This window comes from Archocentrus centrarchus, chromosome 4, assembly GCF_007364275.1.
Source record: "Archocentrus centrarchus isolate MPI-CPG fArcCen1 chromosome 4, fArcCen1, whole genome shotgun sequence".
NCBI lineage: Eukaryota > Metazoa > Chordata > Actinopteri > Cichliformes > Cichlidae > Archocentrus > Archocentrus centrarchus.
The window spans coordinates 18,149,928-18,222,016 of record NC_044349.1 but is presented as its reverse complement, the minus strand read 5'-3'; the positions used below and the strand labels follow the sequence as shown (position 1 = coordinate 18,222,016).

Genomic DNA, 72,089 nt, shown 5'->3' with positions numbered 1-72,089 from the left:
ATGTGTAATTTTTCTAAGCATCTTAAAAATTTGCCACAGTATACTCCTGTATGGCCTTCATGGGGGCCATACCATCACTTGCCAGATTCAGTGTTGTTCATATATATATATATATATATATATATATATATATATATATATATATATATATATATATATATATATATATATATATATATCTATATATACCCCCAATATATTTTGCTTTTCTCATATATACCTAAACTATAATTTCATTATTATAGAAAAGTACGTCAAAATGTATATACTGAAGCAAAATATAACAAAAAACACAACATTAATAAATAACGTGTGTTATAAAGACCACAGCTGTAACTAAATAGATGAAAAACTGTTTTTTGCTTTTGTATTAAATGTATTAAATTTTCATTTTACACTGTATCGCATTGTGTTACAAACGTAAGTGATGAATATTATTTGTTAAATCCACGTGAAGAGCAGAAACGCTACACAAACAGCCTGTATGACTGAAGTGACTGAACTGTCTTGACATCTGATTGCCACTGTAAGCCACAAGGCCTTTAAATTTTTAACCAAACCTTTTGTACTCTAGAGCAGTAAAAAATTAATCACTACTCAACATGAGAAAATTACTCTGCCTTCTTTTTATTTTTTCTTTTCACTTTGGCTGTGGCCATTAATAGCACAGTCACTGTTGCCCGGACAGCGTGTAATTCCTTTTGACTTTCCTTTCCATTTGCCTGGAGGATAAAGTAGTTTAAAACATTTCTGCACACAGAAGCATGGCTAACAGGTAATCTATCTAATTATGGCAAGGGAGGGGTTCCCCTGTAAAATATTGACGAGCTTCCATAACCTTTGTTTCACCCTTTCTGTATACAAGCCTCTAAAGCAGACGTATTCTTAATGGTAGGTTGGACCTAAAGGTTGGAAGTGCAGACAATTCAAGCTAGCTAAGTGGCAGTGCAGGAGATGTTTGTTACCCACGGTGTCATTTCAGAGACCATACAATATCACAATAATTGCATGAGATAGTTGAACTGCAGGGGTAAGAAAAGTAAAAGGAATGACTTGCAATATAATAATCCAATACAATACCCCTGCAGTATGAAGTATTGCTTTGTTATGGTGGAGAGATTTTGATTAAACTCTGTAACACTTTTTTTGAAACATTTCTGTCTTAGCAAAAATATTAGTTACACAAAGGTAGAGTCTATTGTTTTTTGTTTGTTTGTTTGTTTTTTAGCTATTATCTTTAATTTGCTATCATCTGTAAGAGAGAACGCTACATTATTTACAGTTTATAATTTCTGAAAAAAACCCAAACACCTAATTAATATTGTTCTGTCTGTGCGTGCAGTTTCAATTCATTCTGAAAGACAAGCTTAATTAACATTTTCTAACTAATGACACTGGAGATCTAAATGTATATGATCGCCTTCTTATTATCTACAATTCAGATATTTTACTATATTACAGGATGTGGGTGAATATTCAGTTCTGATTTGCTGAAGGATATCCATTATTCAGTGGCAACTGGTGCAGTGGGTAGCACTGTTGCCTCATAGCAAGAAGGTCCAGGGTTTGAATCTGGCTGAGGCCTTTCTCCCTTCTTGTTAAGTGCATATTCTCCCTGTGCCTGGGTGAGCTTCCTCTGTGTACTCTGGCTTCCTCCCACAGTCCAAAAACATGCGTGTTAGGTTAATTGGTGATCCTAAATTGGATGTAGGTGTGAATGTGAGTGGCTGACTGTCTGTATGGATTAGCCCTGCAACAGACAACCTGTCCAGGGTGTACCCAGCCTCCGCAACAGCTTGGCTGGGCTCCAGTTCTCAAACAGCCCTGAACTGACAAGCAGTTAAGAGGATGTATGTATGCATGTTCATTATACATCCAGCACTGTTTCACTGGAACACTGTGTCTGGTGCTGGGATAATGTCAACAAACATGTCATTGATGTAAATCCAATCTGCAGGCTTATTTGTACATTATTGTAGTGGAGGCATTTTTTTTAAATGAGTTATGGCATGTTACATATTTTAGATTTTGATATCAAAATGCATAAAAATACAAATTCTTCTCAGTTCTTTTTTTTTTTTTTTTTTTTTGTCCTTAACAAGTTGCCATGGTATGCCCTTTGAGGTATCCACAATCAGGAATTAATGAACTCTGCACAGTTATGACCTCCAAGAGGTCCATTAATTCCTCATAATGGACACTTCGTGAGGGATCATCCTTTACATAATGCATATAAACTTCAGAAAATGGTAAAGTAGCTCCTGATAATTTGATACTTTTAAAACATACAATATCATGAAAAGTTTTAAGCACTAAAAGTGATGTTAAAACTAATGTTTAATGAACTAGGTTTAAAGAAATCATCTAATCACTGCTTGGTGTGACAACCCATAAAACAAGCCCAATTCTTGTGGATACACTATGACCACAACCAATTGCAAGCTGCTCTGCCAAAGAAATTGAATTTAAAGTCAAAACTGAAATTGTGCTAACATGATCATTCATAAATCGTTATCGATTGTTCAATAAACAAAAAAGTTCCATTAACTCGTGATCTTTGGGAATTGGAGAAAAAAAAAAACGGTTTACTATCCTTTGTAGTCTGCAGCTTCATACATATATCATCATAAAAATATATAATATAATCTAAAAAATATGAAAGTTTACATAATGTATGAGCATGTTTCCCGTTTCAAAATGATGAATTTAATGAGTTTATGACTCAAATGGGTTTATTTATAAGCACTTATTTATGAACACTACTGTTAAAAAAAAAATCCCAAGGAAGTGACACAATCATGGATCTGTCTTTTTATACATGCTGAGCTTCAGATGAGTCAGATTTTCTTCTTCCAGATCAACATTAAAACAATACAACCGTGGTGAAGACAGCTCATGCACTTCAAACACCTTCTGTGCCTTTTTTGATGTGAAGCACTGCTCACAGGAGTCATTCTGAGGAACATTGCTCCTCAACCACTTTTTCCCTGTTATCTATAAAATGAAAATAAATGAGAGGAATCTGAGCTCACCGATAAACTATGATTTCTTTTCTTTTTCTTTTTTTTGGGGGGGGTAGGGCGTTACTTAATTTTCAATAACTTAAGATTAAAACTTCTAATAATGACACTGTGTGTAACATGTGTTCACTTTATTTTTTGATTCTTTCCTTTTTTCACAGTATATTCAAGAACAGTTTTTGTGGTATTTTCCGATACTGTGTCAGAGCACTGTGCAGAACGTGCCACCATTGTATGGATTTCAGCTGTGTCTGCTGCAGAATGAATTTGGCACTGATTACTTGCCTAATGGGACTGACTTTGATTAAGAACATGAATTATTTACATTATTATTCTTCACAGAATCCATGGCATTATTTAGCTGAAAATGGTGTGACTTGTATAACAATCTAAATTGTTTCTGAAGTGATATTTTAAGCCTGATTTATATTGCATAAAATACAACTTGATCATGAGAAACACTTGATATTTACGAGCATACATAGCCACAATTAACACCATATTTAAGTGTCAATATTTCCTCAAAAAAAAAAAAATGGGAAGAATTATGTGCCTTTCTCTTTCAGAAGGTAAAAACAGTAATGTACTTAAACCAAAACATGGTTCCATATTATGGAAGCTTGTTTCCTCCAGTGAAATTTATTTATTTTTTTGCTACCCATAACTTGAAATTTCAAGTTGTTTTCTTGATATTTCGCATTGTGGCAGTGGTGCAGTGGGTAGGCGCTCGCCTTGCAGCCGGAAGGTTGCAGGCTGCATGACCACAGATGCTCGTCTCTAGATGAGTGATCTGGAACGATCACTTCATTGTGTGCCCTGTGTGCACAGTGACAATGAGTTGAATCTAACATCTAATAAGTTGAAATGTCGAGTTACCTCTGCGAGTCATGAAGCTCAGTGAAAGAGGTCATTTTCGAGTTACCTGGAAGCAGATGACGCCTGTCCATGTGCACGCAAAAGAGGGCAGCAACAGTATCAGTTAGCTAGCAGTGTATAGCAAATTTGAATTCCAGCTAGTGAATAAGAGCTGTATAAAAGGTAAGGAATGAATGTTTTCACGTTGAACTGTTGGACAGCTGCTTCCGGTTAACAACGAAATTACATGCCTACACGCAGCTTCCTGATTGGCAGGGCTAACTTGAAATTTCAACTTAGTAACTTTTGAGTTATTATTAAGTAACTCAAAAACTTCAAGAAAATAACCCAGAAATTTTGAGTTATGGATGGCAATTTTTTTTTTTTTTTTTTACTGGCAGAAACAATCTTCCATAGAATATAGTAGTTGTCTCTTCTCCAACATAGCTTGTGACACTATAAAAATCAGTAAAAGTAAAATGTTATTTTCTGCATTATCAATAGCAGGTGTTGGTAAGTCAATGTTTGTTATTGTGACTTGTTGCTACTATCCTGCAATAGTAATGACTTGTTTATATATGGTACTATATTAAGCCATCTTGTTACACAGATGTAATGTCTTCCAAAATAATTAAAATGAGTTTTTGTGTTCTTTATTTTCTCAGTACTTTTTCCTCGTTTCGTTAGCGTACATTATATACTGTGTTTAACCTTAGCAGTAACACGGGAGCAGTGTTATTAACTAGACTTCAAATATCATATAGTTAATGTATTGCCACCCTTTTGGGGGGAGTAAGGGCAGGTTTAGTGAGTGTTGCTGGGGTTCAAAGAGATCAGGTGTAAGTATTTGACCACGTATGGGGGGCGGGATCTTTCTTCCTAAGATAAATGGAAAAACCTGGTATCAGCAGGTCATGTGCAATAAGCATTTATGATTAATGTCTTTAAAGAAGAATCACCTAAGGGACTCTTTAAGCTGATTAGGATACCAAGCTGTGATATGATGAATGCTCACTTTTGAGTAAAAATACACACTCTGAGTCCTTTGGCATATGGGAGACCTCCTTGCTTGCCTAATTGCCTCAGCCTGCACAGATGATTCATTTGATCTTTCTGATCTGTTTTTGTAAGTGGAACAAATGTAGAGCCACACATTTTAAATAAAGTTTTAAGCTTTATTGTTAATGATGTTTGACTGTGGCTATGAAAATCAGTTGATCTTTATGATTGCCTTTATTGCTTCTTATTCTGGTGCTTATTGCATGGCCTTAATTTTAATTTGTGGTATAAAATCAATGAATCTGTCTGATTGCACAGTGTGCAATTTTTTTTGGCAGCATTTTGATTTTATGTAACTAAAGATTAAAAGATGTTTTTTGGTTTGTTTGTTTGGTTTGGTTTTTTGATGTGTGTGTGTGTGTGTGTGTGTGTGTGTGTGTGTGTGTGTGTGTGTGTGTGTGTGTGTGTGTGTGTGTGTGTGTGTGTGTGTGTGTGTGTGGTTTACTATGCATAAGTCCCACAGGCCTAGAGATCAGTCAGTGGTACCCTGGCAACCACTATGAAAATGTCTGTTTATTAAAGTTTTTGAAACATTGTGCCTTATAAAACATGTTGGTGGTTGCTGAGGGAAGGTGCAACCTTCACTTTGGTGGCAAATGGTCTACATTTCCTGTTTGTATCACACTTTTTCAAATTTCACTATCCCATGATCAGTAGCTGCCAAGTGTTTGCAGACAAGTCAATGTCTTCTATGCAAGCTGTGGGCAACCTCAGCAATCTGCTAGCAACCAAATCAATCACAGCAATGTTTTTGGTGCAGCATCTTCTTTGTAACCTATTTCACCTAGCAACAGCCAGCAATCCCTCATCAACCAGTCGGTTTTTCTGAGGACTTTGACTGAGACCTAACATAAACAAATACATCATCTACAGACCTCAGCCGTGCTTAATACCTCTTTGATGGCACCTTTTTAATAAGCAGAACTAACTCCTCCATGCAGTGTTTGGTGATAGTTAATGATCATAAACTGCTCAAAAAATAAATAAATAAAGGAATCAGAGTCATCGAGTCAATTAATCTATTGATCAGGTCAGTTAAGTAGCAGAGGGAGTTGATAATCAGTTTCAGCTGCTGTGTTGTTTATTGAAATTAACAACAGGTGCACTGGAGGGGCATCAATCACAACTCCCAAAATAGGAATGGTTTTACAGGTGAAGATCACTGACATTTTTTCGCTCCTGATCTTTCTGACTATTTTTTTCACTATTTTTGCATTTGGCGATACCTGGACTCCACAGAGGTTGAACAGGTACTGTAGTCTAACTCGTCCAGGATGACACATCAATACGTGCCATTGCCAAAAGGTTTGATGTGTCTCCCAGCAGTTTCAAGAGCATGGAGGAGATTCCAGGAGACAGGAAGAGCTGGACAGGGCCGTAGAAGGTCCTTAACCCATCAGCAGGACCGGTATCTGCTCCTTTGTGCAAGGATGAGCACTGCCAGAGTCCTACAAAGTGACCTCCAGCAGGCCACTGCTGTGAATGTCTCTGACTAAACAATCAGAAACACACTTCATTAGGGTGGCCTGAGGGCCCAGTGTCCTCTAGTTGGCCCTGTGCTCACTGCCTGGCACCATGGAGCCTGACTGGCATTTGCCATAAAATACCAGAATTGGAGGTCCACCACTGGCACCCTGTGCTTTTCACACATGAGAGCAGGTTCACCCCGAGGCCATTTGACAGATGTGAAATGGTCTCCAGAAGCCATGGAGAAAGTCCTGCTTCCTGTAACATCATTCAGCATAACTGGTTTGGTGGTGGGTCAGTGATGATCTGACCTAAATCTATTTGATGCTGCCAGATTGCCCCTCAGACTTTCTCAACATACTTGCCAGACATGCATAAAAGCACGTGGGGGCCATATGAACTACTGAGTACCATTTAGACTTGCAACAACTGTCAAGATGTCAGATGATGAGGAGGTTAACAACAAAGACAAGAAAATGATAGCGCCTCACACAAGTTATTCTGACCAAGGGAGGAGAGTATGAATACATGACTGAGAAGGGCAAAAAACAAACAAACCAAATATAGGGTTTGTGTTCTGCTCTAGTATTTTATATTCCCCATGTATAAGAGAAAGGGCTTTGAAGATAATGATTTTCTTCTCCTTTAACTTATTGTTTCTGCAGCTTTCCCAACAACATTAAAGGAAAAGGTTTTGCAACTTCACAAATATAGGGGTTTTAAATGGGAAGCTGTCTCACAAGGGGTTGTCTTGATTTGTGACAATCCATCTTGAGAGAAATGAATGTTGCCTGGTATGGATTTACATCACAGAGAAATTTTTTTCATGAATGACCAAAGATGTGAAATGTCCATACTAAACATATCAGCAAAAATGTTCAGTCACAGCAGTTCTTCTTCTTTTCCGAACATCTGTTTATACTAATATACCTGTTCATAGTCACTAAAACACAATTGTGTTTTAAAAGTTCTCATATGTTTAAACATTTAAAGTACTTGGTCATCACCGACAGAAAGGCTGAAATAGCCAACAGTGACATAAAACACGAGAAAGGATATATTTAACCAAAAATTAATCTTTTCTCCAACTTCACTGAGAGAAAAGCCAAGCCACTCACATGATTTACAATGTGAACCCAGTCCACCAGCATAAAGGTCCTACCATCCAGCCTTTCAAGATTTATAAAACACTTTCTCAAATAGAACCAAAATCTGTAGTATTTAATTTAGATTTAGATGAGACAGTGCTTCTCAGAACTATAACCTTAAATGTGAACAACATGGATATTTCACATAAACAAACTATTGTTCTTGTCTCTAATGTGAACACAAATTCAAGAACTTGTTACCTGTGATCCATATTATTGTATTATTGCTTTCTCACCCCCTCTCCATTTCAAATAAGTAAAGGAAAAAAATAGCATGATGTATTGTTTGCTCATCTATTCCCATTGCTCAAAATACCTCCTGTTGGTTGTGAGGACTGGGGTTTCTTTGACCACCACCATGACTGCAATTCCTCCCACACAGGGGAGAATGGCATGACATTTACCAGAGCTGCAAGGCGGTAATACATTTTTTTTAAATGGCAGGGCTGGAATATGCAGGGCTGAAAGGACCCACGCTGGGCCCCACTTGGACTTCTTCACACTAGCTTGCTAAGCTCATTCAGATGGGTCAGTAATTACAGGCAAGGAGGCAAAGCTGAACTAATTCAAACAAGGTGCAAAGCACTGGCAGACCAAATGCTGGTAAGTTTACTGTTGGAGCACCTATTCGGTTCAACTGTAATCATTATATATTTGATCTTTGTAATAGTTTCATTGATTCCAGTGAACACAATGACCTCACTGTCCACAATAATCACTCTCATAGTGACTTTATCACCTCGAAAAGAATTCTGTTTCACAAATATTCAGATCTAACATGGTAGTTTTTAAGATGGAAGCGGAGAAAACTAGCTCTGGAAAATACTGTTAGTTTTGGAGTTTTACATTTAACTATGAACATGCCAAACTATACACAACCCCGCAACAGTGGAAAATACTGAGTTGCAATCAGGCCTGCCATTATTTGGGGTCTCACGCACACGATGAAGTATATTTATTTCCATCGACAGACATTTGTCCATGAAAATATCATTGGAGGAACACCACTGGGAGCAGTAACCTCCAGCTCAGAGGCCATATTTTCTGATTTTAATTGGATGTCTTCACAGCAGCATTGAAAGAAGTCTCTGCTGCAATACAAAGGAAAAAAACTGAGAATACCACTGTCCTTTCATTATTCCTGTAAACACAACAATTGCTCTAGAGTAACATGAGAACTTTTTTTTAAAACTCTGACTACTACACAAACTGCAATTTGAAGGTAAGTAATGAAGGAACCGGTTTTACTGCTTTGTTTGCACTCCGAGAAGTCTGCTTGTCTGTCAGTTCACTTTGTTGCTTAAGCAATTTCAAATATCTGAGACAGCAACCAAAAACATCATCTCAGTAGGGTGGCACTGAAGCAGTCATAATCAAAATCACATCACAGCATCGTTGATATGAAAGTTGACCCCCCTGTGAACATGGAAATCAATCTCTTTGACTGGCACTGAGATTTTTTTTTTTCCATTACATGAGAACAAAAACAGTGCATTATTTTTTCTTTCATTCTCTCTTTTTTTTCCCCACTAAATTTACTTTCAGAAGGGTTTAAATGTGTTTGTCTCAGTGAAAGGCAGCAGTGTTTAATCTGTTCTTTTTTATTCTGATGCATCACATCAGCAACAGAAGCCAGTGAGGTGGAGAACAGGTATGTGTGTGAAAATATCTGTTGGAATGCAAGGTGGCAATGGTAAGCAACCAACTGAGAAAAAAAAAAACTTAAAGAAGAAAAAGAGAGAGATTTGTTATATTCTTCTTTCAGTGGGTCCTTCTGAGGGTCACCATAGCAGATCATCTGCCTCCATCTCACCCTATCCCTACAGTCACATCAAACCAATACATTTTCCTCCTGTTTGGCAGCTCCATATTCAACATCCTCCACTGCACATGTCCAAACCATCTCAGCCTTGCTTCTCTAGCTTTGTCTCTGAACTGCTCAACCTGAGCTGTCCCACTGATGTACTCATTTCTAATCCTGTCCATCCCGGTCAAACCCAATGAAAATCTAAACATCTTCGTCTCTGCCACCTCCAGCTCCACCTGCTGTCTTTTTTGTCATTGTCACATCTCCAAACCATACATCATAGCAGGTCTCACTACCATCTTGTAAACCTTCCCTTTCACTCTTGCAGATTTGTTACATCAGTATTACAAAAAAAAATCTTAATCTCTTGACACAAGATGCAGAATGTACATATTGTGAAGAACTGTCACTGTCAGATTTGGAATTAATATTTTATTTAATTATTATAAGCAGCATTTAAATGATGTTGTTATTCAGGATAACAACATTCTTTTTACATATTTTAAATATTATAACGTTACATCTACTATTACACCTTTTAAAGTTTTGTTTTCTTTCTGTGAAAACCCATTACTGGTTAAAGACACAAAGCCACAAAATTCCCCCTTTTTAAACATGCACCTTTTGAAGTAACACCTTCTGCACTCCACAATAAATTAGACCCAAGTCTAATCCTGACACTGATCCCCTGCTGACAAATACAATCCTATCAAGTTCATTCGGTGAAGGTGTTGTCCATGCTAAGTTATGCACTTAATGGATATGGTATAGGGTTTCAGGTTCCTGTTGTTGTGGAAGTTGGAGGCCTTTAAAAGCCACCGTGAGCTAGTTATTTAGCACTGAGCTACTTCCTGGCTGTAATGAATCTTACCATGGGGTTTCTCTGAAAAGTAATTATAATTGTGACAGTTTTAGTAAAAAGTAAGGATAAAAAAAAAAATCTTGGAATGGATTTGCACCAGTGTGTATTTAAAACCCAGTCTGAATAAAAGTGAAATAAAACCAAATAAAGTGAAGTGAATGTGCTCAATTGCAAATACTCATCAACAAAGGGATATCACTGGCTCTTATTGTCAAAATTAAATATAATTACTGAGCTTAGTTATCAAACAGGCAACTGTTTTGCGACTACAACAATTTATTAAATAGTAATAAATAATCTGTTGTAAATGTAGTATTACTTGTGATCCAAATCCGAAAGGGAAATACACAATATAATGATACAAGTATTATAAGGAAATCCACAGTTCATCTCTAACTTTGTCCAACTTAGCTGAAAAGAAAAAAAAAACATCTTGTATTTTAATTAAAACTATGTATCATAAAACACTCCATATGGCTATAACCACTATTAAGAGGAAGTGTATACGAGTCCATTTGGATGTTGCATGATATAGTGACACACAGACTCAATTATAATGAGCTGTAAAATTTTTATTCTGCCAGAAAAATCTTTCGGCATGAAGACTGGAACTGCAGTCTAAGATAATCCATAAAAAAACACATGAAATGTTAATAGATTTTAATGATTGATGTAAAGATAATTGGACTGTCAGAAATGAAGAAGTGTAGAGGAACAGAGGTGTTTTGGAGCATAATAGTTGAGCTGGTGGCAGAGGTTCAATCAAGTTTGCCATTGCAACCTTGATGCAAAAAATGACTCTTCTTGATATTGTAAAACGATGACAACCTGAAAAATCAAACTGCAGTTGAATTATTTTCTCTCTTATTCTTGACCCCGAAGCAACTGCATAAAAATGAATAATACCATCCATGATATAGACGCAGAAAATTATATAGTTCAATACCATATATTGTAAATGCTGTAAGAAATAATGTTATTTAGGAATCTGCGGTCAGGTTCAGAAAAAAATAATCAGAATTTAAAGTGAAATTATTTTTGCTTGTAATAACAAATCAACTTAAAAACATTTATGGCAGAGTAGTGCTAAAAAAAGAAACACAAAATATCTGTTCAAAAGCCATCCAACCTTTTTAACCCCACAGAGGCAGGGCTTTCATCACAATTTACTGCAAATACTATTTCTATACAGAATGTATAGAAAATATGTGAAATAATTAAATCATGGGTCACTCTTCATTAGAATTCAGATGCTGTATAAGGACCACCTGATCATACAATGACCACCGATACTGGTAAAACAGACCACCATACTTCCAAAAAAAAAAATCCCTAATTCGGAGTTATGATGTAACAGGTCAGTACTAACCCAACCCATATGCGTTCAGGTGAGTTAAGATGTGATGACTGCAAGCCACAGCATGTGAGTCACATCATTTGGACACTCATGGTGCCCTAAGGATGGCAGAATTATAAGAGATCGCTCTCATCAGGATGGAAATGTTTCATCGTGGGACAAAAGAATATTTTTTATTGATTTGCACAGACCCTGTGCTTCAAGAGGACAAGTGGATCTATATCATGCTAGCAAAATGCTCCCCAAAGCACCAGACTGCCAGTTCCACTGTAAGGGTAACAGGTTCATTTTTTGGTTTTGTTTTATTTTTTTTTAAACTTCATCACACGTGTGTCTTAACAAGAATGCATAAATTAACGCCCACTCAGTAGCCAGAGGTGAAACAAATATAAGCTCTTCTGCATTTAAATTAGTTTCACTCTCTAGCCATTTGAATATGATAAAAAGTTTATGTATAGCTAAATTGATACAATCCAGTGAGTTGATAAAAAAAAAAAAAATAGCCCTATGTGGTAAATACTTGTCTGCAAATCGGATAACTAAACTGTTGAATTCCATAAGGTTTTATTTAATGCACATTTTCTTCTGTGTGAAAATTAAAACAAAATATTATTTTCTATAGAACGGCAAGTAAATATTAAAATTCAATATAATATATATACTTTATACTAAAGTAAATAATATTTATACTTTGTCTTAGCTGAATACTTAGCTAGTATCAATTGAAAACAGTTGTGCCCATATTGCCCATTACATCCACCTAATTAATATTTTAAATTTGAATGCCAATCCATCGTTGTACATCTCACATTAGTAAATAAATAAATCTTAAATTGATTTATTCTTATTATTTTTTTATGATTAGATGTAATTCAATCAAACCACATTAAATAGTTCAACCTAATTCTCAAACGAGTAACAAGCAGATTTTAACAACAATACTGACAAAAAATAAATCCAAATTCTCAATTAGAACCTTATCGTTTAGTCCAGCTTGCAGCACAGCTAAGAAAACATGCACCTTCAGTAATATAACTACTCATTCCAACCTTTAAAAGTACCCATTACACCTGCTTTCTCAATCTGTTTTTATTATGAGTTATGAAGGGTAGATATTTTCTTTTTAAAAAGTGATTTATAAATTCCTTTTTTTTTCTGTATGTTTTCCTCACTGGCCTTGGTGGACAAGGTTAAGTGGAAATACATAATGTCACGTACACAATGGATCAGCTTCTTGTGAAACTGCAGTTAGGATCTAATGTGCAGCATTGTTTGGTTACGTCCCATTTTTGGTTATAGCTGATGAAACTGCACAGGTCCCACCATCATGAAACTACCTACGTAAGCATTCCTGAACAAAATGAGGAGTGTTTTCACTATAAAAGCATGTAAACGTCTTTCTCGGGGATAGCTGGTGTGGTGGCAAAAAAACACCTAACTTTGACCAGGAGACTGCAGTTCACATCTTTCACTTGTTTCTCTCATTATTGCGCCAGCTTGCACAAACGACCTGTGATGTTACTGTTTGGAGGACAGTCTCTATTCATGAGCTGGTCTATAGCTCTTAATGCTGAATATAATAGTCCATTAACACATAAACACAAACAATCTGACCTGAAGAAGTTCCCCTAAAAATTAGGAAGATGACCCTTAAAGAGAACGGAGGGAATACACAAACATCACCAGCAGTATACCTAAAAAATACATTTACTGTCAATCATAGGAAAAAATACCACCTTGAACATTTTGATATTCTTGCCACGTTACTCTTCTTGTACTGTACAATAACACTGCAGAGCACAGTGGCAGGCTGCACAGAGGTGTCCTACTTTAATAAATGAGCTCAAGCTCTTGCTCCAGAGCATCAGAACTGCAAATTTCTTTCTGTAGCTGAACAATGTTGTGACAAAGTAAATCTGAGGCAGGTTCAAGGTAGGAGAAATTTTGCACTCACGAGGTATAAATAAGCAAACATTCTGAGAACACACTGGTAACGTTACTAGGTGACACTGATGCTAATGATATGACTATATCTACCTTTAAGTAGACTTGATGACTTTTTATGTGAACTTTGGACGTGTAAAGGGCAGCGAACAGATGGTTTGATGCAAATGGAGGGCAGTTTATGAGTCAATTGTGACAGTGCTGTCAGACACAAAAAGTGCTGGAGGCTCATCCTGCGAGAGGTGATGCACGGCCTCCAAGCCTCTTGGAAACAACGTGAAGACCTAAAGTGAAACTCAAAGTATTAAAAACCTTAACTTTCGGGCGCTGCTGTTGCAAAAGCTTTGATAGTATGATCAGTGCTGGTTGTTGAGCAGTATTTTCACAACACCAACACTATTAGAGTCATTAGAGGCCCTGCTGCGGTACAATCTTTAGTTTATCCTGAGGGTGACCATTTGGGAATTGCAGGAACACAGCTAAGCTGTAAAATTACATTCCATATATTTGCTCAGATCTTGTCTTGATACAAAGTTGAATTGCTTTGTGGAAGCGTTTTCCACCGACAATAACAATTAGTTTTTACAGTTGAGCTGCTCAGAGATTTGTTGTTATGTTTCCGTGACTGTTTTAAAGACTTCACTTGATGTTATGGCTCCATTCTAGAGACATTTTGTTGAGGGACTTTATGGCCCGCTGAGCAAACAATCATTTAAATTCAATTAAGACTATGAAATGGCACAACCGAAAACAGTCCTTTAAAAGGTTTGTTTTTGTGAAGTCTTGACCTATGTTCAATGACTATACAGTATATTGCACATGGCAGTGGATAAACTCTTCAGCGTATGTGCAGTGAATAAAACTGAATCATTAGCACAAAGCTCAACATAATGAGAAATAAACAATAATGGGATGAACCTACTGTGTCTCTGCCCATCAGAGAATTTCATAATTAGCAATTAGCGGCCATTGTATTATAGTAGGTGCAACTCAAAGCTGGCTTAAGTGTCTACACTCATTTTGCTATCCTGAGGCACTGGAAATAAAATATCCCACTGGATTCAAACTTGATTAATGTCTTTCACAAGAAGGACTGCAATGGCAGATTAGCTATGATTATGAGTGGCTCATTTATTTTCAACATGTCATTATCTTTCACAACACTGACGAAGCAAATGGCCAGAGTGTGTTTACGAGTACAGTTTTCCTGATCATTAATAGTTTGCCCTTAAAAAAAAGTCGATGAAATGAATCAAATCAGAGTAAATCTAATAAAACCTAAACCCAAGTGCCTTCTAATCAGAAATGTTTTGAATGAAAAAGTAAAAAAAAAATAAAAATTTTACAAGCTCAAAAATGTTAATGTTGATATATTTCACAGAAGCTATTGAGACTGCAAATTCATCATATTTTTACTCTTATATTGCCATCAGCGGCCCCCTGTAATTCTTTTGGCTTTAAAAAGTTAACCAAGCAAGCCATCCAAGCCTCACCCTGAACATGCTGCTATTTGTGTACAATTTCTTCCACTCTCATTGTGCTCCTGAGCCAACAACATTATTAAACATCTTGTATCTTGTTCTCCTTAATTCTTATGTTTTCACATTGTCTTCAAAAACTTAATTATGAAAACAAAAATGTTTAACAGCCTTTTTTTCCCCCTGCATTACTAGGTGTCTTGTCAGTCCACCATTCTGGTAAATGTTGATGAGCCTGTTGAGCAAATGTGAATAATTGATAGCTGTTTTCCAGTGGCCTGATTATCACAAAAAACCAAGACAAATAGAGCGAAATAGAATCATGAAATATTCACTGAAGTGTTGGCCTGAAAAATGATTAATTCCGCAGTCGTTTTTACAAGGATGCAGGTGTCCTCATCCAGACAGGGAAACTTGACCATGAACTCCTAGGTAAGGGAGAACAAATACTAAATGCACTGAACAAATGTGTGATGTTCTAGATTTGTCCTCTTAAAACTTCACTACAGCTGAAGAATGTCAACCAGATACCATCAAGTCATTCAGGCCTCCTAAAGTACAGCAAGTAATAGCAGCCAAGAAGCCTTCAGGTTAAGGTTCAAAGACAGTTATCTCCAGCAAACATGAACCCTCGGTCTCTCTCTGACATTTCTTCTAGTCCCTGCTGCAACATATTTTTACGGTGGCTGTACTTTGGTGTAACCATAAACACTCGAGCAGCTCTTCTTGTGAACGCCTTACACTCACAGTCGTTGCATCACAAACAATGAGCGTTCAGTTCCAATACATGCCAGCCACATACTAATAATATCAGCAGAGTTTGCCTCCAAACTGTACCTGACAGATTGGAGTGTCTTCTTTCAAATGAACTAAACTCCATTATTATTTTTTTAAATGTGTTTAATGTTACAATTCTAAAAAAAAATAATAAATAAAAAAAATCAAGAAAATCATTCCATCCGGTGGATTTGGGCAGCTCTATTACCCCACCCCCAACTGCGCCCCTCCTCCCAGTTATGATAGATATGGTTTGAAAATAAAAGATGAGTTAAATCTTGCGCTTTATATCACGATGACATGGTGCCATCTACTGTTAATAAAGAGATGATATTGCTCGAGGTTCATATGCCTTTGAAAAATAACAGGAAAGTGGAACTGTGATTCCAAATTATATATTTACCCAGTTTTCTTTCCCAGAGCCCTTTTTATTTGAGTTGTGTGTGTGTGTGTGTGTTTTTGTGTGTGTGTGTGTGTGTGTTTTTGTGTGTGTGTGTGTGTGTGTGTGTGTGTGTGTGTGTGTGTGTGTGTGTGTGTGTGTGTGGTATGTTGGTATGTGTGCGTGTGTGCTGTTGTGTGTCTTGTTGATGTCGGGATTTTTTTTCGTTTTAAACTGTGGTCCAACAGAAATTTCAGCGTGTGTAAATCACTGTAATAACAACAACAGATTCAGACATTTCAGTTAGTGTATGACGTGTTTATACAAATGAAAATATGATTTCATATTATTACAATCTGTGCAATTATAGACTTGATTGATCATTTTCTATTTTATAATTCTTTTAGACTGGTGGACAATACATCCAGCAATGCTCAGTTTCACCACAGTCAACTCACAAAACACCACTGCGTGACTATATGAGGACAATTTGTACAGACGATCTTTCTGTAGAATTTCAACATTGTACCTCCTTCAACTAGTGTGCGCTGCCGCCACAGACAAGTTGGATTGTGGGAGTAAGGTATTCATTAGCATATCAGTGACACAGATTAACATATATTAACATACATTATGGCTGAATTAATCATGGCATGTAGTAGAACTTGGAGAGGCATCTGAAAACAGTCTGCTCTGAAGTCGATTCAAGGAAGAAAGCTCACTGTTCTTGCATAGTAATCTCATGCAGCTCAAATAAGCCCATAGAACATGTGACACTCTATGATATCTTGGCCCTTTCATGAAGCTTGTTCATTGATTTTTCATATTCAGCATCTTCTAGTCTCTTGTTTTGGCTGCTCTACTCATTAATGAAGGATTTTGGTTGTAATATAGTTGTACATTTTTAAAATGCATTTATATAGATTGCATATGGCTGCCATCTCTGGCTTTTAAGACGCAGTTCCTTTGTGGTTTTCATAGTGACAAAGTGACAGCATGCCTTGGTTAGTACAAAGCTTTTCTACAATGAGATTTGACATGTGTTATTAGAATTGTAAATGGTTTATAATCTCTGATATTAGAAATATACAGAAATGGGTGGACTGTTGTATTTTTGCGCTCTCGCTGGGTCAAGTCAAGTCAAGTTAACAAGACAACACCAAAAATGTATTTTAGGCTAGACTAGGTCATCAGAAACAACTGCAATCACAAAATTGCAGCACTAAAATTTTAAATGAAATACCACATAAAAATTAAAAGATAAGAAGTCTCAAATGTCCTTTCCCTTGAGGGCAGAAAAGTTATAAACACTTTAATCAAGGCATGCTTTGTAAGAATAACACATCAATCTTCCCCAAGTCTTCCTGCAGTCACAAATCCAAATTCCTCTCAGCTAAGGAGGAGCAAATCTACAAAATGAATTAATAAATAAAGTGAGTCTTAAAAGTGGGGTGGGGGAGATTAGACTAACAGATCAAATGTCACTGTTTCATTTATCAGCATTTTGGTCATGGCTACTTTTGTGGTGTGCTATCTCGGTGAAACACACAGCTGGGGTCCTATCTAGGTATGAACACAGATTCTGCCTTGGGCCCAGGTAGCACATTTAGTTTCAGCGGTAAGCAGATAATGCCATTCCTTCCAATACTTATCATTAACTTTTGGCTGCCAGGCATATTGTTGTAGCCCTGATTGAAGCAAGGCCATATCATTGGTAGTATGACTCTGGTCCTGACCGCCTGTTCCACTCAGTTAGGAGTAATGCGAATAGTTTCCTTTTAAACACTACTTAAACAGCTCTCAGAGTGCTCTTAAAATCGCAATGTAATGAAAGCGTCATGCACGAATCCAGAATGCAAGTGCCTGAGTGGCTAGTATCACTTGAAAAGGGCCATTTAAAAGGCAAGCTGAAGCACATGATGGACAGCTCTTTCACTGTGTTGCCAGGTGAAAAGAGGCTGACAACTTAAATTATATGGTTATTACACCAGCCCAGTCTGCCTTTATGGACTTGCTGACACCACCACAATAAACATGACCCATCACCCACCAAGCTTTTTGCCAGGCAAAAGAGTAGATATAATGAAAAGCAACTCTTTTATATATATATATATTTTACTGTGAATATCTACTGCAGGTAACACATGAACTTAGGCCTTTTCTTTCACTGACATCCCCCCAGCAGCATTTCAGCCAAACAAGGCACGGCAGCACAGTGAGAGTGGCACAGTGGTTTAGCTTAAGTAACGTCAAGTTAAATTTTGTAAAATATCAGCCAAACGAGACACGTCTATTTTCATTCCTTCTTTTGCAGTCAAGACATACTGATGCACATGCTCATCGCCAGCATGATTTACACTGATATGTTGGGGAAACTGAATAATTCAGGTGAATAAACTTGCTTACAGACAACACAGTGCTTCAGTAACAATGACACACTCATGTTAAAGGACTGTGTGCCTCTAAACAGAATTACAGCTGTAACAAACTCCATTTGATAGATGTTTATACATTATGCAGGTAGTTTATTCTGATTTCTTGTGTGCTTGAATGCTTATCAATGAAATTCAACATAAGAAAGGGGAAAACTTCTAAGGAAACCACTGAAGATATTGGCATGAGAGGACGATGTCCCTCTAATCCTTCTAGTACTTGCTGAATAATTCATGAACTGCCCAAGTGTAACTGCAGTTTTAGAAATCATTACTTTATAGTAATTGATGACCTAAAGGGCCTTGCCTCACACTATTAGCCAGGTGAATTAAAACACCCCTGCTACCTAACGTGCTCCGGCATTTAGGAACACATTTTTTTCCTCATTACCTTTGTGTCCCACAAAGAAGAAACTGTGTGTGTGTGTGTGTGTGTGTGTGTGTGTAAAGGCAGATATGTGTGTAACCGCTTCCAATTTGACTCCTACATTAACACAATACAGTGTGCTAAGTTGACAATTACTTTGTAGTATATTCTGTTTTTTTTTTGTTGTTTTTTTTTTTTTTTTTTTTGCTTTTTTTTTAATGTGAATGTTACTGCTCATTTAAAAAGTGGGAGTTGCGACTAACTGCATAAGTGGACCCAAGACATTTTTTCCCTGCCAATGCAAACACAGACATTTTGGAACAGAACTCGCTTCATTATTCAGATCTAGATATAGATAGAGAGAACGGATAATTAAATGCATAAAGAAGTGCGTGCAAATGCACTGTTGTTTTAAATGTGGAAACCCCGAAATATACTGCTGGGGGGGTGGGGGGTGTCCTGTTTCTTTCTTCCTTTTTAAGGACTTGTCATTCAGTTGGCGTTGCATGTTCCTCCTCAGATGGGTTTATTACTTGGGGCCACATGCAGGATTAATAATGCATATTTTTGACATGCTGGAACAATGAGGTGGAGAATCAGAGAGCTGTCTATAAATTTACGATGTACTTTTTTACATTTATAGACTAAATCATTACAGTGGGGACATCTGGAGCGAGGGTAATTAGACAACACGTGAACTCCTGCTGCTGTACATATTTGATCACAGTGATCTCAGAAACTGTAGGTTTTACTATCACTGCTGAGATTCAGAGTGGATGCTTGCCTTTCTCAGATAATGCACGTACCTCAACACTCAGCAGATCGTTTCTTAAGATATTGTAAAATATGCTTCTTGGTGTAGCTTGGTGTTTTGAGTAACTCCTCTTCCTTAGGGGAAGGATTTATATACGGCACAATGCCAGAACCAGGCAAAGGACTGACAGCCTAAGAAATGGGAATGTCAGATATCTGACTGAGGTTTTTATGCCAGTTTTCTGGCTGCATTGAGTTCTGCTGTTTTGGCCAGGGAATACTAAAACCGTAGAGAGATTCAATACAGACATTTTGTTGATCATAGATGGTCGGTTTGACATTTTGACACTACTTCTACAAGTTTTGTCTATTTCTATCACTGTCTTGTCAGTTGAAATGAGAAATATACTGGAATACCAGGCAAGACGATCGAGTAACCACGAGTGAAGGTCTGTCAAGTAATCGTCAGCCTATGGACTGTCGTTAAATAGCAAACTGCAAGATCTATATGAATGATTTCTGCACGCTATGCAATTAGAATTGATATTTAGAGTATTTTAGGGTAAATTGTTTCTGATAAACTGGCATGCTCTTTGAGCACGCTTTGAGATTAGGCTGGTTAGTGATGACACTAAAGATATGAGATGAAAAATGTGAGATGAAGTCATATTTTTGTAAATTCTAAGCTAAAGATAAACACAAATACCAAATACTCCTATTGCAACATCTAAAATGACTAAACTGTCAGAATCGTGTTCCCACATTACTCTGTGGTCTCCAAAGATATATATATTTTTTGGGGTAATGGAACTAAGCATTTCCACATAATGTGACTTCATTTCTGCAATTTGTGAAGCAGCAAACGAGGGATGAGTGGAAGGTGCATACGAGTGAAATTACATTCAAGAACACAAAAATGGGGCAATACAGCAGAATATGTTGCCACTGAAATCACTGTATTCACCTTGCATCATTTGACAGTAGACAAAATGGCGACGAAGAGTCTCTCTAGCTCCTAGAGGTCACAGAGGATGGATGCACCACTAATCTCTGACACTTGCGCTGGAATGGTGGGGGGAATCGACACAAACTGGGGCTTTAGATAACTTTGCTATCCACCAGTGACCTCAAATGCGGAGGCATCTCTGAGCCCACTGTGCTCTGTCAACCAAATCCTTCTTACTGCTTGGTGACTTCAGACAGGGAGACGTTGCCTGCCCCACAAGGATAAATCCCAACCAAGAACTGGCTATATATTAATCTGATATTGTCTTTTTATTGTTTGGGGAATGATGCTGTGGAAACCAATGACTGATTGGAGGGCTTGAGAGACTTTTTTTTATTGTCAAATCGGTCTTGTATTTAGAGATGTGTGAATGTTTCTCCAGGGGGTATGATCACACAAATCCAAAGAACAAAAGTATCACCGCGTTGAAGTCTTCCTGAGTGTTTCACCTCAACACTGAAGAAAAAGACCTAATAACAATGCTAAACCTGCTCACTATTAGCATACACTTAGATGATCAGTTGGCAAAAGTGATTGATTTGCCTTAAATTGTTTTATTTCTTAATAAAATGCTGCAGAAATATCTGGCACTGCTTGAACAGCTTTGTGGTAAACATGTAGATTTGGGCAGCCAGTTCATTGAGTATAGTTCTTATCAAATTGAGCCCACAAATACCTCTGCTAAAGACTCTGGTAGAGGGATAAATAGTGCCCTGAATGTATCTGCCACTGCACCCCAAGAGGGAATATTATCAGGAAGGTTTGTGGTTTCATTGATTTCAAGTCTGCAATCATCCCCATCTCATGTAGTGGGCTGAGAGAGGATAAGTGAGGCTGCAGTCTGTGGAACAGCTCTGTTTGACAGTGGGGCAAGTTTGTGATAACTTCAGTGATAACAGTCTACTACTACGGGAGGTTGAAGGGTCAGTTCCTGTGACCAAAGAGTGCCAAGATATTTACGCTTTCTTCTCAACAAATGATCACTTGAAATAAAATCTGCCTCCACTTTGGTCTGTTAAATTTCCTTTATCTTGTCCTTTTGAATTGATGCTTTAATTCAGGTTTCAAAAATACGTGTTTTTCATAATTAGAAATGCCACTTTAAAATTGGATTAGATTTTCTTTCCCAGATTTCGTCCAACAGAGCACATTCAATGGCACCAGTTCAATACTCTACAACAAAACAAATGCAAAAACAATCAAAACATTTCTAATGACCTTCACTAGACGTTATCTCGCACAACTTTCTAACGGTGCTTCCAGAAATACGGTTCAAACCATTAAGCAATTTGCAGCGAGGGGCAGAGCACACAGAAATAAATTGAATTCACACTTGCTGTGGTTTAAAGTTCTCCTGACAGATGGAGAAGAATTATGCTTGCACCGTTTTACTGAAAGAATAGGTTCAGCAAAGAGAAAGCACTGCCATATTTGGTTTTCATAAAGGCTTAATGAATGATGATGTTAACTTCAATGCCCTTTCCTCTTTTTAACCTGCCATGACAGCAGGGAGATTTCAACTAGATATGCGAAAACTAGAATAAAAGGAAGGGGAAAAATCCATTGTCCTTCTTCATCTTTCATTCATCATGTGTGTATTTAGGTTTTAGGTCAAATCTAATATTGAAAGTAAGCCACAGAAGCCCTCAATTTCTTGTTGCCTTGATATCTTTATGATTATAGAGTTTATAAATAGGCTATATGTCATCCACTGTGAAAATAAACATGATGAATTAATCAGCTGTGCTTTAATGTATGGAATTTATTCCAAAGCGTTCTTTGTCTGCGAGCTATGCTGGGCCAAAATTCAATCTAAAACCCTCTACGAGGAACTGGGCGGATCCTTCCACGTCTCCTCTGGCATTGTTCACAACCATTCTTACAGCTTCTCATTGGCACAAAGAAAAAAGAAAAAAAGCTCAGGAGCTTTGCTTTCCACAGCAGCTAAATTTTTAAATCCAGGGAAAAAAAAGTGGATGTTACCAAATGCTGGTAGGCAACAGAAAGCTTTATTTACTGATCTAAAAGTTTAAAGATATTATTTCCCTTTTAACGCCAAGTGAGGTGCACTATGAACATTATTATTTTGTTCATCAATATTTAACCTTGTCCTCTGATCGCAAATAAAATGGTCATCAATAATGAATTAGAATTAAAATACAAAGAATGTGTTTTAAGCTGTCCTGTGAGTACACATGCATTTTTTTGAATGTTGAAATGTAATCATGGCAATATTACTGTTAAATACTGTTAAATGTTTAATTATCTTTACTGGCCTGATGGAAAAACACATTATTATAGAAATGAATACTAGGAAAACAACAACAACAACAACAATCTATGGGGAGTACGGTAACAGGAGAACACCACCAACTTTTTTCCTACCAAGGTGGCCTTCCCTTTACCCAAATCACATGCATGCGCAAATACACTTTCACACACCCAAAAGCATTTTAAATCCCCACTAAAAGACCCTGCAACTCTTCACAACTAATGAACTTGCTTAACTAACACTACTGCAGTGACAATATCGCCAGTCAACACAAACAATCAATCGGGTCTGCTGCAATAACATTGAAAGGAAGTGCCTCCAATTTATCTTTATTAAATCAATAGGGATTTGATAGCCTTACCTGCAGTGGTGTGCTTTGCCAAGTGTTGGAGCTGTAAGTGTCTGGAGCATTGGGACAAGGGGAGAGCTCTGATTCACTTGTTGTTTGTCGGGTATAGGGTAGTTTGCTGTGTGGCTGGAAGCGACACTCCTAAGGGCCCATTGTGAATAGAGGTCAGGATAATAGACACAGTCACACAACAAAGACTGATAATCCTGTCTCGCCCCACAGCTCCCATGTTGCAATCAGACATTTTAAGGGCAGTTAAGTTGCAGCGAGGGGCAGCTGAATGAACTGCGGTTAGGAAAGACTCCCAAGCTCCCATTATGGACTGTAACCGGTGTCAATTCGCAGCAATTAGACCACTCAGATGTGTCAGTAGACAGGCCTCAAATTAATAAATAAATAACGTCGACCACAAGTGCTCGCTGATATAGCCTTTTGAGTCATTTGAGTCTCCCAGTGGTCTATTTCAAAGCTGAACACTTAGTCCTTCAAAAAGTGACGAGGTGTACCTCCTCCTCCCCATTCATCCTGAATGACCTTTGAGTGAAAATTGTCCTTACTGAGCAGGATGCCTAAATCTGCTTCCACTGGTCATAAGAAACATTTGTTTAAAGAAGACCAGACCCTTTAACTCCAGCTGATTGTTGGCTCAAACTGCTGATGTCAACAACAACAAAGAATCAAGACCTTATACTTGTTATATTTGTGCAATACATGAGTTAAACCTGATGTTAGTATTAGCCATAATCTGAAGAGAGTAAGCCATTAGGGAAGATAATCAATAAGACACAGAATATATCTATTTATGTATCCCACCTAGTAATGAAAGTGGGTTATGATAATCAATGACCAGGACTGTTGCCTTAGGCCTTTGGAGTAAACAGAAGCAAAAGATTAGCCTCAGGCTCACCACTGTATATCCTCTTTAAAACAGTTTTTTGAGGATCATCACAGTCTGGGGGCACAACCTCTTAGTTAGCCAGGTGCATTTGTGTCACTACTCATTTCTTATGAAATTAACACGCTGTGGAAAAGCATGTTTATGGCCACAAAATATACAGCAGTCCACTCCTCCTAGCACAACAGATTGCCACATAATTCTGAAGATAACAAGAAAAATAATTTAAAGAAATAGTAGTGACAGCAAACTCTGAGGATGTTTCAGTGCAGCATTATTTGACAAAACACACAAAGTACTGTTTATGGATACTTTCTCTTTTTTTCTTTTTTTAATCTCATATTGCGTCCTACAGAGAACAAAGAACACAGATCTCTCAGCATTTGACTGGGTGCACTCAATCAAGAGGAAATCATTACTTCAGAATAAAGGGTAGCTATGCTTTGCTGGCCGACTTCAACTGAATACCTCACCTTTCAGCAATGCATAAATAATGTGCCAACACTCTTTGATCTACTGAAGGTGATAACTTCACAAGCATGGGCATGCTCCACTGATATAACAGGCTCTGCTCTGTCCAAATATGTGTCAGCAAGCATCGCTCTCACAGAACCGTACCGACGAGGAAAAAATGAATGAAGAGAGAGCAGAAAAGACAAGGGCAGACTTAACAACGCTGGTGGAAATAAAATCACGATCGCCGTGATTATAGAAAAACAAAAAAACAAAAAAAAGATGAAATAATCGTTTTCGAATGAAACCCCTGCACTGCAAACGAGATTATTTTCTTGATTGATTAAGACACAGATTTGTGCTTAATTACTTGTATTTATCATTCGTTGTTTACAATGTTACAAAACAGTAAAACAATCTCTATGTTGTAATCACCGCATGCTGATAAACCAGTTAACACTTGGACATGAAAAGTTAAATTTAAGACATTTTTAACATCTCTCTGGTGACACAGGCTGGTTTATTGTGCAGAAATCTATTAATTGCTTAAATTTTGTATTCTAATTTCAGCTTTATAAAGTTACATGTTAAACCATCGAAATGTGTTTATTTTCTGGAAAGACTACCAAGAATGCAAGTGAAGTTTAATCCTTGGAAAACAATATTATAGCCCTAATATTTGAATTAAAACAGTGGTCAGGCATCATTTTTTTCCCCCACTCAGCCTAAAGGAAATCTCATTAATGACTGTTGTCAGCGTCTTTTAAGTGGTCATAGTGGACACTTCAGATTGTGGTTCCCCAAGAAATCCCAGAAGCCTGTAAAAGCCCTTTTCAGTGTCAGCAGGGCAGATTGGGTGACTTTTCCTGGATAGTCAGACACCTTGATACAGCTGAAGAAGGAGGGGAAAAAACACATAGTAAAGTGAGCACACAAAGCACTCTCCTGAGAGGTCAAAGTGAAGACAAGTCCCCCTTTCAGACAGAAAGAAAAATAAAAGCCTGTGTGACTTCCAACAAGCCCGCTTTATCCAAAGTGCCCAAACCGTGTGAAATGAAGGGTCACCATGTAATAATGGTGATATTAGAAATTGTTATAATTGCCTCTCATTTCCATTTCAGATTTAAGCTGTGAAAATATGTCCAGTAATGGCCTAGCCCTCCAATTTATTTAATCCTTATTCACATGAAATGGTGAGGAACACAGAAACTATTCAACTATGTTTTGCTCCATACATTCTATTTTTATATTTCATGACGCTAATACTTAATTTTTTAAGTCCACAATGAAGCAGTGGAATACTTTGTCCAAGAGCTCTTGTAAGATGTCTACAAGAACAAATGCATCTTTAGTTCTCTTTATATTGTAGGGAATGAGGTTGAAAACAGGTTGGGGTTAGCCCAGGGAACTTATTAGCGGAGCCTCCCTGGTGGGTGAACTTCCAGGGAAAAAGGAAGAGAGGCTCTTCCTCAGAGTTGACTGTAATGCCATGAGCATCCTCTGCTGGTAAAGAAACACTTCAAACAACCCGCCTTAAATGAAACACACCAGAGAGGCTCCATACTAATTAATACACAACATGCATGAATAACCCATATGAGTGTACTCAGTGTTCAAGTTTATATTATAATCATATCTTACAATGCAGATTACACTAATGAAGACATACATAAAAGACTAGCGTTGCACTCAATATGACGATATATGCAGATGACAGTGTGTAAAACATCCATCTATTTTTAAGCTTTTTTTTTTTTTTTTATACATCAGCAGAGGCTGGGGAAATCAGTGTGGGCATTATGTATGAGCCCGTTTGGAAGTGCTAATAAGCGTTAGTAAAGTAAATGACTGACTGGCACCAAATCACTCAGGTAAAAGTAAAATAAAAAACATTACCCGTTTCCTAAAAGAGCAATAATTAGAGTTATTAGTAATAGAAAAGGTCGTAGTAGAGGTAGAGGTAGTAGTAAGATTACTTGCTGACTATTATTTTATATCTTACTGGACCATTATTTGACATTCAGTTTATTAGCCCAAACAAACTGTTTACTTAATCACAGCTTAATTTAAAAATTATGATAAATAGGAAAAATATGTACATTTTAGTTTAGTTTTTATTATAATTCAATCAATAAAACATGATACATTAACATGTACTTGTTTTAATTCTTTTTTCATGTGGGATGATGAATAAATTTAAGCATTAAATCATCCTGTTTTACCAGCGTAAGCAGGCAACAAATTTGCTTTTTTTTTTTTCTTGAAATGAATTTTTATGAATCTATTTTTTATTCTGGTCAATTTATTTTCTTACTGCTGCAGTGCTATTTCACTTACACAAATATAAATGAATATACTCTATTCATGTTTATATATATATTCCTTTTTCCCTGGGGAGAATATATTTATATATATATATATATATATATATATATATATATATATATATATATATATATATATATATATATATATATATAAATGTTATAGAGATATTTTAGTTATTCTAATGATCACCAGGAGTATACCCTAACCAATATTTCAGCCAGCTGATATTAGCTTATCCTGTAAAAATCTGTGTGTAGTATGAAGAAACTGCCAAAACAGAAATGTGTGCTCCTGATTAATTCATTTTGCAAGCGATGTCTATAAAAATCACAGAAACGTTGAGTTTCAACTGTATAATGTCCCACTTAATACACACAGTACATCTTGGTCCCATCTCTTTAATATAGATTTATTGGTTCCTTATACTGCTTGTGGATAAATGTTTGAACATTAGCACATTTCTATTTTAAATTCCCAGTTCATGTTTGTTTACCCATATCATCCTAAAAGAGTCAAGCATTTATCACACTATATTTGAAATACTTCAACCACAGATGCACTGAAAAGTTGTCAGATAAACCTGATACTTATAACCAAAATATTTTCAAAACCTCTTTCCTGTTCTCAGCCAATTTCACAATAAATATGGCTAAAAAAGTCCATTGTTACTGTTCTCCAGCACATCCAGCTCTGTTAAATAGTTGCCAAATAAACAAACAAAACAAGGTTACACTAGGAACCTGTACACAAACTATATTAGTCATTTTCAACCACAATCTTAAAACATGTGGAAACAAACAAAAAGAAACTTTACAAGTCTCGTAGAGGTTATAACCTATCATGTACTGTATTCCCAAGATCCATGGCAGAAATGCTGCATGAACCATAAAATAGATTGCTGGGCAAAACAGAAAAAACACCATGTGGGTACAATAATCACTCATTGTCCACAGATACACAGACTGTGGCAGTAATCTTCAAATCTCCAAAGTGGTGAAATACAGATATTTGTAAAAGCACTGAAGGGATTAGGCAGGGTTTTCTACCTCCTGCTGTACATGGGCCGAGTCATGCTGAGAACACCGGGAGCTCTGTTGAAGTCCGTTAAGGACGGAAAGGATTTGACCTACTTGCCGCATTATTCTGATATGACCCAAACAAAAGCCATCAGCATGAGACCAATGTGGGGGGTGCCATCTATTTTTGCCTCTTAATATTTCCTTATTTTTAACATTTTTTTTTTCAGATAATTTATCATGTAACAAGGCAGCTTAGACAGAGATAACTGACGGACCCAATGATTTTATTTGTTTATTTTTTTGTATGAATGAAAATTACATAATAAATAAATAGAAATAATGAGATGTTTTAGAATAGAATAGAATAGAATAGAATAGAATAGAATAGAATAGAATAGAATGCCTTTATTGTCATTATACAGGATGTACAATGAGATTGGAGGGCCACTCCTGTTCAGTGCCATGTAACAGAAAATCAAACTCGCTAAAATAAAAATATTATAATCTAGTATAATCAATATAATCAAGAGATGTACAGAAATAAACAATGTGTAAAATATGCAAAAAATAGAATGTATAAAAATATATACATACATTGGTGCATCTGTACATTGTAAGAAAAGTAAATACATAAATTTACATTAGATGTCTAAGTCTACTAGACATCATTTGAAATAAATATTTCTCTACAAAGGTCAAAATTTCAATTTTGTAAAGTGTTATTATGATTAACATATTCTGGGATTTATGTCATTTTTGCGGCGTGGTTATGGGTGTGACTTTTTTCTACCCTGCCAAATCAGTAATAAAGGAACACATGTCTCATTTAAAATTATAAATATAAAAGTACAAGTAAGTTACAAATTAGAGGAAAACATGGCAAATACTTCATTTATACCAAAGCTCTCGACTGTGTTTAAAGTGTGGGACCGATGCGACTGTCTGCCGAGCACTGGGTTGATGATGTCACCACCTCCAGAAGAAGGAAGTTTTTTTTTTCAGTTCTCCACTACTTTAATGAGGCTGCTGCCCTCCTATAATGAGCCTGTGCATGAGGTTGTGCGGGCTAATTGCGACAAAATTTCATACAAATGTCTAATATAGTATAATCCATGTTTGTGTATATATGTTGGAGTTGCATGTGTAGATATGCAAATCTTTGGAGCTCTTTTTATCTGCTGCAGCTACTGAAGGATTTTAAGGACTATTTTTTTTTTTTTTTCACCCAGTCCGCAGATGTGAAAAGTATTTGGTTTAAGAATACTGTGAACAGTGGCCACCACAAAAAAAAAAAACCCTGTGGGGGATTTAGGTATCAGAATGAACCAGTTTGTCTCTCAAATTGGAGCATCACACTGGGTGAGGTGGAGAGCCGACGTGATTTAGACATGGGTTACTTTTGAAGATTTAAGGATAATGTTTTTGTCTGTGCCTGCTTGAAGGCAGTGTGTGAGGATGAAGTGATAGCTCTGGTTTCCTGACTAGCAGGGAATCCCTGTCTGAAGGTAGCAAGCAAAGACCTCATGGTGTACTATAGTGAGAGAGGTACTTAGTGATAGAATGTATATATTTCTGTAAATCATGAAGCTTCTATTACTTCTCTATATGACCACAACACCATCAGTGTATCTTCTCCAAAAAGCAATCTGGGACAAAAATGTATTTTTTGTTTTCAAATCAGTTTTAACTTAATAATATGCTGGAGGTTCCGTGCTTACAGTAAATGGACTGAGACCATCTTCCTGCCCAATTCTTCTTCTAAGAGAGAAATACTGAACAATATACAATAACTTAGACAATCACAATACAAAACAAATGCTGTTTGTGCATCCTAAACATTTATGGCTTAACATTGTAGTGCCTCCATGTAAGCAGCAACCATAGCTGAAGCAGTTGGGGTGAACTCTTACAGTTTGTATGTGTATATGTTAAGATAGTGGGCATTCTTGATTTTTGTAGGGGTGTCAAGCTCATAAGGCAAGGAAATTTGGCATTAAGCATGAGCTGAGCTAGTGGCTTGTGACTCATTCTGATCATGTGAGGTCTCAGTCATACAGGCCCAGAGATCAGTCAGCAACCATCTGGCAACCACTGTTTGTGAGGGAAAAATTCCCCAGCTGGTCAGCAAGTGTTCACTGGCACTGGCAGCTAAAATTTACTACAGTTCTGGTTGCTAGCGGATTGCTATGGTCACCCGCAGTTTACATGAAAGATGCCAAATTGTCTGCAAACACTTGCTAACTATTAGCCTAGTGGTAATAAAACTTTTTTTTTTTTTTAAAGTGCTACACAATCCCGAAATAAAAAGCATTCACACTTGTAGTGAATGTCCCCCTGTACTGTGGCCAACATGTTTCAAAAGGTGCAGTTTTTACTTAGAAGGGGAACATTTTCCTTTTCTGGTTTGTGTTGCACTTTTCACAGTTTTTTTCAGTTTCAGAGAGTATTTGGTGAGAGTTTGCGGACGACTTGGAGCCTTCTGTAGAAACTATGAGACAACTGCAACAATCTGCCAGTGAACAAAGCAATCGCAAGGAGGTTTTTCAGTTTCACTTAGTGACAGCCAGCAACCTCCAGCAACCAGTCGGGGAATGCACATTTCTTCCTAGCAACCTATGGTTGCAAGGCCCAGGCTTGCGTGACTTGGGCATTAACTGTCACTTTCACAACCTCCAGCAACCAGTCAAAAACCAGTCAGGGATACTAATTTTCCCCTCACAGTGGGTAGTTGCCAGATGGTTGTCAACTGGACTCTAGGCCTGTGTGACTGGAGCCTAAACAGGTTACCCTGCTCATTTTACTCACCTTCTCCATTTTGATTTCAAATGACCCAGCGTTGTTCTTGTGAGTCCTGCCTCCTGTTTGTTTGTTTTAAACAGTCTGTTTTTAAACTAGGTCACAGTGAAGTTAACCTTTGTCCTTGTGGATTTAAAATGTCAGGTTTAGTTCATTTATTTATTCATTTATTTTTCAGCTGTAACATATTTAAATTTCAAGGAAGTACATGTTTAAAACCATATATATATATATATATATATATATATATATATATATATATATATATATATATATATATATATTTTTTTTTTTTTTTTTTTTTTTTTTTTTTTTAAACCACTTATCCAACTTAGGGTTGTTAGGGTCTCTCCCAGCTAATGCTGGGTGTCTGTAATCCACCTCATAAAACCTAAAACAAAGACTGTGGCTAAGATGTGATTTACTATTGTAAACATTATGTTCCATCTCATAATAATGAAAGATACATACTAAGGATGAAGGTAGAGGGAGCTGTAGCAAAGATCTAACCTTCTTTATCTCTGTCACTCCATGTCTTACTTCATTTTTTAAGTAACACAATCACTAAATCTTCTCACTGACAAATAAATCACATTACTGAAGAGACTACAACTTCTGTTTCACTGTTACTTGTGAAAATGAAACTGCAACATGTTAATTATTAAGGCATTGTAAATTAGTTATTTATATGCACTCATTAAGCATCATTAAATCCACATATACATAGACAAATCTACTAAAAATGCACACTGCATAAGAGCAATATTTTAAAACTGTGCAAAAGACTTTTGAAGAGGCTTTCCTCAAACCTATTAGTTCACACTGCTCATGTACACATACAGCTATTAACCCTCTCAGTGATTCTCCTGAGTTAATTCCTAATGAAAAATAAATTGAGTTGCTCCCTACACTTTCATAACATTCCCTCCTCAAAATAAATGGGCTCCTTTATGAGAAAAGACATACTGTTGTTAATGATTTTATAAGCAGGGAGCCCACCTGACATCCTGTTTTCTATTACTGTTCTTTATTCAATTTGCAAGGCACGCTGCAGGTGACCTAACCTATAAAAGGGCACTCCAAATTAAATTATCAGAGCTTCTTGAAATTTTATAAATTCAGAATCGGCCTCACAGAGGGATCTCATACCAGAAACTAATGGCTTCACCTTTAGCTTTGCATAAATCAATTGCACCAAAGGTTAGAACACATCATGCCAGGATATATCAATGCAGTTTTTAACATCATAACATGCAGTAATTTTGGAAGTGTGAATGGCAGGTGTGTAAGGTCATATGTGAGAAAGTTTGTGTGTCTGCTTAACTGTTTCTTTTTATTCATACAAGGTGCAGAAATAGGAAATGTAATTATCATTAATTAGGTACACAGTTTCTTTCCTGATTTTTCAGCAGTTCCATTCATTTGAATCCAGTTCAAAACCATAAAATAAAAACAATATTGATCATATATTTTGTGTAACACTGAAAAGTGGCAGTGTAAAGCTTTGTCACCTCAATAGGATCCCCTTTATCCTTGAAAGAGCACAAGCTCTTTCCAGTGTCATTTTGTTCCAGTCGCTAACCTAACAAGAGGTTGGTGGCAGGAAAAAAAGGGGGCCAATCAGTAACACTTGTTGCACCTGAGAACATGGAAATTTTAGAGTTCGCTCAGAAAATGAAAAACATTGTCTTGTAAAGAAGTCGGGAATATGGATAGAATCATTCAACTGTGTTCAATCTGAGTCAGGACAAATGCTTTTATGAAGCAGTCGAGCATGAAGGAAATTCATTTGTAAATTGCACCCGATCTTTGAAAAAAAAATTCCTCCTTTTTCCAATTCAGGTCCAGATGCAGGGTTGATGCAGAAGAAAGTCTTTTTCATATATCCAACTGTACACAGATTTCAAAATTGGACAAAAGTAAAAATGGACAAAAACAATATCACTTGAGAAGTAATATATTTCACCATATACTGTGTTGAGCATTTTAATATCTTAGCATAGATCACATTTGGCCGACATATGACTAAATAGTTCTCTCAGTTAATTGTACTATACTGTATATACAGCATATTAGAATAAGGCATAAGTGCTTCAAGAAAACTGGCAGATACACTTTTAATAGGAAAAAAAATTAATACAGCATCAGTGTAAATTAATATGACTAAATTGCACAAATCTTTTTATTTATGTGTTTTATAGACAAAGCACAAATAATTTGTTCCTCTCAGCAAAAGAGGTGCAGACAGACAGAGTACCAAGGTCCTCAAACACTTTTTAAAAGAAATGAAGAATAATGAATTATATTTGTGCATAGTTCAGTGGTTCTCACACATAAGGGCATGGAGTCACAGCAGGGGCAAGTAAATAAATAATATATTTAAATAAATAATACATATGTAATTTATGTATTAACTAGATGAATTGCATAGATAGATAGATAGATAGATAGATAGATAGATAGATAGATAGATAGATAGATAGATAGATAGATAGATAGATAGATAGATAGATAGATAGATAGATAGATAGATAGATAGATAGATAGATAGATAGATAGACAGATGTCTCTGAATTCTTCACTTCCAAATAAATATGTTTCTCCTGTTAACAACTGCCAAACCTTTTCCTTACTTTTGACACTAGAGGGCTCTTTAATTTTGACCTTTCAAGCTGACACAAAGGGACATTGTGTCATTAACATTGTTAGAACTCAGTTATATATGAAAGTAGCCCCCAACACAAAGAGGAATATTTAACTATTAAGCCTCATGAACTTCCAGTTAAGAGGTTGTGTACTCTAATGGTGAAATTTAAAGAGACAATGCACTGGTTATTTTTTTTTCCATGGATAAATGAGGTAAGAATTAACTCTATTTCAGGAGGTCTTCACTTCCACTCCCATGGGAATTGCACACCTGACTACAATTATTCCCTGTAGTTTTGCAGGTATATTTAACTGCAATAGATTGTCTGGCATTAAATGCAGGGAGCTAAATATTCTCTATGGAATAACATACCCATATACAATACAGCAGGTCAAGAGAAGGCAACCCAATCATTTGGATGACCATTTAAACTAAATCTAGGGTGAATCAATTGTGATTATAAAAATAGTTTTATTAGATGAACTGCAGTCCTCCTCTCAAGTAAGAGACTTGTGGACTATTGCTGGTGATGTGCACACAACACCAAACAGACGAAGTCTACTGACCTTAGCACTCCTACACACAAACTTTGATCTGGTGATCAACCCAGTTACTTTTACAATTATGTCAAGTGGTGTCGAGTATGCCATCAAATCACACACTTCCACTTTGAGTACCCCTATAAACAAACTGTTTATGTGTGGCCTAGAGAAAAACCTTGTAGCTCTCAAGCTTAAGGTTCAGTGCTTTTAAACTGAGAGTTTTGCTTTGCTTTATTCATTTGTAAATAGCACCTGGGCTTTTTTTTGGTTTGTGGCTGGAAATTCAATGGAGAGTTTTGAAGGTCGCATTTTAATGCGATCCATACAACCATACACTACAGTATGTAATTAATGGCAGTTTATGAACCAAAGCTAAACATTAATTCTAGTTTCATTTAAGTTTAAGTGTAGTAATTTTTTTTCCAAATTACCATTTGGTAGTATTTTCATCACCGTGTTTAACATTTTCTAAAATATGATTCTTATTATTTAGAATTACTTCTATATCTTTCAACCCTTTGACACTGTGACACCCACGTTGCACCCAACAGATCGAAGAGGAAAACGCTGCCTGCTGCTCTCTTTCTGTTGTCCACATATGACAGGAAGCCAAAGTCAACCTGACTCCTGTTGACCAGGCAGCTGCTTGAACCCAGAGCACTGTTATTCTACTCTCTATCCAGATCCAGAAGAACAATACAGTGTGTGGGTGGAAAGGGCACACGTAAACATCGTGAGCTATGCTGGAGTTTCCGTGTTCATTCACATGTACAAGAGCAACAGTAATGAGGCAAAACGGCAGTACACCTAAGGTCAGAGTTTTCCTGCAATATATGAGAAAGAATCTTGTTTCTTGTTTGTTAATGTTTCAACTATGACCTCTGCAAGCTGTTTTATTCATATTTGAATACAACGGAATGTTTTATTAGCAGGCATTAACTTTCTATGTGTGTTTACTCACGGAGCAAGTTTCAGCCTGCTGGTTCAGTCACTCAGTCATACATAACATTTTATATTTTATATTAATTAATAATGTGTGTCTGTAACACACTATTCCATGATAGTTAGTGACAGTACTGTAAGTGAGCCTGAACAGAAGGAGGGATAAATGCATAAACTACAGTATGTGTATGCACAAAAAACACACACACACGCCCTGTGCCCCACTTCTAAAAATTTTCTTTAAAAAAGGAAGAACATGCAATAAAAATGTGCAGACCTCACAAATCCTTCACACCACACCTGCGCATGCAAGTCAAGCTGAGATGAAAAACAATGTGAGACACAATTTAACATTTTGTATCGTCATCATCTCTTTACACACAACCTCTATTAATAACCACCATTCTCAATTTATAAATTTCCTTGCAAATAATCTGGGGTATGCAACACTTCATAATTATAATAATTATTATTATCATGGTGGCTAATTATTGAGACTATAAATAGCTTCAGCCATACTTAATGGTCTGTTTTTCTTGCATGCACCGATGTAGTCTACATGTTTTATTTACCTGTGCCAGGGTCCTTTGTTCTGAACTTCACAGTATATCCTCTTTTATCCACTTTTTTTTCTCCAGAACTGAGACCAGCAAATCCGCATTTCCATTTAGGCTTCTGCACTTGCCAGGTAGGGAGAAAATTGTGCTCCAATAAAGGATCAACATTGAATAAATAATGTTGATTTCAATGTCATGTCTAATAACCTGAAGTGAAAACAGACTTTCAAATAGAAATAAGGAAATATCTATGTTTATTCATAGTTAAAGATGGGAGTGTCAATAAGGCGTATGCTGGTGGCAATTTACTCCATAGTGCAAACAGGTGTGCCAGAGGTGCCACAGTCAGCCTCTTACATTAAGGACGTATAATGAACTTATACCATCTGAAGGTGCCCTTTCCTCAGTTTTACACGACTTTTAAATAAAGTCGAGGTCAGTTTTATAAAAATAGAGCCAAAGAAGAGTGAATGGTGGACTCAAGAGTCAACAGACTGCTACACAATTCAAAATAAGTAATAACTAAATATGTAGATAAATGTTTGCTTCAGAGTTACCAGTGGTATTTATCTAAATAAAATCCTTATCCTGTGTTTATAGTTACTATTACACTTGAGTCACCGTCCTCCAGTCTGGATGCAGAAAATTCCACTGATGCTTTTCAGCTATTGTTTCTTTTGCAAAAAGCAGCAGAAAATCAGCTGATTCAGTACTGTACACTGTAAAGGGTGGAACTAACAGGCAGATGCTTGAAGAGCAAATCAAAACTAGCCAGCCTATATCCTTACATGTGTCCTTATCCCGCCTGTTTAACAGAGTCGGTCTTTAAAGGTTGGATCACCATGAAGTGGTGCTACAAAATTCATTCAAATGTCCCTGCAAAAACAAGCAGTGAAATAAATATCCCTGGTCATACAGCACTACTTAGAACTGGTTACTACTGCATCTTAAGTTCAATAAGAAGAGATCATTAGGAGGAATTGAACATGATTTATTGATAAGGAATACAATTAGCTATTTGGCCATTAGACTCCGATTGCCCATCATAGCAGAACAGAATCCCAGCGGAGATAGGAATTAGGGCAGGACCCCCCAGAGTCTAGATGCTGGTGGCGGTGAAGACAAACATGAAGACTTGGAAGGAGTTCTGAGAGACTTGGGTGGCGGAGATGGAGAGAAGGTTGCATGAATGAGTGAATAACAGATGAGCAGTGACATTTAACCCTGTCATTTATAGTGGTCACTACAGTGGACAGCTGTTCAAAAGCTGTTCTCTTATATATATATATATATATATATATATATATATATATATATATATATATATATATATATATATATATATATATATATATATATATATGCACACGTGTTTTATTGTTACAGTTGCATACCAGCCAATGCAGTGGATGCTTGTGCATCATCCCATACACTGCTACCTATTGGTTAGTCATGGAAAGTTGCTTTTGATATTTTATTTGCTATTTGAACGTAATTAACAGGATCAGGATTAGTCAATACTGACAGTGGATCTGAGAATGCAATATCATTTTCTGTTATTGGTTTGTTAAATACATATTTCTCTGGTTCAAAAGTCAAACGTATGGTGTGTGTAACTCCATGAAAAAATAGGTTCATAAACAAAATTTCAGCTGCATAATTTTTTTATGCCTAAAGAGGAATAGAATAGAATAGAATAAAATAGAACTTTATTGATCTCTTGCAGGAAATTGCTTTGTTACAGCAGTAATAGTTAACACTAATACAATATACAATGCTATAAGAACACAATATAAATACTATGTGAATAAGAATATTAGATATAAAAACACAGGAAAAAAATCTTGACTGAGGTTCTCATAATTCATGCACGAAAGAGTTAAAGTACACTGAGCAGAGGCTGATTGGCTCAAAGAAGGCGGGCAGAAAGATGATTGGGCTAGAAGTGATGAAGTCAGCATTAAGCTTGACAGCGTGGGAAAGTGGAAGTGACCTGGGAAAGTAGACAGATGATGATGGTGATTAGAGCGCTTCCTTACTGAACTTATGTCTTAGCTTCATGACTAACTGCTAACTATCATGCTACTAAGCTGTTGTCATGATCCTTCTTTATTCCTCTCTATTAAACTTCTTTCATGAAAGCTCTTCAAGCTTAGATTTATCAATAACTGAACAATGTCAGCTTAATTTTAAAACTTATATTTACACTTACACTTATCATTGGCTTTTTGTTATCTCCCAAATTCTGCTAGCCATTACAATCTTCACAATCAGTTTGCCTTTCCAAGAAGGGAAATGTAAAAATAAACTGTATTAACGTGTCACATAATGCCTTTTTGTCAAATGTTGTCTGTGTTTCAAGGTGTCTTTTGGTGTAACAAATATTGGCTGCCCTGTTTGAGGGACCTAAAAAGTCTGTGTTAGGAGTTTGGGAGGGTTGGTGCTTATGCTGCAGGTTTATCAGCCAGGAGACCAAAAACATCAAAAATATTTATTTAGCTTCAGGCTCTTACAGTTAATTGATTATGCAAAGAATGCAGTTCATGCTTTTAACACTTCACACATGGCTGGATTATCCAATGGGCAAACTGGACCCAGGGGCCCATATACAATTGGGGGTCCATCAAAGAAGCAATAGTAATGAGAACTTTCCGAGTGACCAGTTTGGTTCACCATGCAGTCACGCAGAAATGTGTGAGTCCCCCCAGCCTTCCAGTTATGCCTTCCCAGTTCAAGAGCCCACAAAACATTTGTGCCCAGGGGTCTGTAGTTTGATGATCCAGCATGCATCTTACTCAAGCCATATCGTGGAGCATCCCACACCACCACCATGTCTCAGTTATGCTAGTGTCAACTATAATAGCATAACTGAGACATGCTAGTGGCATTGACAGAATTGTGTGGCAATGGCCTGGGCACAACCACTCCTAGACTGGCTTTCAGACCTCAAAAAAGCTCATGCCAAATGAAAAGAAACCTCAAAGCCACTCCTTAATGGAAATATTGTTACACAGGTTCATCAGATATATCTTGAATAATTTCTTTTTCTTTTTTTTAACATTGTAGAGCTATGTGTACAATCGTGCTACATAAAATAAGGTTTTATAAGTTTGCAAGAGGAAGTTTTTGGTCTCCAGATGAACAGACTGAAACACCTAAACTGACAAAAAAAAAAAGGCTTTCAAGATTTCTTTTTTCTGGTCAACCAAATAGCTTCTGAAATTGTGGTAATTGGTTCACTTAAGAGGATATTCTTGATCCTCTTATCTTCCCCTGACCAAAAGCTGCCAAAAATAACTCAAAATTAAAAAAAAAAAAAAAAAATGAAGCAAACTTACTTCAGTGTTTGATGAGCCCAAAATGAATCTCGGGGCATCAAATAATTTTGCTGCAGCCGGTGAGCCAAGGCACTGGCAACATTTGTCAAAATACCAAGTGGTTATTTTGAAATTCTTATTATGGTTATTTCTTTGTAGCAAAGTATGGGCTCTTTTTCTTCAAGTATAGTGCCACCTATATATAAGTGCAATATAAATGTTGGAGGGTTCTCCACACACAGCAGCTGGCGTCTGTGAACCCAAACAGAGGGCGTACTTTGTCTTTCCAACGTTGTGTACTGAAATATTCAAGAGGTCCAAGTTTATGAGACAGTTGCTGCCATCTGTGCCCCACCGTTCAGTCCTCCCATCATGGCTGAACATACGGCCAACATCACAACAGATATCTATGAGAAGTATCAAAATAGATTATTCACCATACTTCGTACTGCAAATCTCAATATCGCCTGAATGGCATAAACAACACTCTTCATTTGCTCTCTCACACACACACACACACACACACACACATGCAAAATACTGCAACTGTAGAGTCAAAATTTCCATATCCATGAGAGAGGAAAGGAAAGGAGGAAACATTTACACAAGACTGCCTTGACACATTTGAAGAGATCTTTTCTCTTAGGTGTCTTTTTTACAATGTCATTGTGGAGCAACCAAGCTCCTGTGGGCTTACCGGGTTTCTTACTAAATGAGAGATTTCCTGAGACAAAAAAGCGGAGGAGGAAGGGTGCAATCAGTCCAGGTTTGTTCGAGGCAACATCACTTCCTTCCTTACCGTTAGGAGAGTGTCAGAGTGAGACATTCAGATGTGGTTTTCACCAAGCCCTTTCCCAGGACAGTAATGCAGAGCAATTCTAATGGTGTCATTCAAAGCAGCTGCTAAACGCCTTGCCTAAGCAATTCAAACCGCCTTCACAGACTGCAGTACAGTCAACAAAGAACTTATCTTCCAAGTGAAACTATTCATCAGTGAATGCGTTTGTGTGCTGAAAAAGTAGAGGGTAGTTTGAAAAGACCTCAGACACCTGAATGGCCACTTCTCTTTTTGGGACCATTGTCACTGCATCACATTTTAATTCACCTGTTTTGTAACTGCATTGCTAGTTAAATTCCACCTTAAAACAGCAATTCTGAGGATTGGTGTTCATGGGTGAGGTGAAAAAGCAAAACTGAAAATATCTGCATTTGAAATGAGCGGCTCTAAGTGAAGACATTTTGTGTAGGTCAGTGGCCCACCAGCACCAAATAACAGCCAGCCCTGCTCATTTCCCCTCACACAGAAAGGGGTCATTAGTCCATGACAGATGTCAAAGAACCACAGATAGAATGTGTTGCTTTATCACGTATCTTCAAAGACGCGCTCAAAATGTAGCTTAATTCGAAGAGCCACAAGAAATTTCTGTTTATGTAACCATTTTATACAATGTGACAATTACTCTGGTGGTGCTCATAGAAATCCAACGTGTATAGAAAATTGAACAATAGCAAACTGGACAATATTTCAACAACTTCATAAATGGAAAACTGTATCTGCGGGAGATGACTGTTTTAGAGGAAACACGTGGAAAATCAGGCCTTTTAAAATCAAAGTCCAAAAAAGAAAGGCTGTTAATAGAAATTGTAATGTGGCTACTGATAAGAACCAATCAACACTGACCAATCAACATTTCCTTTCACTTTGTGTTCTCAACATTAACCAAACAGCAGCAACCCTAATACATTAAACACAATACTAAAGAATCTGCGTCTGAAATTTCAGCAACTTGTATCAAGTTGCATCAAGATATTCCTCCTGCACTGCAAGTCTGCTGGAAAGGACAGCAGATATTTAGACCTTTGACTGGAGAACAGTTAGATGATAAGTGGAAGACACGGCTCTGGAATGCGGGTGTGCGAATTTGTGTACTAGCCCCTGCGGAAGGGAGTGGGTCGTCCTTCAGTGAAGTTAGCTGGTGTTGTTTAGGCCTGTGTTTACATAACCTACTGTATGTAGTCAAGTGAGAACAATGGCATGGAGGCCTCCAAAATGGCAACATAAAACAAAGTGTCAACAGCACTACAAAAAAAATATGTGAATATGGCTTTGACTCCTTTTATATTTGGTGTAAAATGGAGCTAAAAGAGAAACATGTCTGTTTGGTTGATGAGGCAACTGAGCTGCATGTTTTTGAAAGCAGATTAAAGATCAGGACAGGAAGGGCCAGGTTTAGGGAAACAGGAAAACTGATGCAAGGAAATGAACAACGTCACCAGCCAGCCCACTGCAGTCTGTGCTCAAGTAAAATCCAGACGCAGCGCAAGTATGGATTCTTTGCTCAAGTCACCAATGAAACTTGTACTTTTGACAGGTACGTGAGCTGATTTATACCAGGCAGGTGGCAGGTGTGTTACAAGTAGACTGCTTTAAACGTATATCCCTCAATGGGGTCCACATATCGAGTATTACTAGTTTGGAAAGGCGGTATTGTTTAACTTGACATAAAATGTTGTAATAATTTCAACCTTTTTTTCCAGTTTTTTCCAGTGATGTGTCGCTTTTCTGTATAAGCTGCGGTTTGATGGATTACATGACTGACTCTGAAAAGAAATAGCAGTTTAACTCATTCTTTTTTTTTTTTTTAAATGGAATCTCACATCTTCAAAAAAAAAAAAAAAAAAAAAAAAAAAAAAAGCTGCAGCGGTTTTAAAAAATGGTTTGGGATATTCATGCTGTTGTATAATTAAAACATACACAGTGTGTCTCTTGTGTCTACGCAGCATGGCTCTCGAGTCTGATGGGCCGGTGCAGCCCCTCTAACAGTTGTGGTTCTTGTCACCAACTTGCAAAATGTCTGAACTTGAATGGATCAAACCCTGCCTGCTTCTGTGACGCTGGCTATACCGGAGATGGAAGAACATTTTGCATTGGTGAATATACACACACAAATCAACCCGTATATTACAGAGTACTCACAGCAAGACTTGTGCGTAGCTGCCACGGAAGCCTCGACTATTTTAGGAAGCCTTTGTTGTTGTGACTGCGCATCATAACACACGAGTATTAGGCCTGTGTTTCGAAACAAGTGGGTTAATTGAACATTTTTAGAGCGTTACACTTGACAGAGTGGAGTATAGAAGTATGCTGGTTAAAAATATAACTCTGGGTGTGTTAAAGCTTCTTAAGATGGCTCTTGACGGCAAAACATTGATCTGAATTATTCTTGTACTTCAGTTTAACTTTGCCAGTTTAAAGAATGGAGGCGAGCGTGTGGCTGAAATAACCTGAGGTCTATGTAAGTAATTTCAGTACACTTTTAGGGCCACCGTTTGTATATGATTGACCGGCTGTGCTGGTTTAAAACAGCCAAGGTTAGTTTTAGCAGTTTGCTTGCCGACAAAAGCCACCACCAAGTTATTCACAAAGAGAACACCATGAAGTGGAAAATATGTCCAGATGCAGCTTTATTAGAACTATTTTAATGGACTGCATCGCCTGCAGTCAGCATTGTTAGTCCTGTTATGTTTCTGGGCTGTTTAGAATTCCTGGAACCCCTCTGGTTTCCTGGCCAAATCTGATCACAATCACAGCTTACATAGTTGAAGGGCCAAAAGTAAATGAAAATTTGAGTAATATCAACTCTGTTGATTGGTGGAGCTTTTTTTTTAATTTTAACAATGGCATTCAGGCTCCTCTGTATGTAAAACATCAGCTAGTAGTACGTTAAATAGGAAGAACATTTTAGACAGTGTCTTCGGTCAGCTCATGCTTTATTAACTCAGCACTGGAAAATTCCCATAAAAAAAATAGCAGAATTCACACAAGCAGGAAGAAAAAGGTCATCTACAATTAAGTGATGATAGCACAGTAAAAATGGATTTGATACTTGAACATAAAAACAGGACATTAATGTGAATCATATAATATGTGGGTGACAAGTTTGTGTGAGGATGACAGATAAAGTATCATGTGTGCTATGGAAGTATTTCCTCCTTGACTAGAGTCACCTTTCTGGCTAAAGCAGAGGATTTCCTTTACCGGACAGATTGTGTGCCAAAGGTACAGGGGAGAGGAAGAGCAGAGTGTCCGTCATCCATAGACAAGTGAAAACAACAGTGGAAAGTCTTACTGGGTCCTTGTCAACAAAATAAGGAACCAGAGAGGAAAGGTGTGTTTGAAAAAAAAAAAAAAAAAAAGCTGGAACAGCACTTTCTATAATGAAAGCAGCATCTGCAGCAAGCTAATTTGGTGTTCAGTAAACCTGAGAAGCAAAATATTTTAGGTAATTTGACTTCCATGAAATCAAACACAGGCAAACAACTGCATAGCAATCACAAATGTGAACAATTTAAATTGCATGCAGGTTAGAGCCAGCCAAGGCTTTAATCAAAAGAAGACTAACTTGGTGGAGCCCAAGACAACATCTCAGCTGAGCTTCATCAATTTCAGATCCACATCACAGCCTATAGGATACTGATCAAACTTAGGCATTCCTAAAACAATAATCATGGAGCAAATGTCAGACTACACTTGTGTGAACATGAGCCATAAAACAACATGTGGCTACATGATACACAAAAGGACCTGGGAGGATGCTATGTTGATTGTATTAAATGTAAATTAACATGTATCACAAGTTGGTTCTTGAAATGATCATTTACAGAAATGCTCTTTGTGGTAATTTCTGTGTTATTTTTGTGACATCTTGCCTTGCAAACCAAGAGAAACCTTTCTAAATGGTGTATATGGTTAATCATCGAGGATTAACATACATTTTTATTTTCAAAAAGCAAGTGAACCTGAATGTCTCAGTGACTTTAAATTAACGCAGCACATTCCAAAAGGATTGGGTTTATTGTTGAAGGGACAGAGCTGAGATTTTAACTTCTCAGCAGAGTAAAATGCATTTCAGCCACAACACGTGGAGCTTTTGAGAAACCTGCACTCATGCTCACCTTATGGGAAATACAAGAAATGAAATTGCCGAGACAAGGTAGAAATGTGATATTGTAAGTTTAACAGTAAAGAAAAACATTCCTATTTAAGTTAATGTCAGACTTTGTAAAAGTCTTCATGAATTTTAATGTGAAGCAAAAAAAAAAAAAAAAAAAGGGCTGCATTTAACTCCTTTCACCCTTGTTGTTGGTTGCTGGTTTAATCTACTTTGTTGCTTATTTAGAGGCAGGATTAAAGATTCTTTTTATATTGTCAGCTCACCCAGTTAATATCGTATTCTCATTTTCTCACCACAGATGATGACGAGTGCCAGAACGTGACTAATATCTGTGGGGACAGGGGGAGCTGTACCAACACAATGGGCAGCTACTACTGTACCTGTACCTCTGGATATAAATCGACAGGACTAGAGAAGTTCCAGCCTAACGATGGCACCGAATGCATTGGTAATGTCTGATTGACCTCTTCAGGATTTAAATGTCCAAAGATTAGTTTTGTCAGTAGCAATTAAGAGTTATAAAGTTTAATGGGCTGCTGTGAGGCTGTGAGAAATGTGAATATGTGAAGTGTTTTCTCTTTCACTTCACAGAGGACAATAAATATTGTAGAGGTGGGGCTTTTTTTTCCCTTTACTTCCTTCCCCATCTGCTACTGTGAGAAGATTTCTCAGGTCTTGAGATTTTTTTGTTTGTGTTTTTTTTATTTGCACCAGAAGTATCCCTACAGATATCTAACTGGATGTCATGCACCATTTAATACAGAATTTAGAAACATGTTATTGATTTTAGAGGCAGATTTATGAGTAGTCAGTTTGTAGCATGCATGAAAGAATGGCAGATTCTATATTTGTACAAAGACAAACAAAAAAAAAAACTTTCTCTATTCTGAGGCAGGAACGTTGCCTAGACAAATGTCTGTAAGTGCATTAACTTTGTCAACAAGTGTTTAACTTAAGGGAGCATCGCTTAAATCAGACTGTGTTGCTTTAATTGGAGCTGAACTCTTCATTTGCATCTTTCAGATATTGATGAGTGCAAGTCAGAACAGGTCTGTGGACCAAACTCAGACTGCCATAATACAAATGGATCTTTCTATTGCACCTGTCAGCGTGATTACATCCCAACTTCAGGCCCTAAGCACTTTCATCCAGAAAGCAACGTTAAATGTAAAGGTCGGTTTGAGGATGAAAGAGCACACACACACACACACACAGACACACATGCACGCACAAATGCCGACTGACACTCACATTCAAGGACATACATCTTTCTTCATCTCTCTCTTTATCTGTTTTTTTTTTTTTAACTTTCTTTCACACATCCACAGACGGCCCAGACACAGTGATTGTGATTGTGATTTTTTTTCCTTCTTTTTTTTTTGGGGGGGGGGGCTATTATGCAATACATTGAGTGAACAGTGCAATCCTAAATTGTTTGATGTTTTAAGCAAAGTTGATGGTAAAGAGAGCTGTGTGATGTTGTGTGTGTTTTTTTTTTTAAATGAAAGCCAGACTGCTGAAATCGTGGTAGTAAATTAAAGATGTGTTTTCTGTAAATCGGTTGTTTTCCAGAGCATCCTCAAAAATATTGCCACGACAACGCTGGATGCATGACACAGTTTGTCAACAGAACATTTGAATCTGTGAGTACTCCTTTCGCAGAATTTTACCCAAATAGGGTAAAGAAAAGATAAGATAATGCTGCCCTCTGTTGGAGAGAAGGAAGATAAACAGAACGGTGAATAGGAGTGAAAGGACTCTAGTTTGTACGATAAGAAGGATATATAGTACCATACTATCCACTGTGATCCAAATGCAACCAGCAGTTTCAGACCAGCAGCTTTGGACCTGCAGTTCTGCCACCTACAGGAAAAAAAGAGTTACAACAGGATTAGTTTAGGTTTGACACATTAAAGGCAAAAAAATCTAAAGCTAATATTTAGGGATTTACTGCATGCAGCTGTGACTAGTTTTAGTATATGAAAATGAAAACAGCAATTAACATGCAGTAATCTTTGCAGATGGCAGGAGTGCTTGACACAGGTCCTCCCTTTGTAGAGTCTTCATGTGCCAATTATGTACGTGCACATGTGTGAATTTTTGTGCAAACAAGTTCAATATGAATAGAATTTGTTACTTTCAAATGAAAAATTTGGTCATTTTAAAGTTGCGATCCAAAAAAAAAAATAATAATAATAATAATGAGGACATACACATAAATATTTCTCCCCCCACTAGATGAGCAACCTCACGGAGCCCCAAAGTCTACTGAAAGAAATTGCCAAGCAGACGTCTGGTGAACTTTCTTCAGTGGAAGTGATTGCATATGTTGAGGCCTTGAGTAGATCCACATCAACACTGGCTGCCGCAGAGAAGGATTACGCTGTCAAACCATCTGCCATCAACTCAACTCTTTCAGTAATCTTTGTTTACCATTCTTGTTTCTCAGTCAACAGTTGGAAGTCTGCCTGAAGTGCAGTTATGCTTTGAACTGGTTTAAAAAAAAAAAAAGAGGCACTGGTTGCAGCCCATTTCTTTCTTAAGTTATGTCTTGAAGATGCTATCTGATATGATCTTTTGCTAATGCATAACATTTATTATTAGCACTTACAGATTTGTTCAAAGGTTGACAATCATGGGACACCAAATTTATCCACCAACCGTTTCTTAACACAGTGTAGTCAGAAGCTGCAGCTTGTTATTAATAAAAGGCCAGAACACATACACCCATGTAAACATCCCATTCATACCTAATTGGAAGCATATTGCAGTGCAGACATAGCATACATTACATGCTGTATTATTGTACAACATGTTATACTTATAAAAAAAAAAAAAAAAATCTTTTCAAACAGAAATTAGTGAATGCAGTAAACAACCTGGTGGAGAAGGATGAACTGGCGGCTTGGACCAGAATGAAAGAAGAGCGTCGTGCGCATACCATCACCAGGCTGCTGCATTTTGTTGAAGAAGGCGTTCTGTCTTTGGCCAGCAATTACAAAACTCCAACAGAGCTCAGAATCAAAGCTAGTGAAATGGGTGAGGCTTTCAGTTAATTGTCACTGTGATACTTTTTATTCCATCATTTGCTTCAAAATGATACAGAAGGCTTTATATTTGCGTGGAAGTTTGTTCTGCCAGTTCATTATTTATTATTTATTTTAATGGACTTTCCATAAATGCTAAATGGTAAAATGGGTTACATATACAGATAAAAATCTGGAAAAATTAATACAGAAAATTCCTTCATTTTATAATGGCACACTGTACTATATTTTTACTTTCTTTTTTTGACAGTGTAAATGACATCGCCAAAGCATCAAAACCCACAATAGGCAGTTAGAAAAAAAAAAAAAAAACAATAATATGAATTTTAATTTAACATTAAAATTGGTACACATGAATTAGATATGGTGTAGAGTAGCTACAGTATAATATCATGAGTTATCCATCAGAATGTGGCATGATATACGCTACCCAGTATATTTTGGTCATTAAATTGTTTTAAAAATGTAATTATAATGGTGAACTAAATGGTCAATACTTGAGTTCAATGTTCACTTCAGGAGAAAGTAAATCACAGCTCCACCTGTTTTGCTGTGGGTGGGGGTGGGGATGGGGGGGGTGGGGGTGGGGGGGCTTGTTCTCCCTTTTTTTGCTGTTACAGTAGAGAGAGACATTCTTTCAAATCATAACCTCTTTGTAGACCTTGTTAATATTTTAGTCGCTTTCAGTTTCTTCTTTCCTGTGTTCCAAATCCTTTTTTTTTTTTTTACAGTGTGTTATGATTTGGTTTATTTTGATTGCTGTTTGTACAGCAGTGATAGTTAGAGCGTGCCTGAGTCTTATCGCTAACAGGGACTGTTTTCTGTGCTCAGCTCTTGGGTTTGGTGAGGCCTTGAAATGGAGAGGGTTATCCCTGACCTCTTTTTTTATCCTCAACCACAGAAGTGAAACTCTTCACCTTTGAGGCTCATCACACCAAAACCAAACTGTCTGCTTCAATGGGAGGAGATCATATAAATCTAACACCAAAAGTGAGACCAGGGGAAGTCAGAAACGGTAAAGTAGCTTAAAGTCTAAAAGCAAATTCAAATGCAATCTATGCCAAAAAGAAAAGTTTGTATTAATTTTTTTTTTTCCTCAGGAAGCGTGGTGTTTGTGCGATATGACAGCATCAGTGACATCCTGAAGCCGAGCAGCGACCCGGGTGTCACTGACTACACACGGTATGCAGGGACAGGGGAAATCACTGTCAACTCCCAAGTCATTGCAGCAGCCATCAAACCTGCTGACGCTTACCAACTTGACCATGTCACCTTCACTCTGAGACACAATGAGGTAAAGACTGCGCAGAGGGCTGAGGCAGGCTACATGTTTTTTTTTTTTTTTACTTCTGCATTTGTAGTATTTAATAATAAAACATATGCTGCTTCAGAAAGCTGCCGCTCCTGTACACAAGGACTGCAGTGAGGTTTTTTCTTTAGGAATGTCACACATTAGGGCAAAAGGATTTCCTGTTTTGTTTTGATTGCTTTTAATTCCCTATACAGTATGAATTCACTTTAATCCTTTTGCTCAATTTGTTTCGGGTAAATCATCTTGCTATGATTAAGAGCAGCATTTTAAAATAGTTCATATTTCTCAAGGAATTTCATTTCTAAATGTTGTTTGAGTAGCAAACTAAATACAGTGTGGCAAAAAAATAAAAATAAAAATAACATGGCTGCTCACTTCTGTGCTACTTTAAAACTGCAGCCAAACTTTCTATGCTACAAATGAGTCATTTATCAACATTAGCTAATAGGATCTTGTTCAGTTCTCTCGTCAAGTAGCTCATCATATATATCCTTGTCAGACTGGGGCATTGCACTTTTGTTGTGAGAAATAGCTTCCTCAGTCCCAGATTGGGTCTGGCAGTAACCTGATAACTGCCAGAGTTTCCATTAAAGTCAAATTTGAACAAACTCACATGGGAGGAACAGTTAGTGCTCTGTGTAAAGTTTTTATGAAATTTTAAGATTTCACTCCATGTATTTTGGCAATGACCTTTCATTTAAAGGAAATAGCTGAGGAAACATGAAGAAATTATGGGAAAGTGTGGGTAATGAGATAAACAGCCCTAAAAATTAATGTACTGGTACTTTCTTTTAGGATAATTAAAATGTATGAAAAAGTAAAACCATTATTTTTGTTGGACCCGTGAGTATTAAGGCTAACAAAGGATGAGTTGATTTATTTTTGAGTAGTGGAAATTCTCTGTAAATTGCCTTTGAAGAGCAACAATCAATAACTTTGGCCCCTTTTTTGTGCACTTTTTAACTACTAGTAGTTTTTCCCTGTGATGCTTTTTTTCTTTCCTGCAACTGTTTCACCAGCTGTCTTAAATTATTTTTTATATATATATATATATATATTTATATATATATATATATATATTTTATGGTAAATCTGTTGACCCCAGCATGTCCAAAAGTCCCTCTGTCAATGATAAATGAACTTCCCATTGTAGGATATTAATTTTTTGCACATTTGCATGTCAACGACAAGATTCAAATAAAAAACAGGAAAAAGCAAAGCACATAAACAGTGTAAGAATTAATGATGGAACAACACAAAATAATGCGTAAAATAAATGTTTTTAAAAAGTAATCTGTTCCACTCGGACTTTAGATGGGCTATGATGATTTCTCACTGCTATTTTGATGAGCCCTGTTCTGGGATCAGTTTTAAGCCCCTATTGATTTGGTATCCCAAAGCAGTGAGCTGCAAAAACTAATAATAACTCCACAGTTAACAGAGTCTTTGTTCCTCTCCATCCCCTGAAGCCCATAGACACTAAAGCTGATGTGACGAAGTGTGCCTTCTGGGAGTATGAGGCAGATAGCCTGCAGGGCCAGTGGGCCACTCACGGCTGCAAGACGGTCCACTTCAACAGCAATGAAACTACCTGCTCCTGCAATCACCTCACACACTTTGCTATCCTCATGTCCTCTGGGCGAGCCAACGTGAGTGAGCATACAATAAATTGCAACGGTGAAATATGGTGCAAGATAAAGGAATTTGTTTAGCAACTGTTTTCACTAGGAATGGGAATTTTCAGTTAATGTTTATAAGTATTAAGCGTGCTACAGTACTGCGCTATTTTGTCTTTTTTTTAAGTGATACACTGTTTTTGTGCTTAAGTCATGTACTATTAGTGTCCTGTGAAAAAGGATCAGATCATATTCAGCTAATGGTCTTTCAGTTTATCTGAGAAATTCAGAATCTCCAGCTTTGGATATGTGTTTTAACTGTGAATAATTAATACCTAAAATATGGTGAATGTTCCTACTAAATATTGAAAGCACTGCTGTTTTTTTGTTTTTTTTAGTACTGTAGTAAGAAAAAAATCTCAACTAAAACTAGATGCAGAGGAAGTCTGTACAGATCCTAGAGGCAAGGTGACTCATTGCACACATTGGGCATCACCAGGAGACGTCCACCCACTGCTTTTAAGATACTCTCTGAAATATTCTCCCAGATTACTGTTAATTTGAATTCAAACTTTAAATAGTGTTGTGAATTTCAAATCAGAACATCAACAAAATTATGACATTTGGGCGAACAGACCACTTGCCTGCTATATTTGAACCAGTATAGTCCCAGTATGTCTACAAGCACAACGTGCTGCTACAGCCTCAGCCTGTACCTGTATTATACCAAGTGTTTCCAAGCAGAAAACACAACAACTAACAACTCCAGCACACCATGAAACTGTGAATGAAACGCATCCCTTTCCATTTGCTTCTCAGCTGGTGGCCCACTATACCATCCTGACCCGGATCACCCAGCTGGGAATGATCATCTCCCTCATCTGTTTGTTCATGTGCATCTTCACCTTCTGGTTCTTCAGTGAAATTCAGAGCACCAGAACCACCATCCATAAGAACCTGTGCTGTAGCCTGTTCATGGCCGAATTCATTTTCCTGGTGGGGATCAACATGTACACGCATAAGGTGAGGATGCACTTGAAGCTGACATGAAATATCTTCTGTTTGCCAAATTTACAACTGACCGTTCAGCTATATATATATTTGATGTAAATATCTGTTGTAGATAATTTGCTTTATGAAAATGATGAGTGCAAATAAAAAACAACAGTTCATCTCAACATACATACACAAACAAATGTGTAAAGATGGCAATTTACAGTTATAGTGGATATGGATACAGAATATCTACTTTTGCACTTTTACACATAATAAAATCTCTCTGTCTTTTTTCTTTTGTCTGCTTCTTGGCAGCTTTTCTGCTCTGTGATTGCAGGGCTGCTGCACTATTTCTTCCTTGCGGCTTTTGCCTGGATGTGCATCGAGGGCATCCATCTGTACTTAATAGTGGTTGGCGTCATCTACAACAAAGGCTTTCTGCACCGTAACTTTTATGTTTTCGGCTATGGAAGCCCAGCGGTGGTGGTGGCCATCTCAGCAACACTAGGCTCCAAGTATTATGGCACTGATAAAGTGTAAGCTGAAAATACGTGCTGTGTTTATTTACATACATAAAGTTGGATAGACAAAGGATGTAAAATGACTTCTTCTGTTTTGAAACTTGTTCAGAAAGTAAGATAAACAAATTACATTAATTATAAGTACATAGATTAAGGTTGGCCTGGAGGGACATGAAGGAAGTTGGAGATGGTTGTGCTGTGGGGCAGAAAATAAATTCTGAAATGTTTTGGGTACCGCAGAGAGCTTGATAAAAATCCCTTAAAATAGTAGTCCTGTTGTTTATTAGTGTTATGCAAAAGAAGTGTTGATAGCATTTTAGCTATTTTTTTGTTTGTAATCCTTAGATAAAACAGCTATGTACTGGCCTGTAAATTATTGTTATTAACATACAGTAAGGCTAGATTAGAATTTAAAAAAAATCCTAATATGCTAAAATATGATTCTGAAGTTTTAAAATGTTTATTAAATAATGCTGCATTATAGGTGTTGGCTCAGCACAGAAAACCACTTCATATGGAGCTTCATTGGACCCGCGTGTTTGATCATCCTGGTAAAAGCATAACCGATATGTTAAAAAAAAAAAATACAAATCAGCACGTAAAGAAACAGAGATATTGAGTTGGTTGTGTTTTTTTTCTTTTTTTGGTTTCCATTGAAGGTCAATCTCTTGGCTTTTGGAGTAATCATCTACAAGGTATACCGTCACACAGCTGTGAAAAAGCCTGAAATCAGCCACTATGAAAACATCAGGTAGGATTATATTTATTCACATTAAGTAGGATGAAAAAAAAAGAAAAAAAAAATGTGCGGAGTGTTTAAATCAGTGATTTTTCCCTCTCAGGTCCTGCGCCCGTGGTGCCTTGGCTCTGCTGTTTGTTCTCGGTGCCACCTGGACTTTTGGAGTCTTGCACATTCTCAATGAGACAACCCTCACTGCCTATTTGTTCACCATCACCAACGCCTTCCAAGGGATGTTCATTTTCATTTTCCTCTGTGTGCTGTCCAGAAAGGTAACATCAGTTTTCTTCCTTTTCCTTTTATTTCTTTCTTTAATCAGACACAAATATAGTATAATATAGTAGATTGAGAAGGTTCAGAAGAAAGCTGCACAGCCCTGTCATATAAAGGCTATATGAAGAGACAAATCTATGAGTGTCACACATTGTAGAGGGTTAAATTTTAAGGAATCCTAAAATCCTCAGTCTGGTTGGGCTTGCCATGTTTTCTCTCTTTCTAGGGGGTCAAATTAAGGCATAAACACATATTTAATGAACTGACTGGAAACTTTCCTATTATTATTGTTTTGACTGGTTACAAATTACTATAGCTGTGGAATATGTAATATAGAGTTAAAAGTACGAACCATCCAAGTAAAAGTTAACAAATATATTAAAAACCCAGTAAGTATATACATATTTCTGGTAAATCTCTCCACTGTATAGATTAAACATTTTTGTTTTATTATAATTAAAGAATAATTCTTTCTCTGTGTCTTTCCAGATTCAAGACGAGTACTACAGGCTTTTCAAAAATGTCCCCTGTTGTTTTGAATGCCTAAGATGAATTAATGCAGCCAAAGCCAGACCATCTGCACTTGTATAATAATAGTCTAGAGTACAGCTTTTTAATATCTTGTGACTTGTGCTTCCACTTTTGGGAAAATGTTGTGGGAGGAATTTAGTACAGATGTCTAATAAATTAGAACATGTAGCAGTGGTAATTTCAAAATGTCTTGTTTGCTTTTTAACAGACTGGAATCATCTATGCATCATATTTTTGTTTGTTTCTTTTTTTTAATCAGGACATTTCCATAAAGTAGATAGAAAACATACAAATGTATTGCATTTTACACAAAAGCCATTCTTCTGAGAGTAATAACAGAATACAAATAGTTTGCATATGTTCGTTTGATTGAGTACCTTTACCTTTCATGCATTTATAAGCATTACACTCCAAATAATCAATGCGGCATCAGTCTTTGTTCTTCTCTTTTGTTTGAAATTGATTTGTAAATTATTAAAATAAATGTGACAAAGTGAAACATCTCTGTAAAATCACTGGGCTTGTTTAATACATTCTTTAACCTTCCTTTCTAAATAACACACTGCTAAATGTACAGGAAGTTCAATATGAATGGCTATGTGTCCTTTACGCAGCAAACAGCAATAATTCTATAGGCCAATGGCGCCATCTAGTGGAGGCACACATTCTGCTATAAATCTTCATAACTGACACACAAAATCAAAAATATTTTCTGCAGTATTTGCATGTTCAGAACTAAAAAAAATAAAAGAAAAGAAAAGTAATAAATTAATATGTGTTATCTGTTCAGAACACAGCATTCAGTATTTCTTAACTATCTGTCTCCTAGGCTGTGGGATCTTTTAATGAATTTAAGAAACATCAGCCTGGGGACTAGCAATTAAACAAATTTATCAAAAATACAGATTTTTTTACACGGTAGTAAATTTGCATATATCATGACTTTACTAATAAATTATCTGAACCCCAAACTTTTGAGTTTGTGGAACATTGCGACAATGTTGCAGCCAGTGCTTTTTAAATAAGAACTAGAAAGTCCTCTATTTTACAGAGCCAGTGAATGCGCTCATCATACTGTAATTGACAAGAATTTCAGAATTGTGCAGGCAATACAGTATATTGTGTTAATTATTAATTTATCAATTGGAGGCCAGGCGCTAGCAAGCCATATCCTTCAACAGCCAGTATCTACTATATCCAAACGTCAGTCTATCTTGGAGACCACATCACATTATTAAACACCTTGACCAGGCGGCGCTCTCTGTAGCTGAAAAATGAAGCACAGGTGAAAGTGGAAAAAAACAGCAGTTCCTTAATTGAAGGAACAGCAGAAATACAGTGTAATAAGACAATTGTTTTTCTTCATCTTTATTTATTTATTTATTCATAATTCACCATCTAAATGGTAAAGGGGCTCTCACGGGTGACACTGTGTGCCCTGCACTGGGAGGCGTGTGTGTGGTGTGTGTGTGTGTGTGTGTGTGTGTGTGTGTGTGTGTGTGTGTGTGTGTACTTGTCAGGTGTGTGTTTCAACAGTCACTAAGCTTGCTGTGGAGAATGTGAGGGAGCACATCTTTGACATGTTAGTGTTCCTCACAAAAGCTCTGCAGATCTATTAAAGTTTAAGGGAATCAGGAAACAAGGTACAGAAAACAGACTGACCTCTGGCTGGAAGTCTGGAAACTCCCTTAAACAGTGCACTGAAGCCAGCAGAGAGTGCAGCTAGCGTCGTGTGCTGTGTGCAAACCCCTGAAGGCTTAAAGCTAATAGAGTTAGAGGCATGACTTCTCTGACTGACAGATGAATACCAACACATAGCTGCCTGATGTCTGCTATGTTTGTCTGTGTTGTTAGTTCTCTATTGAGCCCTTTTGAGCACTAACAACAATAAAAAATAAATAAATAATAATAAAAAAAGGCTTTTCATCTGCTTAAGTCTTTGCTGCAGTTTTGGAGACTGAAATTCAGTTTTATTTGATCTATTTGCATCAGTGCAGTGCAGTCCTATAGTATATGAGATCTTGCTAGAATGTAGACAAGCTTGCTAATGGTAGCACTCCACCCTCTCTACTCTTGTGGCTCCAAAAATATCCCAGCATTGCAGCAGCCAAAGAGTGATGTCACGGTGATGTCACGGCAGCCACGTTCCTCTTTTACGGAGTCTATGAACTAAAGCTCTTAAATAATTTTTCTTAGTTGTCAAAACGTTTTTGCTTTTTCTGCATCTATTAAGTCTCAAGTGCTGAAACATTTTGTAGCGTTCCTGTAGAGACTGTAGGTCTGTCAGAAAACATATTGCATATCATTATTTTTGATCATTTTGGTGCACCTAAGGCTGAAGTGTTATTAGTTTCTATGCCATTCGAATCTCTTAATTTAATTGTAATTCAATTTAAAAACTAGAACTGGTTACCAATCAAGTGTGTAAACAGTCATACAGTTGTTAAACTGGCACTTGAATTCCAGAAAATAAATAAACAATTAATTAATTACATTTGTTTCATGCCATATAAGTACTGCAAAAGTGACTAGGAATTTACTGTAAGCATGTACTGTGAAGAGATACATATACATATAATTTTAGGACAAATTTATGACACTGTAGTCATCTGCTGGCTAATGGTAAGATGAAAAATAGGAAAACAGGGCAATCACTTTTAAAGGTGTAATAAAGACTGGGAATTGGAGTGATTGCACAAGTGAGACCTGCATTTTGCAATGTGAGCATGACCCTCAAAGAAGACAGCAGTAAATGCATCAGCTGATTGCTGCTCGATGTCATCACCTTCAAACTTCACATAGGAGCAGGGCTGTTTGCTAAGTCATTTAGGCCAAAGCAGAATTTTAAAATCTGGCATGAGGAGCGGTGTATGGTGTTTTATGAATGTATTTCAAAACCAAGATTTTCCCTGATGTTTAAGAAGCAAAAGCACAAACCAGGCCAACATCTTGTCTTCCTTTACTTTGTGTCTGGGTTTCACTGAGGGAACAGATACAGATCTCACTGTATTTTTTTATTTTATTTTTTTTGCGAGCGCAGCTGAGCTTTGAAAAATGTCTTTAGTTCATCTTCGGAATGATTAAAAATCAAGTATTAACTCTGTATTTTTTTTTTTATATTAAAAAAATCATTTTTGAGTTGTGCGATTGTATTAGAAGAAGCACAACATGCAATTTTCATGATTAGTAGCATAAATAGTTTTTAGGCAAAATGAAACATAATCAACATTTACAACAATAATTTTATAGAGTCTTCCTATCACACACACACACACACACACACACACGTATTTACACACCAATGGACCGATTGTAGGCGCTGGGGCATCTTGTACAAGGACACTTTGACATGCAGACCAGAGAAGCCGGGGATCGAACCACTGACCTTCCCATTAGTGGGTGACCTGCTCTGCCCTCCTAAATTATCTTTGACATATTATTCATGTCACTCTGACGATGTCATGGGTCAGCATGGCCTCACTTCAGAGAGCCTGTGTTTATTTTATTCTTTTTAGATGTCCTAATCAGATGTCTGATGTCCTCTGAAGGATCAATGAGAAATGAGAGCCCAACTGTATATAAGGACAGACCTGAATGCTAACCTCCACTCCTCTTTCACCATGCGGGGTCTTCTCTTCTTCCTCTGTTGCCTTGTGGCCCTGACCAGTAAGTATCATTGATTTGTTCATGTTATTTTACTTGTAAAACAGTAACTTAATAATCCACCTTTATTTACAACTTTTTATTTTACTGTTTAATAGTTTTATTACATGCCATGTGTGCTTTTTAACATCTTGGAAAAATACTGAGAGGAATTAACATGCTGCTCATTGGATAGTAGCATCTTAGATCCCATGTAAACAAATGTAAATCAAAGCTACGCCTTATAGTGCACATTCCCAAAAGTTCTAATGCCAACACTGTGTTTGACTTTTAGCTTGTCGAGGTGTTCGTTATGGTGAGTCTTTTTATTTTCAATCGTGCTCATAAAGTCACAGCAAAATGTAAAAAAAAAAAAAAATCACTTCCAAAGATTTTTCATAAAGAGCAAATCAGATGGTATTTAACTTTAAAATAACCTTTCAGATCTCAGCCTGAATCACAGGAAAACCTATGAGTACAAATATGCAGCAGAAGTGAACTTTGGACTCGGCAAGCCCAATCGAGCCGAGTCTGCTGTGAGAATGATGTGCAACGTCAAGATCTCTGGTGAATCTCCACAAACATTCATTCTTCAGGTAAGACTGACAGTAGAGGGCAATACAAATCCACAAATATGTTGCTTAAAGTTAGAAATAATGTGAGTAAAGTAGCTCTTTATAAGGCACAAGTTTCTACTCTTGAAGGGAATGAACATAATTTCAGTGACTTTTGCACACCTACAGCTGTGCAACACTGGCCATTTTCTATCATCTTCCAGCATATTTTTGTTTCCTGCTTTGAAATGTTGTAACTACAAAACTGTGAGCTTGAAGAAACCATCACTAAGGACAAATGCCAGTGCCTATACATTTCTGTAGGCTCACACATTGTACCTGCGAATCTAAAAGGCAGCGATTTATGTCAAATACTTCTTATTTCTGTTCCTGCTTTAAGGTTTCAGACGTCACCTTTGCAGAGCTCAATGGCATCCCTGGGAAAAGTGATTTCAATCCTTCCCCAAAGCTCAGTCAACGTATTGCTGCTCAGCTTGCCAAACCTATCAAGTTTGAACATAGCAATGGCCATGTTGGAAACATCCATGCAGCTCGTGACATTTCTGACACTGCTGTCAACATTGTGAGAGGGATACTGAGTTTCTTCCATGTAACTGTCAAGACTTCACCAACTGTCTATGAGCTAGAAGAGGTAAATTATCAGTTTCAAAATTATCTATTAAGCTACATGCATCATTAGTAAACAAAAACAAAAACAAAACATGAATGATGTAAGAACTTTTATTTGGTTTGTAGGCTGGAATCCATGGAGTGTGTCAGAGTAACTACGCTACTGAAATAAACCGGGAAACACACAACATGAACATCACTCAGGTCGTGGATATCAGTAACTGCAGGGATAAAGCAGCCATACAAAAAGGAATGGCCACCGCTGTCCAAGACAAAGACTCCAAGCAGGTTTGTTTATCTCACTGTAAATGCAGCTGATTGTACCATTTTTCAATTAAACTCGCCAAAGTCAGCTCTGTTTCTGTTTGCATATCCTCCAATCTAGAGAGGGGAATCTTTGATTTCCACTGTGAGATATCTTTACACCATCCAACCAACAGAGGAGGGAGGTATCGTTAAGAGTGCTTATGGCCTGGAGCGACAGTACTTCAGTCCCTTCAATGTGAAGCGTGGTAGTTTCAGGATGAAAGCAAAGTAAGACAAGAAAGTATCTGCACATTATGCCTGCTAATTAACTTTAGCTGCTGCAATACAAATCAGAAAATGTCTCCTGCAGGAAGGAAATGGTACTGACTCGTTTGAGTGAGGGAAGTAGAGCTGCCAGTGCTGGGCCCATGGAAAACAGGGGCAACCTAGTGTACAAGTTTGTGAACTCAGACGCAAACATCCCTCTTGTGATGCAGGACATGGCAGACCCCAAACCAAAGGTAATGGTGGGCTGGTGTTACAAAACATCCACCAGAATCCATCAAAATGAGTGAAATCCCTTAAATTGATAAAATCAAGAATGGAATACACTAATAAAAATCTCTTTTTTTAACCTGTAAATTTGTACTCTGCTCCTCTTCACAGGCTCTTAGAATGATCAAACAGTTGGCAGAGAATCATAGAAACCAGATTAATAACGCAACAACTGAAGATACCTTAAAGGTGTACGAACTTTTGCGAGTGCTTCAAGAGAGGGATTTAGATGAAATGTGGGTGGAACTGGCAAGAAATGATGAGCACCGGTAAGTGTTGTAAACTACATGCCACAAAAAGGAAACAAATATTCTAGAAATCTGTCAAACTCTACCCTGACTCATTTAAAACTAAAAAATACTGAATTCAATGAACTGAAATCATGTGGGTTTTTTTTGTTTGTTTGTTTTTTAATTTTATGTATCTATATTTGAACTGATACACTGGACGTCCCTGAGAAATTAATCAAGCGTGACATTAAACCACTTAAAGTAACGTCTCTGTTCAGGAATGAAAATAATTGTCAGTTAGAAGTTAGCTTTATTATAAATATCTTCGTACCCACTGAGAATTTTTGTTTGTTTGCTTAAGGTTAAAAAAAATCTTTTACAGATAAAAAAATTTTTCATTATGAAGAACAAAATTTTCCGAGGCTGCCTCTAAAGTTGGATGCTGAGCCACTTCACTTGATTATCCTTATACTTAGTTCAAGAGGGATTTAGTTTAGATCATTAGTCAAGAATAATTTATATTAGGTGAGGCAGAACTGTAATGATTAAAAAAACTGCTTTCTTCACTAAAGTAAGACTGTATCTTTTTTTTTTCTTTTTACCAGTGCCAGTAAATGTGATACTTTCTCATATGCCCTTTCGTCATCTGTTTATCTGGAGTATGTTCTAATTAGCTCAGTTCTCTCTTCTTTTTCACTTCTTAGACGCTTTTTCTTGGACATGGTTGCTGAGCTCAACGATGAGAGAGTCCTAAAATTCCTGGAAAAGAGGTTTCAGGCAAAAGACGTGTCCACAAATGAAGCTTTGCAAACCCTTCTGATAGCTGTGGACCATCTCCAAGCCACACCTGAGGTGGTTGAGAAAGCTAAAGTGAGTTCGCACTAAAGATGGAAAAATTGGTATCAAGCAAAAAAGAAAAAGAAATGCCCAAATGACGTGTCTATCTTTTGCAGATTCTGTTGACTATGGAATTAATTAAATCCAGTCCTTACCTGTGGCCTACTGCAGTGCTGTCCTATGGCTCTCTGGTGTACAAATACTGTGCATATCATACACCATGCCCACAATCAGCTGTTCAGGTAATCAGAACCCAAAAAATATCATATGAGTACATATTGGTAGGATGGAGTATCAGGGCCACATTGATCCAATATTACTTTTTCATAATATGACTCTAATACTCTTTTGTATATCTGAGTAAGGCACAGTAACCAATATTAACAAATTATCTAGTCAATGAGCACTTTTAAAAACAGCCCAAATTTGTGTTTACCATTTTAACTAGCCACTGCTGGATATTGCCAATGAGGGTCTAAGAAACCACAATGAAACTGAGATGGTCATCGCTCTGAAAGCTCTGGGCAATGCAGGTCATCCAAGTTCCATTAAAACCATCACCCGCTTCCTCCCTGGAGTCGCTGCCAACGCTGAAAATGTGTCACCTCGTGTGCAGAGTGCTGCTGTGCAGGCTATGAGACTAACAGCTCGCAGAGACCCCCACAATGTAAGAACACCAAATGACATACAGTTTTGTTTTGTTTTTTTTTACTTGCACATGCCTCGTTTGCCATAGTCAAGTTTAAAATTGCATATGTTTCAAGGTCAAGTGCAGAGGTACAATGCAATTTGACAAAATCCCAACCATTCAGAGTATTTCATTCTTTTAATCGTGAAGATAAAATCAAGTAGAAAGTGTCGGCCTTTGTCTTTTTAAAGATTCACTGTCTCATTGTATCTCCTGTATCTCATTGTATATCCTGTATAATGACAATGAAGGCAGTCTGTTCTATTCTGTCAGCGAAAAAAAAAAAAAATCAAAGAGACTGCGCTGGAGCATAAGCAGCATTTACCTTAGCAGTAGCTGGGAAATAGTAGTTTTCTAAACTGCTAATTATTACAAATGTTTGTGTTTTCAGGTCCAAGACACTGCCTTGAAAGTGTTCCTGCAAAAGAACTATGCCCCTGAGACACGCATGCTGGCAATAATGGTCCTTTTCGACACAAAGCCATCGATGGCTCTTGTGTCCACATTGGCTGCACATCTGGAGGAAGAAAAAGACCTCCATCTTGCTAGCTTTGCATACTCTTACTTGAAAAATTTAGCCACATCCAAGACTCCAGATAATCACGATCTGTGAGTATAACAGTGGGACAGGTGCTGCATTTTTATTGCTGTTGCTGGTTTATTTTGTATGATATCTAATTGTCTTTGTGCTCTGTGTTATAGCTCAACTTCCTGCAGCCTAGCTGTGAAAATCCTTGCTGCTAAATTTGGTCATCTCTGCCCCAAGTACAGCAGATCATGGCGTATGGACCTATTTGATGGTGGGTTCAGATATGCCAATATTTTGAGTATTTGTGTGGACTTTAAATGAATGAATAACTCCATAATTGACCATTTAAATTTTTCCAAATGCAGATGATTTTCTAATGGGAATATCTAATGAAATCATTATGTTAAGAGGTCCAGCAAGTGTGTTACCCACTAAGATCATGACAAAACGCCAGTACTATGCCATCGGTAGAGTTCTGCAGCTAATGGAGGTACAGTGTCATATAATAAACTTAAAATCTGAACTGAAGTTAAGCACGTCTTCCCAGGCTCAAATGGTAATCCTTCCCTTTTCTTCTGATACCAGTACGGCATCCGTGCAGATGGACTTAAGCAGATATTTGGCAACAGCATCCCTGGATTTAAAGGAGATCTTAGCTACAGCGACTTGCAGGCTATTTACAATGTTGTGAGTATTACATCTAAGACCAAAGTGAAAAATATCAACTCTACTATGATGCCATGAGATCATTTGTGGGGGCTGCCCATTATATTGTGCTATTTTCAGCTTAAAAACTGGGAATCTCTGCCAAACAATAAGCCGGTCCTTTCTGCCTATTCACGTGCCTCTGGACAAGAGTTTGTCTTTGCTCAACTCAAGAAGGATCTCCTTGAGTACATCAAAAGGGTAAGAATAAATTGACAAACACACTAACACTTTATGCCAACACTTCTAATGGTATCAATACAAAGTAAAAACCTCTTACAAGATGCTGTCCTCTGATTTTGCATGTAGATTGTCAGCCCCTCTGCATCGAGAGGAACTCCTGTGTGGGATGCCATTGAGACGTTAAAAAAAGGACTTTCATGGCATTGGACAAAACCTTTTTTGACTTTTGAGGCTCGTTATACGCAAGCTACCACCCTGGGTTTCCCAATGGAGATCAGCAAGTATTATCAAACAGTCACAGGAATCACCGTTAATGGTAAGGATTTAAACACTACAGCCAATGGCAGCTGCTTGTTAATTACTGAAAAATATACTTAATCTATACTTAATCAGAATCTAAAGGTCTTTCTTTCTTTTTGTAGCTAAAGCTGCAATAAATCCAGCACAAACTCAGCGTCTGGGAGACCTCGTGAATGCAGATATTTCACTGGATACTGATGGTGTTGTGGGGTAATTAAAAAAAGATACATTTCTAGTATATTTAGGGATGATAATCAGTATATGTAAGTTCGATTTGGTGCTGTAATCCCAAAACGTAACTTTATTATTTCACTTTTTTCTTTTTTTAGTTTCACAAAGGACTTCTGGATTTTCTGTGGGATCAACACAGAGCTTTTCCAGTGTGGTTCTGAGTTGAAGAGCAAAGCTCCCGTTGAACTCCCCTGGAAGCTTTCTGCCAAGATCAATATTGGAAAAAAGAAATTTGAACTTGACGTCCCCGCTTGCAAAAAAGAGATTGAACTCTTCTCAATCAAGTATGTCATAATTGTGATTATGTTCTTCTACAATTGAAAGCAATTTTATAAACTTCAACCCCAACCACCCACCACTCATATTTTTGTTTTTCACTTTCACCATGGCAATTTCGTCTACCACATACAAACTAGCCAGCAGGGCCATTTGCACACTCCAGCATGCTTAACTGCCTGTTGTGTTTTATACTGGAGCTCACTGAGCTAAAAAGAAAATCAATGAATGCTTTGTCATTCAGGGCACTGGTTTAAGAGCATGTTGAATACGCTCAGCTAGAATCATCTGGAGAGTTGCAAAGTTTCCAGCACATTTTGTTTTTAAATTTTATAGTACGTTCAGTTTTATATGTGCTGTCCACAATACTGCCAAATGTATTTTTAAAAATCCTTTATTTCCAATATATAGGTCCAACGTGTACGCAATTTCAAGGAACATTGGACATCCAGAATCTCCTAAAAGGACACCAATGATACCTGATGATCTCTCCCAGGAGGTACAGTCAACAACTTCGGAAGATTACTGTTAATCATTCATCCAGTCAAGACTTACAAGAACTTCTTGATTTTTGTCCTTCAGCAGAGACCAACACCAAACAACTTTCATCGCAGGGCAAATGTGTGTGCCAAGAATAGCATTTATGGAGTGGGTGTCTGTGTAGACTATGAAGTGAAGCGACAGTATTTTCAAGAGGAATACCCCCTCTACTATCTACTGGGATACACCCACATGGCAGTCAAAGTAGTCCCAGGTATACACAGCGAGTTCAGTACACCATACCATGCAGTTACTGTGCAGTCAAATGCACGGATGACCTTTTTGTCGTGCTTCTCGACTCACATGAGACACACTGCTACTTTTAAATGTCCTTTTTAGGCTGTATTAGGTTATGAAAGCGTCTTATGCTCATGTAATTTGTGCACTTTTGTCAGCCGAGGCGACCAGACCTGTTGAGAAAATCCACTTTGAGATTAATGCTAACCCCATCAGCCAACCAGGGGGATTCCGTGAATTGTTTGAGATTTTCAAGGTATTTGCACTCTTCTGTGATGTTATTTCTCCATCACCTCTTCTTTTCTTTTATCAATTCAAAGTCTCCTGTTCCTATATTGTGTTTACAGAATGAAACCAGGGGACAATCAAATTCAGCTTCAAATGAAAGAGGATCCAGTGAAATCACAATGGGGGTAAGTTAAATGGGCCACTAATTAGTAACGCACATTCACTTTGGTATTATTTCTAAATTTAGGACATAAGATTTTTAATGTAAAATAAGTAATGGCTTGTTTTCTGGCTCTTTTTCTAGGCTGCAACACCTAAACCTGCCATCAATATCAAAGCCCTTGCTATGAGTGGCGATCAGAGGCCTGAGGGTTTTGATGTTATCCTGTGCAGCCCATCCGAAGGAGACACTCAGAGGGCCCAAGTGATTGTGTCCCATGTCGGTGCAGCCGCCAACTGGAAGTTGTGCATCGACGCCACTGCGGAGTCTCGCTCTAATGCAAAGGTAGCAAACCGATATTGAATTTGATGTGCGGGATTCATTTCCTGGCACTGATGTTGTGTTTTGTCCCGATTTTTTATTTTTTTTTCCAAACTCACTAAAATCAGCTGTAGCTTAAGTTCAGCATGTTCTTCATTCATGTGCACACGGTTAAAAACACATGAAAAAGGTTGTTTTATTTCACTGGAGGAAATATTCCTCAGCGACATTAAATGTGGCTGATGTCATTTATTCTGAAGCAAATATGTGGCTGCATTTTTGATCTGGACAGTAGGGATCAGCATGAAAGCTTGGAAGAGTCGCATGCACTGGCTTTTTTCACTAACGTGAAGAAACCATGAGCAATAGTATGGCATTTTTAATTAGCAGCCATTTATGCTGCTGAACATAAGAAATCTTGGAGTACATAATGATGTCCTTATTTTTTCATTATATACTTTTACTTCTTTTTAAATGTGTCATATTTTATAAAGAAAACATTAAAGCCATGTGCTTGTTTGTAAAGTTTGGCTTCGGCATTGATCGCTTGTGTTTGTTCTAGGCAAAGATTAGTTGGGGAGCTCAATGCAAGCCCTATGAAGTCACTGTTATGGCGGCTGCTGTACAGTCCTCTCCTGCACAGTCCTCTGCTTCCAAGCCGGCACTTCAAGCCAAAGTTCAGTGGACTAATGTCCCAGAAAATATCCAGAATTACTGCTCTGGGTGAGCCTCCAATTTCTATTTAACATCCAGTTTGTGTCAAGAAATAAAAGTCGTGTGGTGAAATGAGAATAATGAATGAAGATTTTCCCACTACTTAAATGAAATATTTTTGGTGCTTACAACTATGGCGCACATTGATATGTGTTGTTAAAGGAGATTGTACTGTATCTGTTCCAGTATTGAAAGATACATCCCAGGCATGGCTTTACTTCACGGCTTCAACCAGACATTTGTGAGAAATCCCAGGCAGGAGGTTTGCGCCTCAATTGTTGCTTCCTCATCGGACAGCGTTGATGTGATCATCAAACTTCCAGAGGTTTTACGGGAAATATTCACTACCTTTATTCTTTTTGTATAACTTCAAAATCCTTGCATTGCATATGCTGTACCTGTTCATTTGCACTGATGTTTCATTTCTTCTGTGTTGTCTAAAGTACACAGTCTCCCGTCAGGCTGTCCCAGTTCCAATAGCACCTGACAGTTTTCTTGAGGAAAATGCAGCAAGAACTGGACAAGCCTAAAAATACGTAAGCAACCTAAACAGGTCTGATTAGGAAAACTGAATGTTCACTGTAATCAGCTGTCTCACGTGTGTGTGGCCGTTGAATGTTTTTTGTTTTTTTTTTGTGCAACGAACAAATGAGGAGATGTGTCATTTTTGCTTATTTTATGAAATCTGTTTTCTGTTGCAGAAGGACAGCAAAGCCCAGATGGGAGCCAGATGCCTCATCTAACAGTGATAACAGCGCAACCAAAAGCTCACCACAGCGAGGAGCATGAAAAATGTATCAGCAATCTGTTAGATGTCACCAGTTTGGAAATAACCTGTAAAGGTCCTGATTTATTCATTCGAATGCATGTTATTATTTGAACACCATCATTTGACTGTGTAAATTCATGCTTATGAGTATCCCCACTATGCTTGATTTACACTCTGTTTTTCTGATTCTGATATAATAAATGTTTGTGCATCCAGTAATGTGTCAATTATTTGCATGCAGAGGAGCATGTTCTTCATGCGTAGTGCTTCTATTACTACATTTAAGAAGTTAAATTCTATTCAGTCTCTTGATTAAATATAATTTGCATTAAAGCTAAATATATATGCCATCACAATAACAAAAGCATAATCCAAGCTTATTATAAGATGACTCTCAGTAGTGCTAAGTAAGAGAGTACTGATGAAATCCCTGGAAATCTTGTGTTTAAAATGAACTTAAATTAAGAGTGTTAACCGTATCTGATGAGAGCTGTGCAGCACACTCTGGTTTTGTTTGAAAAAGAAAGCCACTTGAAACACAATATATAAGAAATTATCATTTTATTTTATAATAAGAGGTGATGTGAACAAAGCAGAAAAGAATGAAACCCGCTGGTCTGTATGTTTACCTGTTCTACCCAATCCTTGTACTGCCGATCCTTTGGCCAGCTTTTGACTTCTTCATGGCACAGATTCAACAAGGTGCTAGAAACATTCCTCAGAGATTATGGTCCATAGTTACATGATGACATCACACACTCGCTGCAGATTTGCTGCCTGCACATGCATGATCTGAATCACCCGTTCCATCACAACCTAAAGGTGCTCTACTGGATTGAGATCTGGTGACTGTGGAGACCATTTGTCTATGATGATTTAAGCTTTGATACAAATCAGGATGGTTGCATGCCTTCATGCTGTTTACACCAAATTCTGACCCTACCATCCAAATGAAATTGAGACTCATCAGATCAGGCGAGGTTTTCCATTCTTATAATGTCCAATTTTGCCAAGCCCCTGCTAACTGTAGCCTCAGCTTTATGTTCTTAGCTGACAGGAGCTGACGTCTGGCACTAACAACCACGCCAGAGTCACTTAAATCACCTTTCTTCCCCATTCTGATGCTCGATTTGAACTTCAGCAGGTCATCTTGACCACATCTACATGCCTAAATACATTGAACTGCTGCCATGTGATTGGCTGATTAGATACATGCATGCGTGTTCACAAGCAGTTGAACAGGTGTACCTAACAAAGTGGCCGGTGAGTGTACTCTTGGATTGTTATAGTACTCAGTGTCATGGGTGACTTTTTGGAGTCAGTAAATTAGATTATAAATGCAAATTTTGGGACTTTTTGCTGGATATTTACAAGGTCTGTATGATCTGCTCTGTTTGTTTGGTAAATAGACCCGACAGGAGTGTTTGCGCATGTAAGTACACAATGGCACCACAAATGCCTTTAAAGTTCAGCTCCACTGTCACATAAAATATGCTGTGCCATTTTGGAAAAATAAATATTTAGATGGCTTGGCTATTTAATATTAACATATTTTTGTACATTTTTCAGAAGTGTGTGGATGTAGTGATATTGTTCTATGAATAGATGAAACAGTCTGATCCATCCCAAATTTGAAATCTGAGTTTTGACAAATGGGATGTGCAAGTGGCCAAAAATCATGATTGCCTCCCAACAAAGGACTGGTTGTCCTAACTACTCCTGGCTCCGGTTATCCCGCTTACACTAATTTAGCCAGATGGTGTTGAATTGCAGAGAAAAGACATTCCCATCAAAAGCCAAGCAAAATGAGCACAGTCATGATGCCACCATTATGTCCTATTTACATCTCTAATATCCTGCAGGCTTTCAAGAGTTGCTTGAAAAGATCACTGCAAATTTGTTGCGCATTCATCATGAGCCACATCACCTCCTGTTATTTCGGAGATCAGAACACCCTAACCTTGCGCTGACATGACTTCACTAGATCAGCTAGTTGTGAATGACTGATCTGGTCATTTGGAGGAGGAGGAATTGGCCATCACCTCCTTTTTACTGCCACTCACTCTGTAATTGTGGTGTGCCTCATTACACAGACTATACCAGCCCGACTAAAAGCTGTCTGAGGGTAGCTGATAATAAAACCGTGGCCGCAGACGTTTTAGTTTGATTTTTGCTCTTTTTATTTTGCATATAATGCAGAGGATTGCTGCAGGCACAAGAGGTCAGCGCAGCTTTTGTTATAAAATCCAAGAGTCGACTTCTTGACTAGATAGAGTGTGTCATGAAGAATGTGCATTATTTGAGTTGAATACATTTTAGAAAATCTCTTCACAGCGTTTTAAAAGATGAAAACTAAAATAATGTTTTCAGTATAGCGGCAGGTTACATGAACATGTGGTGTGTGCTGGAGTGTGAGCACTAGAGGACAGTGTTTACTAAATATTAAAATATGCCTGGCACAGTCCTGAGATCCTGGCACCAGTATTTGTTTAGTTCACAGAGAAGGCTATGCAGTGGATGTTGACATTTTGAGGATAGATAAACATAATGTGTTGGCACATTAAAGTGCTCCAGCAGCTCTGGATTTTAAATAGAGGTAACATTTAAACATTCCTAAAATAGAAATAAAAAAATACATAAAATATTCAGTGACTGTTAACTCATTGTATGCTGACAACAAATTGCGCTAACCACATGCATCCGAACAAGGACAATGATATTTTAAATTAATTGATTAATTTTTTGTAAACAGAAGGTAATTATGCTTTATTTTCAAGGGATTTGCAAATTTCACAGTGGAGCAGCCTTTACAAGAGCACTGTCACATGCATCGCATCTTAGCTGATACAGATTTCTTATGAGCAAGGGGAGCTGGTTTAGTCTCAAGTGAAGAGGTGCATTAGTGAATGATTGATCAGGTAATTTGGAGGAGAACATAAAGTGGACTGCTTTGTGAGGAGCCCTGCATGATCCCATGAAATGCCTCCCCTTCTAATTTAAGATACACAAAAGCAAGGCTTACATAAAGCGAGTGGGTGAGAGACTGGTTATATCACTGACATTATCAAGTGGGCACACCTTGTCACTTCCTGACACCTCCAGAGGGCTTAAAACCTGGCATAACCCCCGCGGTTAGTCTTCTGTGGCTCTCACATCATCTCATCACCACCACCCCACAATAAAAATTCCCAATCTTACCAGATGAGCCTGTTGCCATGTTCTCCAATATTATTAGGAAATCTTGTTGCTCTTCACTTGAGTAGCCGTGCCGTGTTTTCGGGGGATGATTTAAAAGCAAATTTTTTTCAGCTCCTTGAGAAGAACAGCAGAGCACAGTGCCCCACTGAAAACATTAGTATTATCTCAGAATGATCAGAATAATGGCACTGTGAGGATCATATTGTAATAAATGGTGTTCTGCCATGCTGTGTTACTGTTATGACTTTGGATCGCAGCACTGGTTGAAGCCTCTAGGGCACTTCTGTACAAAAAGGGAACTGAAGTCAGCTGGAGAAAGTGAGATTTTCACGCTGAAGGCTGTTTCGTGCCGAATCTTTGCAGGAAGCACAGAGTTTCATTTTCTACTGAGATCCTGACCATGTTAGGAGTTTAATTAATGCTAATAAAGGATGCATTATCACTTTAAAGACCACAGAAGTATAATTCCTCCAGCATTTTTATGCTATATCAGTATATTTTTATTATTGTAGTTTGTATTGGCACAGTGCCACAGACAAAACTGAGCATTACTTGACAAGTAATTATTTCTTTTTCTTTTTGAACATCATGTATATCCAAGAAATTAGTCTACACTGTGCTTTGTGCTTTCAAAAGGAAATGTTCTGGTAGACTTGTGCACTGCCTTTTTGTTTGCAGTTAATTAATGCAAGAACTTGATGGTTAATGGTATAATTAGGCTTGTTCTTTAGTGCCTGTGTCAAATTATTGACCATTGTGGTTTCCTTGGAGCTGTGAGAGTTGTGGCGACTGCAATGTTTCTCAATTAGAAGTAAAACTCCTGTGAAACTGAACAGGACAAGTCTCAGACTTTGATTCCCTTTGTTTAACATTTTGAAACAGTACACTAGTTTTTAATATTTGGGGTTGTGTCAGGGAGGGCATCTGATGTAAAAACTCTGCCAAATCAAACATGTGGCACTGTTTACCTGCCGTGGCGACCTCTTTTGAATAAAGGAGCAGCTGAAAGTAGCTTACTTTTACTATACTAGTTTTTAATAAATTGATTTAACACACTTTGCTGTTGTAAGCAGATGTAGTTGTTATGCGATGCTTTTAACAACTTAACAAAGCTAATGCATACTTATATTTAATGAACACGCACAGGGACCTATTATGCTCATTTCTAGCTTCATATTTTCATTCTTAGACTCTAGTAGAGCATTGCATGATTCAGAATAATCCTCATGTATTTTAAATTGGGTCAGTAAGAGATAATGAATGGTAGAGGGTATAACAGAGACAACAGAAGCTGGATGTTATTGACTTGTGGGGATGATGATGCCCAAATTACAAAACTTTTCTTGGGTAAAAGGAATGCAAAGATGCGACTGGCAGCGGAATTCCAAATCAGTTTGTAAACCATTCATCCTTCCATTTTCTTCCATTTATCCTTTTCAGGGTCGTGGGAGGGGGGTGGGGGTGGAGATGTTAACCTAACCCAGGGGTCGGCAACCTGTAATCCGGAATGAGCCATTTGAACCCTGTTTCCACGGAAAAAAAAATAGTCAGAGCCACAAATACTAGCGGAAGCCGGTAGCGGCTACCGCGAGTGACGCATATATTGAGAAACGAAAATAAATAAATAGATAAATAAAATGATTTTATTTTAATATTTCAAGATCACAATAATGTTCCAATTTAAAACTATAACAAAAACCAAACTGACAAAAATAAAATGCACTTCAATTGGATACTTATAATTTACTTCCGCGAGCAGCACAAAACCGCAGATTAAGCCTGAATGAGCTGCATGCGGCTCTGGAGCCGCAGGTTGCCGACCCCTGACCTAACCCCACTAACTGCATGTCTTTGGACTGTAGGAGGAAGTCAGAGTACCTGGAGAAAACAGATTGGTGAGTGGCATTTCATGGAGTTAAAGATGAGATGTAAAGTTCCTCTCATCCATGAATAATTGCAAAATTCAAACACTAAAGTCTTTCTTTATATTTTGCTTCCAAAGAGCAAGATGTCCTTGGGTTTTTTTTTAAAGGGGTCTTGAGCAATACTTCTCCAGGCTTTCTGAAGTTCCTTCAAAGTTTGTCTTTGGTTAAAACTTGGCAACTCCTGGCATGGTGTCAGTGTGTCTTCCAAAAATTTGTGGAAACTGGACCAGTGGAGGACAAAAAAAGAAGTGGCAGGCCTGAAAACCTATCTACAGCAGATGAAGGGTATCTGAAAGTCATGTCCTTAACAAATTAGATAACATCCTTACAAAATCCAGTAAAGACCTGACACAGGACCAGAGGATTGCCTCATTTGATCATATGGCGCCTCAATTGATCCATCTACTGTGCGCCTCAGAAATGGTCTCAGTGAAAGTCTGGCAACCAAGAAGCCATTTTTAAGGAAGGGAAATTGGCAGAAGATGTATGCAAGATTACACAGGAAGTGGACTGAAATTCAGCAGCAACAGGTCTTATGGAGTGATGAATCCAAATTTGACATTTTTGGCTCAAATTGTCATTAGTATATATATGGACGAGGTCAGGATAGAGGTACAACTGTCAGTCAGTCATCTGTAAAACACGGTGGAGGCTCTGTCATTGTCTGGGGCTGAATTTCAGCCAGTGGTGTTGGGAATCTTGTCAAAACTGATGGAATTGTGATGCAGAAAAATACCATCAGATTTTGATCCACCATACAATGCCATCTGTGTTGCATGATGGATAGAGATCAGATCCACTCATGGGCTTCATTTTTCAGCGTGACCCCCAAACATGATGATCCAAAGCACACTGCCAATACAGTTAAAGCATACTGTATGTGTGTGAGTAAGCCTGGACCCCAACAGTATCGAAGCAATGTGGGATCATCTTGACAGGGAATGGAACAAAAAGCAGCCAATATCCAAAAAAGAGCTTTGGCTGTTCTTCAAGAACTTCAGGCTGTGTTGAAGAATAAATGTGGCCATACTGTACCAAATATTAACTTTTAATATTATAAAAACTCTGTTTTTGCCTTACATTCTGCATTTCCATGTATGCTTGCATGTTTCCATAAATCACTACACCTATCTCCCATTTTCCTAGCAGAACATAAAGGGGTGACTTCAGACTTTTGCACAAAACTCTGTGTAGAGCATTTCTGTTCAATATATTTCCACAATTTCATTTTGTAAGAGTTTTTCTCTACATGAAGAGTTTCTGTGCCTGTTTCAGCCTGTGTTGTAAAATTCAATACTATGTGTGGGTTATTGTGTGATGTCTTCCAAATCCTATCTAGTACCAAGCACAAAGGCAATTTTACCGAGGCAGCTTTAGCTTCCATAATAGTTTAGGATTATCCGCAGCTATCCAAAAAGTAGATCACACATCCATAAACCCCACTGGTAGCCCCTAGCTTCCGCAAGGCTTCTTCCAACCCTCCTGAATAAGACTGCTGTAACCTAAATCCTATCAATAAGGAGTGAGCTGGTGTTTCCACTGTGGGAATATTGGTGAGGTGTCAAAATGACTG

At 37.5% G+C, this 72,089-nt stretch overlaps 2 protein-coding genes across 3 annotated transcripts; both read left to right on the top strand.

Annotated features, from left to right (window-relative positions):
- The first annotated feature begins 41,088 nt into the window (after positions 1-41,088).
- On the top strand, positions 41,089-53,288 carry adgrl4 (adhesion G protein-coupled receptor L4). Its single transcript, XM_030727578.1, has 16 exons — positions 41,089-41,200; positions 41,610-41,759; positions 44,082-44,231; positions 44,807-44,956; positions 45,356-45,426; positions 46,022-46,201; positions 46,639-46,822; positions 47,732-47,845; positions 47,931-48,124; positions 49,612-49,791; positions 50,578-50,781; positions 51,070-51,290; positions 51,760-51,826; positions 51,935-52,026; positions 52,118-52,286; positions 52,777-53,288. The coding sequence occupies exons 1-16, from the start codon at positions 41,089-41,091 to the stop codon at positions 52,837-52,839; spliced, it is 2,301 nt and encodes a 766-aa protein (XP_030583438.1). The 3' UTR covers positions 52,840-53,288.
- A 3,090-nt stretch (positions 53,289-56,378) lies between these two features.
- On the top strand, positions 56,379-65,608 carry vtg3 (vitellogenin 3, phosvitinless). 2 transcript variants are annotated; one of them, XM_030726995.1, is made up of 28 exons: positions 56,379-56,484; positions 56,756-56,776; positions 56,905-57,056; positions 57,415-57,666; positions 57,771-57,932; positions 58,030-58,178; positions 58,261-58,411; positions 58,557-58,714; positions 59,380-59,545; positions 59,629-59,754; positions 59,961-60,179; positions 60,592-60,809; positions 60,903-61,000; positions 61,095-61,219; positions 61,315-61,416; positions 61,516-61,635; positions 61,744-61,933; positions 62,040-62,127; positions 62,247-62,432; positions 62,836-62,923; positions 63,007-63,178; positions 63,360-63,457; positions 63,549-63,614; positions 63,734-63,934; positions 64,473-64,633; positions 64,811-64,949; positions 65,068-65,160; positions 65,326-65,608. In XM_030726995.1, the coding sequence occupies exons 1-27, from the start codon at positions 56,379-56,381 to the stop codon at positions 65,152-65,154; spliced, it is 3,801 nt and encodes a 1,266-aa protein (XP_030582855.1). In that variant the 3' UTR covers positions 65,155-65,160; positions 65,326-65,608. The 2 variants fall into 2 exon arrangements, with proteins under 2 accessions (XP_030582855.1, XP_030582856.1); XM_030726996.1 differs by having other exon boundaries at positions 56,393-56,484; positions 63,010-63,178.
- Positions 65,609-72,089: the final 6,481 nt, after the last annotated feature.

Bases quoted from the DNA above. Each gene is read 5' to 3' on its own strand.
- adgrl4 (XM_030727578.1), top strand. From the start codon at position 41,089: ATGAACAACGTCACCAGCCAGCCCACTGCAGTCTGTGCTCAAGTAAAA. The intron at 44,957-45,355 runs GTCGGTTTGAGG...GTTGTTTTCCAG, and splicing joins AAGCAACGTTAAATGTAAAG to AGCATCCTCAAAAATATTGC. The intron at 46,823-47,731 runs GTGAGGCTTTCA...CCTCAACCACAG, and splicing joins AATCAAAGCTAGTGAAATGG to AAGTGAAACTCTTCACCTTT.
- vtg3 (XM_030726995.1), top strand. From the start codon at position 56,379: ATGAGAGCCCAACTGTATATAAGGACAGACCTGAATGCTAACCTCCAC. The intron at 63,615-63,733 runs GTAAGTTAAATG...CTCTTTTTCTAG, and splicing joins CCAGTGAAATCACAATGGGG to GCTGCAACACCTAAACCTGC. The intron at 63,935-64,472 runs GTAGCAAACCGA...TGTTTGTTCTAG, and splicing joins AGTCTCGCTCTAATGCAAAG to GCAAAGATTAGTTGGGGAGC.